The sequence below is a fragment of the Triturus cristatus genome, chromosome 11, assembly GCF_964204655.1.
Source record: "Triturus cristatus chromosome 11, aTriCri1.1, whole genome shotgun sequence".
In the NCBI taxonomy this organism is placed as follows: domain Eukaryota; kingdom Metazoa; phylum Chordata; class Amphibia; order Caudata; family Salamandridae; genus Triturus; species Triturus cristatus.
In genome coordinates this window covers 249,370,171-249,442,259 of record NC_140594.1, presented here as the reverse complement: position 1 = coordinate 249,442,259, position 72,089 = coordinate 249,370,171, and positions in this window count along the sequence as shown.

The window sequence follows — 72,089 nt, the reverse complement described above, 5'->3', positions numbered from 1 at the left end:
CTTGGTGGAAAACAGAGCACAGACAGAGGATGAACAGAAAGAGAAAGGGTTAGCAATGATCAAGAATACTGGAATAATGCTGTGATTGTGAACCATTCTAAGCAGCAGGGCATACTAAACTTTTGTGTTATTTTGACATTTGAACACATATTGATGAAATAGGAAACCACATGCAACTGGCAGGTTTCATAAGAAAGAAAACTATAAGCAATTTGCAGATCTTCATCAAAATGTTGTTCATTAACAATTACAAATACATTTATTTTTCCTGGAAGTAGAGGAACACTGTCTTTAACAGCCTTTTACACACCGGAAGATAATACTTAGGGCCTCATTACGATGAGGCTAGGAAAGCCTCCAAATGCAGTTTGGAGGTTTTTTGATCCTCATCGCGGTTTCAGGACCAACAGCCTCATTACAATTGAAGCTGTCGATTTTTAAACCGACTGGTGATGCCGGCTGGCTTCCGACGGGCTCAAGGAGCCTTTCTGCCAGTCTTTACCAGCCTGCAATCCCTATGGACAGCATTTACGCCATCTGGAGTACGATGTCGGTTTTTGGCAGGGTTTCCATGCTGGGCTTTGAGACATGGAAATCCTGTCAGAAAGCAACTTTGGGGGCCCATAGCAGGGCCCCATTCAGCCAGCCGTCTATGAATGGGGGCACTGTGTGGCAGGTACTGTGTCTGCCACGTGTTGCAGGGATGGAAACAAATTCCCTTTTCTGTATGGAAGCTTGTGCTGCGGCCAGTTTCTGACCACTGCAAAAACAACAGTTGATGGACAGACTGCAGAACAATGTCATACATTCACCCCAGTACAGAGATATCAGCCTAAATCCATTGTTGTTTTGCTCACCATGCCGTTCAGCCCGAACTGCAAAGCCAGGTCCTGGCTTGGCAGTTCGGACTGGACTGTTCCCACAAGGAACAGGGTCAAGACTGATTTGCATATGGCTGGGTCCAAACTGGGGTGGTGTGGTGAGCAAAAGAATGATGTATTAAACCCAGATCCTTGTGACTGGGGTTGAATATTTGCATTGTCCAGCATTCCGTCAATCAATTGTTTCTTTTGCATACAGTTTCTGACCACAGCACAAGCTCCCATACAGAAAAGGGAACTTGCGGCCACACCATGCGTGGTTGCATGAAAATTCATCAGTCTGGACCGCTGACCAGAGATCTGTCAGGCCCGTATCGGCAACGGTGTCGGGTGGACTCAAGGCCACCCAACATCGAAATAAGGTCCTTAATGTTCAAAATATACAATACTGTAGTGAAAAGAAATCAATCCTAGAAGTTCTTGCATCTTGTAATAAAAGATGTATCCATTTTATTCAAAACATCCCAATTATGGTTAAAATTGTGTAACCATTTTAGGTGTACACACTATAGGTTTGCTGGAAGTATTTTTTTCCATTAATACATTTTCCTTAATAAGAATAGTATTTATTACTACATACAAACTTAATTTTTATATATTACTAGTTAACATATTAAGATTCAGAGTGTAATACTTAAAAAAGATATAGAACTTTCGCAACTCTTCGAAACTCTTGATGTTCTTTTGAAATACTTCTGCTATGAGAACAATGTTGTGATCTAAATGTGTATCTTCAAGAAAAATGAATCAATATAGTTTTATGACTATGAAGGCACATGAAAGAAATATGATATCACAACTATTGTGGGACATTCTATTAAATATTTAAAAATTTGAGTTAAAATAATTTATTTGTGTTAATAGCTGAATGTAGAGATAGAACGTGAATTTTACTCATAAAGACATACTTAAATTGACTATCCCAATAGCTGCTAAACAGCTTGAAATTTTATATAATAAAATACTGATCTCAGTATCCTGAATTCATTGTGATTATATTGACATTTATCTATTGCAATAAGGTTATTTTCACATGGTCTCAAATTTAATATGCCTGGAAATATTGGGGGCACAGTAGCTTACTTCCATGTGATATGGGCCTACAGTCTTCAAGTCTTCTCTTGTGTAGCATATGGTCAATAATTCCACTGTGTATTTCAGTAATTGGAAAAAATTATATAAACAATGTCCATCATCCATCAATTATTGAGAGATTTACGGTTTCTTAGTGACTGTTTACCTTTATTTACATCAGAGGGACAAGTACTATATGATCTATGTATGTGAACTATATAATTAATAGAGGCCAGCCACGTTGTAAGATCACACATTCTAATAATATAACATTTAATAGTACCTTTCTTAAATGTTTTACCTTTTCAGAAATAATGTTTGATTTCTCATTCATGTAATACCAAACTAACTGTATGTCATGAAAAATATAAGAGGCTGTTGAATAATCCACAATGTGTATCTAATCATATCCTATGTTATGAATGGTTTTAAGCTTAAAGTGCAAGTCTCCTAATCTTGTGATTGGTGGGGTGATTTTATTATTTTCTCCCATTGTACAGATACAATCATTTGTTTATAGACTGGTGACTATCAGTATGTAATAGAAAATTCATTTCTCTGGGTTTTCTGAGACATAGAGACCCAAGGGGACCAAGCCAAAACATGTCCAACCAAAAAAAAGTACAAAAAGATTGAGGGATAAACAGAACATATGCCAATCTTGGACATGTTGAAGCCTTTTCAAAGCTTTTAGCACTGAATTCAGAAAAAATGCTTCTGGTTATAAGAATTTTTAAGGGAACTCTCTAGACCTTGATTCCATTATTCATCACACATAAATGTCATTGTCGTCTGTTGAGTCCAAGAAGAGAAACACCCACTCTTCATATGATGAGAAGCAACATAAAAAACTCAGAGATCCCTCAATGCATGCATTGCTCCAAATGTTATTAAAAGAAGTGGCAACATCAAAGGTTACAATCCATGATCATTGAAAACACCTAAAGTGGATACACTTTAAAAGATACTAGAGTATGAAAAAATCTAAAGAGCTGGTTTTTGGTGACAGGAACTTTGTCACAGGTACATCAAGTAGCAAATTAATTATGGAAGAAATTGTGTTCTCAAAATGAGGAGATAGGTTTTCCAAAACCAGTGAATCAATGAGAAGCTGAATGGACGTTTCGCTTAACCTAATTTTTGGACGTGTGATTTATGACTTCAGAATGATTGTTTTCAGCTTTCCTGACTAATCATTACTTAGAAGGGCTCATACAAATCTGTACAATTTATTTCTTGAGCTGCAGTTAACTTAAGAAATATTATAGTATACAAATAATGCTAAACTATGTAAAAAGTGCCATTAGATATTATTATCAGTCAATCAATCAATCATTTGTAGAGCGCACTACATACCCGCGAGGGTCTCAAGGCGCTGGGAGGGGGGGCGCTACTGGTCAAACAGCCAGGTCTTGAGTAGCCACCTGAAGGTCAGTAGGTCTTGGGTCTGTCGTAGGCTCAGTGGGAGGGTGTTCCAGGTCTTGGTGGCGAGGTGGGATAAGGATCTCCCACCGGTGGTTGTTCTTCAGGTGCGAGGGACGGTGGTGAGTGCGAGGTCGGTGGAGCGGAGCTGGTGGTTGGGAATGTAGAAGGAAAGTCATCTGTTGAGGTAGGCTGGGCCGGTCTTGTGGAGTGCCTTGTGTGTGTGGATGAGGAGCTTGAAGGATATCCTCTGGTTGACGAGGAGCCAGTGCAGGTTTCTCAGGTGGGGGTGATGTGGCTGTGGCGAGGTACGTCGAGGATCAGTCATGCAGATGCGTTTTGGATGCGTTGCAGTTGTTTGACGAGCTTGGTCGGGGCTCCCGCGTAGAGGGTGTTTCCGTAGTCGAGTCTGCTGCTGACGAGGGCCTGGGAGACTGTTCTTCTTGTATCTGTCGGGATCCACCTGTAGATCTTGCGGAGCATGCAGAGGGCATTGACTTGCTTGGTCATGGAAAGCGTTGAGTCGAGGATGATTCCCAGGTTGCGTGCATGATCGGTGGGTGTTGGGGCTGCCCCCAGTGCCGTCGGCCTTCAGGAGTCGTCCCAGGGTGAAGGGTTGGAGCTGAGGATGAGGACCTCCCTCTTGTTCGTGTTCAACTTCAGTCGGCTGATCTTCATCCAGTCGGCGACGGCCTTCATTCCTTCGTGGAGGTTGGATTTGGCGGTGATAGGGTCCTTGGTGAGGGAGAGGATCAGTTGAGTTTCATCGGCGTAGGAGATTATGTTGAGGTTGTGCTGTCGGGCGTCGTGTGCGAGCGGGCCATGTAGATGTTGAACATTGTTGGGCTGAGGGAAGATCCCTGGGGTACGCCGCAGATGATCTCGGAGGCTTTGGATCGGAATGGGGGGAGGCGGACACTCTGGGTTCTGCCGGAGAGGAAGGAGGTGGTCCATTCCAGAGCCTTGTCTTGGATCTCTATGGCGTGGAGGCGTGCGCGTAGTGTGCGGTGGCAGACGGTGTCGAAGGCGGCAGAGCGGTCCAGGAGGATGAGGGCCGCGTCCTCACCATTGTCCAGCAGGGTCCTGATGTCATCAGTGGCGGCAATGAGGGCAGTCTCAGTGCTGTGGTTGCTGCGGAACCCTGACTGGGAAGGGTTCAGGATTCTGTTTTCTTCGAGGTACCGGGTTAGCTGTCTGTTGACGATCTTCTCGATGACCTTGACCGGGAACGGAAGCAGAGAGATGGGCTGGAGGTTCTTGAGGTCTCGTGGGTCCGCCTTGGGTTTTTTGAGTAGGGCGTTGATCTCGGCATGTTTCCAGCTTTCTGGGAAGGTCGCGGTCTCGAGGGAGAGATTGATGACGTTGCACAGATGGGGTGCGATGAAGCTGCTGGCTTTGTTGAAGATGTGGTGCGGGAATGAGTCTGACGGGGAGCCGGAGTGGATTGTGCTCATCGTCTTGATGGTGTCATCGATGCTATCTTGCAGTGGAAAAAAGGGGCGAGGGAGTCGCACAGGGTGTTGGAGCTGGGGTTGGAAAGTTCCTTCACGATGTTGAAGAGCTCCTTGCTATTGTGTGCGTTGTTGTCGAGGCGGTCTTTGAAGGAGGTCCTCTTGGCAGTCCTGGTGGTTGCGGATGGCATCCTTGTGGGTTGCGTGGCTGTCCGGAGTCTGCTCACTGTGCCATTTCTTCTCTAGTTTCCGGCAGGCTCACTTGGAGGCTAGGAGTTCTGGGTGAACCAACTGGCCCTCTTGCTGGTGTCTCTGTAGGAGGGTTTCTTCAGCGGGGCAAGGGTGTTGGCGCAGTCGTCAATCCAGCGTCTGAGGCTGTGGGCAGCATCGTCGGTGTTGGAGGGTTCGGTGGGTGGGCTGAGAGCGAGGTTTGCGTGTAGTTGGTCTTCGGTGATTTTGCTCCAGCAGCGGTGTGGGCTATGCTGGGTGCGGTGGTGAGTGATGGGTTTCTAGTAGGTGAAGTGGATGTAGCGGTGGTCGGTCCAGAGGAGTTTGTTGGTGTGGCTGAAGGAGATGTGGGAGCTTTAGGAGAAGACAGGGTCGAGCATGTGGCTGGCAGAGTGGGTGGGCATTGTGACGAGTTGCTTCAGTCCGAGGTTGGCGAGGTTATTGATCAGGGTGGTGGAGTTGCTGTCATTGTTGTTCTCAAGGTGAAAGTTGAGGTCTCCGAGGAGGATGTAGTCTGTGGAGGTCAGGGCGTGCGTGCTGATGAAGTCGGCGATGGAGTCGCTGAACTGGGGTTGGGGTCCGGGGGGTCTGTAGACGAGGGTGCCTCTGAGGGTGGAGTTGGGGTCTGTGTGGATCTGGAAATACATGTGTTCGGTGGTGCTGAGAGTGTCGTCGGTGCTGGTAGAGACCCTGATGCTGTTCTTGTGGACGATTGTGATTCCTTCTCCGACTCCATTGGTGCGGTCTCTGCGGGTGATCTTGTAGCCTCTGGGATGGCAATGGCGATGTCGGGTGCGGAGGAGTTGTTCATCCAGGTCTCTGTCAGGAAGGCGACATCCGGAGATGAAGTGTCGAGCAGGTCCCAGAGCTCGACGGCATGTTTGTGTGTGGAGTGGGTGTTCAGTAGGATGCATCAGAGGTGATTGAGGCCTTTCTTGGAGGGTGGTTCGGTGGCTCTGAGGCTGGTGTAGCTGCAGTTCCGGCAGGTGAAGCGACCCTGTGTGCGTTTCGGGGCAGCTTTGAAGCAGGTGTGGGTCCATCCAGAGTTAAGAGCATGGAGTGTGCTGGCATCGTAGCGGCGGCGGTCGTTGTGGCAGGCACGGGGGCCAGGGGTTCTGGGTCTGGGGTGGATGGGCGCACACAGGCTTGACTTAGGCACGCCTTCGGCGCACCAGTGGCGTGTCCGCTTCGCACGGCCACACAGCGGCTGCCATATATGGGGAGGTGGAAGGGAGGAGCAGCTGGGAGGCAGGAGGCAGGGGCAGCGAATGGGCAGTGAGGGTGGCAGGGTCACAGGGGACGCAGCGGTAGGAGCAGAGAGGGCACCGAAAGGCAACCAGGCACAAATCAGGGGGCAAAGAGGGGAACAGAAGGCAAAAGAGGGCACAGAATGAAGGGGCAATGAGGCGGAGCTGTGTGGTGGGAGTGCGACCTACCTAACAAGGATACCTACCTATCAGGATACATATTTTTTTTTAGGAACACGTAGATTTCAATTTGATAGGAAATATTGTGCGAAGGAGTAGAAGCCAATGGTCACTCTTACTTTGAAGTTCTCATCAAAAGAAGTATCCTCAGCAAATTGCGAAGGAAAAAAGCAAAGAATGGGCATTTGTCCATGTTCATATGATTAACCACTTAAGAAATGATTACGTTTGGGACCAGCATGTGGGGGATTAGGCTATCTGGATGTTTTAGAGAAGGGGAGTTCATTTCTGGGCAGTGGAGTGTATAACAACTGAGCCAGTAGAGGGATGGGCAGTGCAGCAGAACTCTATCATAGTCATTAGAAAGACATGCAGAGTAGGTTGTCATTAATAATAGAAATAGTCTGTACCAGTGGTGGAAGTCATTGGTGGCCTCCTACGTATTATTTTGGCATCTTATATTGTTTACAAATAAAACACTAGTAGTAATCTTTGTATTAAACAGTGCATCTGCTGGTGTGGTAGATGAATTGTAGGTACAACTGAAAGCTAAGCAGGCAGGACATTGTTTTACAATGCTCAACATTTCTTTTTGTGTTTCTCTAGAACACTAATAAATTGGAGTTTGCTTAGGAAAAAAAGAAATGGACATGGTATACAGTTTTCTCCCTGCACATTGGACCAGGATTTATTTTTCCTCTGCGAGCCTGCCTGTAAAGAATTGCAGATATGGGCAGGGAATGTCAATGGTGGAAGTCTTACCATGAAAAAGGTCAAGATACTGCCTTTGTGAGAGGCTGTCCTTTGGCTGATGAGCTGGTGGTTCAAGAGTTCACAAAAAAAAAAGCAGCAGAGGAGCTGCCGTAAGAAACCAAGCTGTTACTCCTCTTCTAAATTTGGTGGGTGAACTATTTAAAGTAAGCACTCACTCCGCAAGATGCTAAATCATCCCCTAAATTTTGATATGTTAATATGTGTATATAAAAGCAAAATCTCTAAAAGTCATATTATAATAGATTACACATTAATTTTCTAATATTAGTATGCAACATCACAAAAATAGAAAAGGCAAGTATGTCCAAAAATGTACTCATCTATATTGAATATACTTCTGGGTGGAATTATGAAAAGGAAGACCAATATCATTGTTGGATGGTAGGCTTGTAAAGTAAGGAATTTATAAAGGTCTTTTTTCATTTAGGAATTGATACAACAATGTTAGGGTATGTTGATTATTCCAATACATACATTTTGCAGGATTTGTATCTTATTCTTTCTAGAAGAGTAAACAAAGAATTAAAGTTGGAAGAATTGACAGCCTCTTCTAATTGCTATGATACGATTGACAGCCTCTCCCTATTACTATCAAATAACTTGTAATGGTAACCAATGTTCATATGGAGCTGGTTTAATGGAGGAAGACATTTTAGAATAATGAATGGTTCAAGAATTTAGAGATGTACATTTTGTTCTCACAGAGTATTAAGTTTTAAATTTATAATTTATAATGCTCTCTCCCTTTACAAGATCATTAATCAACCTGCCCTTGGGCAAGATCTACCATAAATTTGCAGTTTTTGAGCAGTTTGCCAAGATTGCCACCCACCGATATTGATCCATATGGTAAGCAAAGGGATTGCACATAAAAACCTTTAGTTTCAGGTTTCCCTTTGCGATAACTACCTCATGAGAAGCCCTATTTTCCACGGAGTCGATCGTAACACCTGTGCGTGATACTGATCCAAAAAGGTAAAACAAAGGGATTGCACATGAAACCTGTTCGTTTCAGGCTGGGAAGCCCTATTTTACAGGCAGATGATCGTAACACCTGGGCTTGACTTTGACATTTTGTCTCCGACTGATGACAGTCCAGCGTAAATCAGTGGAAGCCTCTCTGATGTGATGCTACTACCACTGACTCCTTAGCGCATGCGCTGTTCACGAACAAAACAATGCTCACGTGACAACGGACACGCGCAGAAACGACCACGCCCTACCCTACCGTGATCCGCAATCCAATAGGGGCACATAGAACACCAACAGGGTCAGGCTGATGCCTGTCCCTCTATCTATGGCCTCGGCACAGACACCGGATGTCCATAAAAGGCTCTCTAAACCTAAGTACCTCTCTCCCGGTAGGTCAGGCGGCGCAAGGGCATTTTTAAGCGGTGCATTTAGAGACACCGGATCACAATACCTGGCAGCCACTTTTACTCAATCGCGGCGCTAATTAACATCCACTGCCGCTTGACAGCACTATAAATACCAGAGCCTGTTCCTCCCACTTATCGATGAGGAGTACACACCTAGGTGCTGACACAGGAGACGCGCCTTAAGGCAGTAAGAGAGTGATAGTGTGCATGCGTGTGTGACAGACTGCTAAGATCAGAAAGGGAGTACTTTCAGGCTTCCACTCTTTAAGTTCATAGGTAAGATTCTTACGCTTGTACTGCTGTAAAAAAATGTTTTCTCCTTTTTTGTTTCTGTTCAATATTTAGAGTTTGACTACAGGGGTCTTTCTCCCTCATCCTCATATGGGGCAACTTGTTCTCTATCCTAGGGTAAGATTTGTGGAATAATGTTGCCACAAGTAAATGTGTGCACAGGTGAATGTCACGTTTTTTACATATAGCCACTCACTATATTGACCGTGCATGTGGCTGAATGACCTTTTTATGAAAATAGTGACCTTGGCGTTTTTATTTGTTTGCAAATGTTTATTTTGTTTTCCAGGCTTGAATTTGGTAAGAGTGGAGCCCCCCTGTTTTTCTTTTAGGTCCCAATGAATGCCATGGACCCTACTGGGCCAACCAGCAGAAACATGTCGACCACATTCACCATGGTGGGGGGATAATAAAATCCCCATTACACCGTTCACTTGTTTTTAAATACCATGTAGCCGCCGGTCACATTAAAATGTATTTAGCACCTATAATGGCTTTTTAACCTCACTTATTTCTTACACGGGCCCTCACTTAGCTTAGAAGTGCATCCCTGTCGTCAGGTGTATGCCCGCCCTCTACCAAACCAAGTTGCTAGAGGGCGAGGACTGGTCAATGATGAAGCATGACACCAGGTGGTGTGTGAGACCAGTCCTTCACTGTTTGTGAGATGCCTGCACTCACAAACTAGCACTGTAGCATCTTGGTCTCTAGACTGGGAGCGGCCCCATTTGTGCTAAACATAGTTTTGAAAGTCACATGAAACAAGAATAAACAGACAAGAACAAACACAGGTACAAAAAAGAGACTGAAGAGTTGAGACTAAATTGAGACCAGGACCATGAAGTAGTGACTGTGATAGTTGCAATTGAAGCCCTATGTTCCTGTTAATTTTAATAAAGTAAGCGCATTTCCAATAAGGGGCACATGAAGACTAGCCTGAACCACCAGAGATCACGCACGGTCCAAAGTGTTCACTCAGAGCTGTGAGCCATTGTTGGCAAGCAGGCCGCATTTGTTGGGCAGGCTTTGGGCATCCTGTAAATCAATTCAGTCTCAGCAGTACAAAGGCTAAGCTCCTGATGCCCTCTGCTTCCATTTTGTAAGTATGTAGATAGCTGGTCAAACAAAATGATGCTAAGAAAATACAAGCTCTTCTTAGTACAGTATCAAGTTATCAGCTATGACCTTATGTACATTATTTTCTTTACCTTTACTGTGCTTTTTTAACAGGATGTTCAAACCTAAATAGAGGAAAAATAGAATATTTTCATTTGAAGTAATAAAAGTCCTTCAATGCACTGGCAACGTCTTTGTTGATTTTAACAATTGATTTTACCAATTGAAAAAAAAAATTGCAGATGAAATTGGCTCACCTCTAAAAATACAAGGTATATTGGGATGATGGGTAGGCATCAAATTATGAAAATATATTTTATGAAAGGTTATAATCTCATATTCAGACACTATATAATTGACTGTTCTTGATGAGTAGATATTCAGATTCATTCCAGAGATGGAATTGGTCTGTCTCTCTAGAGCCAAACAAATATAAAATTGAGTGTTGGCTTTATTGCCCAATAATCATTTCAACCCATGATGAAAGATAAAGTTAAAGATCTTGTGGATTGGCTAGATGATTCACTTACTTTTAATTATCAGAAGAACAATGTAATATACAATCACAACAGTTTGAAAAGAGTACCATGATATATCTTCGCAGAAAACAGAAGTATTCTCTTTGCATCAAATGTAAAAGCTAGATTAGATAATGACAAGGTCCTGTATTTATTGATAAACAAAATTAGGTTAGTCATCCTATGGTGTACCAAAAGCAAGGGGCCCATGTGGCATTTATGGGAAAAGATTACCTCTCCAAGGCTAGAAAAGCTTTACACTGGCTTCCAGTTGGGGCACACATTAAATTCAAATCACTTTTATGCTCTTCTCTGTATCTAAGGAAAAAAATCAACATATACAACCACACCACAACCTATGCGCAAGTTGAAGAGATTGTTTGTTTCATACTCCTGCTTAACTCTACAACACCAGTAGACAAAGGACTGGGGCTTTGGGAAAGTAGCAGTGGAACAATCTCCCTGAATGTATAAAGAAAGAATCTTTCTTCCAAAATCAGTCATGACTAGTCCGTGACTCATCCAGGAGCACACCATGTTAATTGTGAGGGAAATTCAGGCCCCAGAACCACGTTAAAATGTCTTTCACTCTGAGGTGGGATGCATGTGACTTTAACAGTCTTGTACTGCTTCTCTTCACAACTATACATTGACTGAGCTATTACGAATGGTAAGTCAAGAACATGTAAACCAAATTTATCAATATAATTCCAACAATAACAGAGATGCCAGGTGGCAATAGATGACCAGCTGTATGGGCCTATTTATTTTCTCAACTTGAGTACCAAATCAACTATATTTTTTGTAGTCGGAATGCATTGGCTCCTTATAGTCAGTATCCAGAATTAAAACAAGGAAACTCAACCCATGTTTGATAATCATTCATTTGTGATGCCTAGACACCATTTTAGAGGTGTTAAAAGGCATATTTCAATGATCAAGACTCCAAAGCTATACTGTTTGTATGATTTCCCTATACCTTTCTTGCAAAGTTTGTTTTTTCTGTAAAGCGTTGTGGTTTATGTTCTCCTAGATTACAACTTCAAGCAATGAAGATACATCATAAACTGCCAGTTTCTGGTTACTAAGGTATAAAAGGGAAATCTTTTGAACCAAAACGTGAGGGACATTTACAGGATGTGGATGTTGCTGTTATTTCTACTCATTTCATCACTTATTTAACTCAATCTAATCCTTGCACAACCATTTCAGTCACTGACACTTTTGCTAAAATGGCAAATAGTGTTCCTTTGTCTAACACACCTACTGCATCTGAAATTGCATTATTCATTTTGAAAGCCAGTTCCCCCTTCATGTAATACCAAAAATAATAGTGTCTCACAATAAAAATCAGCCTTTTCAAAAACCATTTGCAAATGTCTTTGTTTTCAAAGAGCATTATCATCTGGGCTTCACCCAAAAACTAATTGCCAGACAGAAAGGATTAATTAGACCCTTGAGCAGTATCTTCATGGTTTGACCAAGCCATTTAAGCCCAACTTGATAAATGTATTTTCTATGCCAATTTGTTTACAACAATGTGTTCTGCTACTGAGTTTTCTGCAGGCCTTGATGAAATCTAAATTTAGCTGGCATAATTTGTGTAATTCTGAAATTAAGCATTTTGCTTGTTATGCAAAATTCCTAAAATTATGCTGTTAAGGCACTTTGTGCAGTTATGCACTTCAGAAATTGGTGATTGGAGTCATTTCACGCTAAAATATAGAGGTAATTGCCAGAAAAGAATGTTGTGCAATTGTGCATAATTCTGCATAATTGTGTCAAAATTTCAGGTAATTACATGTAAGCAAATTATGTCACTTTGACACATTACTATACCAGTTTTCTCAATTTTTGCCTTGCATTGTTACAATACTTGAGCGGTATCTGTAGGCAAATCTCTTAATGATTATGTATCAGCAGTTTTCGATTTTGTTTCTAGGCACGACCAAGAAGCATTTACTGTACAAGTTGAAGACTTCTACAAATCCCATGGAAGTAATCAGCAACCATAAAAACGGTCAACCCCTGGTCTCCCAGTAGGACAAGGTGTGGTTGTCATCCAAATTTCAGCCTACTTGAGGTGCTTCTGTAAAATTGACACCTCCATTTTACATGTTGTTTTGTTTATGAAAGTATATTCTGCTGTTGAAACATTTTTATCATCTTCATCAAAAATAAATACGAATTTTTATAATTCACAAATAAAAAGAGTTCTGACAAAAGGGAATTTCTTCCATCTCCACCGATTCACATTGCTGAAGAAATGTGTGCCTTTCAAATCTTTGTCATTGTTGGAAAATGGACCTCTCTCAAGGGTCACCACAAACATTTTGCCTGCCTCTTCCTTTTTTTGCTGAAGTCTTTTTGTTTGCCTTAGGACTCTAAGTACTTTACCACTGCTTATCAGTACTAAAGTGCATGTGCTTCTTCCCTAAACATGTGTGTAAATGGTGTATACATGATTGGCATATTTAATTTACTCGCAAGTCCCTTGCAAAGTGGTATACATATACCCAGGGCCTGTAGGTTAAATGCCACTAGTGGGCTGCAGCACTGATTGTTCCGCCCACAGAAGTAGCCTTTCAAACCTGTCTCAGGCTTGCCACTGCAGTGCCTGTGGGTATAGTTTCCTGCCACTTTGACCTGACATTTAAAATGACTTGACAAGCTTTAAACTACCCTTTTATTAAATATAAGTCACCGATAAGGTAGGACCTACGTAACCCTAAGGTGAGGGTGCCATGTCAGCAAATGTAGACATGTGTGTTTAATCTTTATATATCTGGGTAGTGACAAGCCCCCAAATTCATTTTTCACTACTCTGAGGCCTACCACTCTCATAGGCTAAAATTGGTAATTCCTTAATATACATTTAAGCTGTAATTCTTGATCAGAGAGCAGTAGATTTTTCAGGGACAGAAAAGTCTCTAACCATTTTGAACCTGCACCTAGACCTAGTCTGTGCCCTAACCCCCGTAAGTGGTGACCCTTCAGTCATGAACCCTTTGTGGTGGTCTGAAAGGAGCCCAAAAAGCTCAAATCTAAAACTTAGAGGAGTTAGAAGCCCTTTGGCTAAAAGCTGGTCTGAGAACTGAGAGGAGATCAGGATCAATCTGCTTGCCATTCCACGCAAGGTGCATCCCTAGTTGGCCTTACTTCTTGCAAGCTCTCGCTACATTATCTGCAGCAACAAACCCTGTTCAGTATTCTTTTGTCCAAAAGGTATTGGGCCTAATGGAAATCTCATTGGCGACAGCCTCCAGCTTTATTCCACTGGAGATTTTCGTCTTCCAAAAAATAGACTCAGGGGCATATTTACGAGCCCTTTGCATCACTCTTGCACCATGCAATGTGGTGCAAGATTGACACAAATTAAAAATTAGATTTATGAAGCCATGCAAGGCCACCTTGCATTGCCCTGAGTGGCTTCATAAATCTTTTTTAAGTTTAAAAGAATTTTATTAAGCAGCAGAAAAGAAAAATGCAATACAAAATATCAATAGGAGAGGAAGGGAGGAAGGGGAGGGAGAAGGTGAAGCAGGAGGGGAGGGGATTGGAAAATACAATGCATATAGGAGAATGTACATCAAAAATGATAAAACAATAATCATGGGTATTGAAAAAGAAACAAGGATATTACATCAATCATTAAAAAACAAGTATAAGCGAAGAGCATAAGAATAAAACAGCATGTTGACAAATACTGAATGTGAGAAGGGTATCATGGGAGCTCAGGAACTTCTTGCTGAACAGGTGATGGAGAGAAGGAACGAGCAACACAGTTGCCTAGATATAACGTAATGGGGAGCCATAGGTCAGCTCGTCTAGCTGCTAATTGAATAGGAAAGATAAAGGCATTATCAAGTCTATGGTTATGACAGACATTATACCACCACGCCTTAAAAGAAATGTTGGTGGCGCTTTTCCAATTAACAGTAATCTGTTGAAAGGCAACAGCCAGTAATAAATCAACAATACGAACGCACATATCAACGTTGTCCCAATCAGGGGACAAACTACCCAAGAAAAGGTGGGACGGGGAGAAAGGAATACAGGTGTGAAAAATAACATTAACTTGAGCCCATACTTGTAACCAAAAAGCATGTACGTGCCTGCAAAGGAATAACATGTGAAATAGGGTGGCATTGGGAGAATCACATGACCAACATTTGTCTGGTGTAGTGGGGAATCGGTTATGTAGTGTGGAAGGAGTAAGAAGTAATCTATTGTAAATAAAAAATAATGATTGTGTCAGGGAAGCCGCTCTAGAAGTTTTACGCAGCTTTACCCAGATTTTGTCCCATAGAGATGTCGGCCATTCTAATCCGAAGTCAACTTCCCATTGAAGCTCAGCTCTGGATTTGGGTCTAGTAGACTCATGCGAGTGGAGGTGCTTATAGATAAGGGATGCTTTGGGAGTGTTACGAAGGAAAGAATGAAGTTGAGAGGTAGGAGTGCATGAAACAGGGGGAGAGGGAAGGACCGAGAGTCGCTCAAAAATCTCCAATACAGCAGCCTTAAGTAAAAGATATTTAGAGAGAAAGGACAAAGGTAGGCCATAAGAAGAGCAGATATCAGGGAAAGAGAGAAAGGTAAGACCAGAGAAGAGCTGCGAAATCCAGATCAAACCTCGGACTCTCCAAGTCTTCCAATAGAAGGGCTTACCACCAATTAAGAGATATTTATTATGCCAGATGGGGGAAGAAAGGAGGTCAGCAGTGGTCATTGGGGGATCAGGAGTGACAGACAATAAAAGCTTAAGAGTGTATTTATGAATGGAAGTAGGAATCAAAGAGGGCTTACGAGAGAAAGCAAGATATTCTGCAAAGGAAAATGGAGACAGGAGAGTACGTTCAACCTTAACCCATAGAGGGCAGGGAAAAGAGGGGTCAAGTAACCAGAGGGAGGCTTGACGTAGTAAAAAGGCCTTCTGATATGCAGGAAAGTCAGGAAAATTGACACCACCCTCCGATGCAGGACGAATGAGCCTGACAAGGGACATTCTAGGTTTTTTGGAATTCCATAAAAACGAGGATAACATTGAGTTGATTTTTGTAAAGAATTTCGCTGGGATAGACACTGGGATATTGGAAAGCGTATAGAGAACAATAGGGGAGAGCATCATTTTAATAGTATCGAGACGACCCCACCAAGAAAGGTATAAGGGATGCCATCTAGCAGTGAGATCTGCAATCTTTTGTGTACATTTGGACATACATAAAGAAACAGTGTCTGAAATAGAGGGGGTAATGTGTAGGCCCAGATACTTAATATGTGAAGGACACCAAGTAAACCGAGATTCATTGAAATCCTGTTTAAATGTAAATTTGGTCAGGGGAAGAATCTCGCATTTGTCATGATTGAGCTTGTACCCAGAGATAGAGGAAAAATGCCTAACTTCGTCCATAAAAGCAGGAACGGATTCTGTAGGGTTGGAAAGAAAAAGCAAAATATCATCTGCATAAGCAGCAAGTTTGATATGAGTGTTTGCAAATTGGAAACCATGAATGGCGGGATTCTGATGTAGCCTGGACAGAAAAGGTTCTAAAGCGAGGTTAAAGAGGAGCAACCCTGGCGAACGCCTCTACCAAGATCAAAATAAGAGGAAATTTGACCATTCGCATAGACCGCCGCTCTGGGATGAGAGTATAATAAGGATACTAAAGAAATAAATCTAGGGCCAGAACCGAACCAAGTGAGAGTATGAAAGAGATAGCGCCATTCAACCCGGTCGAAAGCCTTTTCGGCAGCAAGGGCAATCGCAGCAAGTGGATATTGACAGCGGGAAGACTTTGACAGGATGTTGAATAAGAGTCTAGTATTATCCGTGATATATCGGCCTTTGACAAACCCAGACTGCTCCTCGCCTAGGAGATCAGGAAGAAGGTGATCTAAGCGAATCGCCAGCGCCTTAGCGAAGAGTTTATAGTCAATATTGACTAAGGATATGGGCCTGTAGTTTTTGCAGTATTGTGCGTCCTTCCCAGGCTTAGGTATGAGGCAGATATGGGCGTCCGAAAATGTCCCTGAGGAAGCACCAAGGGTAATAAAGTTGTGAAGAAGGGAATGCAATCGTGGAATCAGCAATTTGGAAAAGTGAAGGTAAAATTCGACGGTAAAACCATCAGGGCCAGGGGCTTTGTTAAGTTTGAGATGTTGCAGTGCAGTGAGTAATTCTTTTTGTGTGACATCGGATTCTAAAGAAGAGAGATCAATGGGGAAGTTGGGTGGTGCGCGAATAGTTGAGAAAAAATTGGCAAGGGAGCTAGGAGAGGAGTGGGTTTCAGATGTATACAAAGTCTCATAAAAACGTGAAAATTCAGCGAGAATGTCAGCATCCATGTGTTTTAGAGTGTCATCAGAGTCATAAATGGATTCAATATTCAACTTATTATGTTTAACCTTCAAATAATTAGCCAAGAGCTTTCCCGCTTTGTTCCGACCCCCGTAAAATTAAGCAGTCGATTTCAATAAGTACAAGGAGGCATCCTCCGTAGATTTCTCATTGAATTTCATTTTTGCTGCAACAAGGGCTGTCAAGCTATCAGCAGAATGGGAGGTAAAATACGCATGTTCCAGTTTCTTGATGTCAGAAAGGAGAGTTTTAGTGAGTCTACGAGCAATCCTGCGTTTGTCCGCAACGTAACTAATAATAAAGTCACGTGCTGCTGCCTTAAAAGCATCCCAAATAGTGTGGTCAGGGAGTGTGGCATCATCGTTAATCAGAAAGAATTCATCAAAAAAGGAAATAAAGGTGGACGTAAACTTGGGATCGAGAAGGAGGGAGTTATTAAAACGCCATCTCCTAGGGCCAGTATTTTTAGGGAATGTTGTGAGAACAAGGGCATGGTCAGAAAGTAATATCGGGCCAATCTCGGAGTGTAAGAGTGATTGAGTGAGGTTGTGTGAAACAAAGATGTAATCAAGTCATGATTGGGATTGGTGGCAAGGAGAGTAGAAAGTGTACTCCCGCAACCCTGGATTACAAAGGCGCCAGGAATCTACCAACTTATGTTGCGAAATAGCATGGCAAAACAGCTTGTGAGGTTTGTTGGGAACATAAGGGGCCATGGACTTCCTATCGATAAAGGGGTCAAGAGGCTGGTTGCAATCCCCCGCTAGAATAAAATTATGATCCACAAATTTAGTTAAAAGTGGGGAAAAATCAGCCCAGAAAGAAGGCTCACCCATAGTAGGGCCATAAACATTGAGGAGAGAAACTGGAACACCTCTGAGTGATAGCTTGACGTAAGCCCACCGACCAGAATCATCCGATTGATGGGCCAGGACCTGGAAGGGAAGAGATTTACGACAGAGGATTGCCACACCATTGCGTTTGCCATCACCCTGTGAGTAAAACAATTCACCGACCCAACCACGCTTAAGCTTAGCAGACTCTACCTCAGTTAAATGCGTTTCTTGGAGGAATGCAATATCAACATTTAGTTTGGCGAGGTGCGATAGAATCCGCTGACGCTTAATCGGAGAATTAATACCCCTCACATTCCATGATACTATATTCAACGACATAACAATAACTTATCTGCAAAACATGTGAATATTATAGCTATTAAAAGGAACACCCATGAAGAGGAAGTGAGACAGAAAGATAAAAGAAAAGCCAGTACAAACACGCTGAGGTGGAAGAAAGGAAGCAGGCGATCAAGAACGCAAGCCATAGCAGGAAAAGAAGAAGGAAATGCAACAGCGTCGAAGATAACACAGAAAGTCAGAGGTAAGGAAGAAGTGGAAATAGAAGAATAGCCAGAACGGCAAAGAGTACAACTCGCATCAAAAGTGAGAGCAAAAGCACTAGCACAAAAAGGAGAATATAGGGAAACATTATGGACACAAGAATAAAAACCAGAGAGAGGAAAAAAAATTGTAAAATGGGTAAGCTGAGAAGAACAAGAAATGTAACCCTTATATAGACAAGACGGTCTAGTCAAAGATGCTAAATCGCAATATAAACATATGAACAGAAGCATGAACAAGGGAAGAGGGAAAAGGGAAAAAGAGGGGAAAAGACCAACAGATGCAATAGGAAGACAAGGAAGGGAATAGGGAAAAAACATACCTACGAAGCAGAAATACGAGAGAGGGTGGAGGGAGGAAGGAGCCACATGGGTGGGGCAGCACATCCAGGAACGACGAGGCAGGGATCGAGAGACATCGTCAAATACGGGAACACAAACCTGTAATACGAAAAAAGGAGAAACAAAGGATTAAAACATATCAGGGGAGCCTGTTGGAGCCATGACTAACAGGGAGAACAGGGAACACCATCATACATAGATAATGAATAGTTAACACAGTGGGTAGTCGAAAAATCAGAAAAAAATCAGATGAACTAGAAGAAAATGCAATAGCCATATGGGACAAATACAAGTAAGAGTCAACCATGAGCAGAAGATGAAGGACCGGAGGAATCCATAGCAGATGACCTGTGCGCATTAATAAAACTCTGTAGGCGCACTGGATCTTCGTAAGTGGTAGTCTTGTTGTTGTAGGTAACTTTGAACAGACATGGGTGGTAAAGGCCATATCGCGCCCCCATTGCCCGCAGATCCGCTCTAGAGTTCAGGAAAGCCTTTCGCCGAGCAGCAGTAGCCTTGGCGTAATCCTGTGCGAAGAACAGGGAAGAAAAAATTAATAACTCCAGCTCTACTGATTAGATGTTTGTCATATGAGTGTCAAATAATTTATTAAAACATTGTCTATTTTTCTAAACTGGTGTGGAATGTTAATTATGCTGTTTTTTCACTTTATTTCTGTTTGTGTGCTGCATAAGTACCTTACACATTGCCTCTAATGTAAACCTCACTGATTTTGTGCCAAGCAAACAGAGGGTTAAGGACTGGTTAATTTAGTGACTTTTGTGGTTCACTCTGACAGTGATTGAAGCTGTTGGTTAAATAGTGTTAACACCCCCTCAACCAACAACCCAGTTTCAAACCTGGACCTACTTATTAAGAAGTGATAACATTATTTTGCAAACATAAATATGAACCATTGTGTTGCACTGTCAGGTGCATGATTCTTTCTGATGTGCACCCTTCTGGCATTCTGACTTGACAAATGAGATTATCAATATAAAGCATGCAGACAGAATGAATAAGTAATATAATGCCAACAATTTTATTACCGTGTGTACAATCTGATTGCATGAAAATTAAATTGCTTGTGTAGATGTACATTAATTTTGCAAATACGTGCAATGAAGCACATATTGCATTTGCATAAAATCCAAATCACAGGCTGCAAGAAAGACAGAAGGGTATTTTGGGAAACATCGGTTACAACGCTGTTGTTAACACGCAGGTAGGTAACAGCGCGGTCGTTACAATGACCGCATTGTTATCACGCGTGGCTTTATATTGCAAGTTGTTTCTACGACTTGCGCTAGGTGGCGTGCTACACCAGGGAATGTGTTAAATTTAAAATCCAACACATTCCCTGCTGTTGCACTAACTGGAGTAGAAATAGTAATTTATACTATTTCTAAGTCCAGCGCACCATCTAGTGCAAGTGGTAGAAACAAATTGCGATGTAAACCACGCATGGTAACAACGTGGTCGTTGTAACGACTGCGTTATTACCTACTGCGTGGTAACACCACGCGTTATATCGTTATACATTTTGATATTTTATATATGAAAGCCGACATGCTACAATATATATAAAAATTTAGTTTTTATCTATCAGCACCATATAAAAAAATGTATGGTCTCCCACCTGGTATTAACTACTATATGATGAAACAAGGGAGGATTTTCGTTTTTAAATTGGTCTGTTTTGTTGATTTTACCACAAAATGCAATCCTCAATGATTTTCTATAAATGTTTGTGGCATTTTTTATGAAGATTGGTAATGTCTCAGTGTATTGCTTACTCTGTTGAAGTGTATGTACAAAGGAATGGTATTGCCTATGTTAAACAAAATTCTTCGATTCATATATATTTAGCAAACAATTCATACAAAAAGAGTCCTTTTTCTATTTCAATTTAAATCTAACTACATTTAAATCCATTTAATTGAAACAATGGCAACGTCTCGTAGCTGTTCTCAAACGAAGATATTATAATACCCACATTCAATAGTTGATTGTTATACTTTATTTCAGGGATGATCTCATACGTGTGGTAAAATATTTACCCAACAGAAATTAAAAGCCATTCCAGTTCAATTGTTTTCCTCTTTGTGGTTCAGCTACAAAGAAGTCTTTATTTCAAAGGATCATTTGCAAAGTTTGTGTGTAAAAATAGAAGCCCTGACATAAACTGCAGAAGAGTTTGGCGTCTCTAGATGTACAGGAATTCCACTTTCCTAGCTAATTATTTCTAATCTGTTAAGTTACTTTGCAGAAACTCCATCAGAAAACAGGTAAGGGCTAAAGGTCTTCCGAGCTTCAAAGATTTGATTACTTTACTGAGAATAATATAAAAACGTTCTGAGGTAACAAGGGAGCTGATGACAAGCTCCATTTGTTACCTCATGATTATGGTTATCAATATAAAAAAAGAATGATTGTGCAACACTTTTTTAAAAGGGTGTTGCTCTCATGAGGTAAGGTTTACAAAGCTCTGAAGCTATGAAGTATTTGTATAACAAAACGAGGTGTATATTTGGGCTGCAGCCATTTTTCCAGTCGAATTGAAATGAGCAGGCAGTAGATTTGTACTTCCTCTTTCATTTTATAGACTCTTAACTTTCATTACTTCATTTCTCCCACAGGTGCAGTGATACAAGGATCCGCCCTAGACCTAGGTTTGGCCTACACATTACTCTCCCACCATGGAATTTTATTGGATAATTGGCTCCTGAGTTACTTCCCATCACTCATTTTCATTACCCTGAAATGAGTAGGTCTGCCAACTGGCAGCAGGAAAAATGTACCCAGAATTAGATGCATAAGCCCTCAGGCTGAGGTCACGGGTCATGTAGCAGCAGGTTAGTCATCTGAAGTTGACCAGACAGCACAGTGTGCTGCAAGAGCAAAAACTGACCAAATACTTCTCGTGTATCAGCTCTTGCCTACATGTTGCGATTCAATTCGTGGTATTTGCCTTCCGCCTCCAGGTAGCATTTACTGAATTTTACAATGTGGGGTTAATTTGAATGTATTTTTTGTGCTACTGTGAGGATGCCTGTCAGCCAGCAGTAGGAGTAAGATATGGAGCTGAGAGCTGACCACTTTATGTTCACTCACTGAAGAGTGAAGTAAGGTAGCAGTCATGACTAGGTCCCAAGAATGGATGACCTGAGAACATCTGGGGTCTAGCTCAATCTGCGACAAAAACAAATTTACACCTTCGTGATGTTTGTTTTTAAGAACTGTACTAAAAGGCTATTCTTCTATTACAAAATATTACGCTTAGACATAGTTAGAAGGATTTCTAACTTAGTATGTGTGCTGTTCATTACAGCACACATACAAACTGAAACATTTTGAGAAAAGAGAACTTTCTCATGTTACACATTCATCAATGAGGTGTAAGTTTATTCGCAAATCTATGTCTTTTCAGATTTGCGTAAGGGAATGGGTGGCTGCATAGGAACGTCCATGCACCACCTAACCATGGGTGGTGAACTCTGCTCAGTTTGCGGAAATTCCGCACTCTGCAATCTTTGGAGCACGCAGAGTTCCCAAAAACTCACGGAGCGGAGCTTTTTTCCTCGCTCGCGCTCATCAACGTCAAGTTGGAGAGTGCGAGCAAGGAAAATCCACCTCCCGGCGAGATTTTTCCTAGCTCGCGCTCGCCATGTTCTAGTTGGTGAGCGAGGAAGACCAATCTCCTGGCGGAATTTCTCAACGCGGGTGGTCGGATTTCTCAATGCGAGTGGTCTCAGCAGGTCGGGACCACTCACAATTAGAAACCTTCCATTCATGTTGAGAAAGCTGCCTCAAAATTAGAAAACCTACTCGAGCAGCAGAAAGGAAGCTGCGCCCTCTTGCGCTGTGCACAGTGCCATTTGCGATGATTATACAGTGCGAGACAGACACCCGGCGCTTAAACTCACTGCAAACGACATGACACTAACACACTCCACCACTCGCAGAACTCCTCATAGCGCGGCAAAGCTTTTTTGTTACTTCGAGGCGTTCCACATAGCGGAACTCCGCGTACTCCGCCCTGGCTTAGTACCACCCATGGTATGCACTCTGACACAAGGTACAGCAATGTATGCTACTTTGCAAAACTTTAGGGCTATTCTCATCCAGCGCAAGTTTTGTTCTGGAAAGTATTACGCAGATTTGAATCTTTGTGCTGCAAACCCCATGCAAAGTATTAATACATCTCGGGCAAGATTATCAAGGTAGGGTGCAAATGCTAAGTGCAGATAAGATCAAATTTCAAAGGAACTATTTCTACTCATAACTGCTGCACTTCTGAGAAATAAGAAAATAGATATTAGTTGTTGCTTCTGACGCATCGTTAATTTTGTTGACATTTCACTTCAAGTTCAAATCCTTTATCCACAGAGTTTTTTGGTTGAAATGTAATGCAAATCTGATTTTTTTTTTTTAATGGAATGATATTTAATTCACTTCAAAGAAAACTAACATTTGCACAATTTGAGCATTCAAAGAAAACCAAGAATATTTATTATACAAACATATACCAAACGACAGATCACCTTTCAGATGACCACAGCTCTTCTGGAGATGCTTTTCCCTATTCCCCTTTCCCTAGTTTTTTTGCTCGGTTAAACAGGAGTGGCAGTGGGGATCCATATTTTTCCTGCTAGAAAAAACAAGCCCCATTCCCCTGATGTGGGGTACATTGTGGCCGACCATACAACACAGCCTACCCCAGTAGAAAACATGAATTGTGCATTCGTAGCTTCAGCTTAGATTTGGGGGTTCTGCTATGGTGGTCCACCCTCACACTCCAGCTCACATTTCCTGGATTGAATGTGATGAGTGCGAGTGTTGATCCGCAGTCATCAGACATGACCTGTAGCCAAGGGCGGATGGCATGGCTTGGGGGTGGAGGGGCGGGTGTGCGGGGGGTGTGAGCTGCTTTAAAAAATAATAATAATTAAAGCTTACCTTGCCGCTGCCATGTCCCTCGTCTTCTCAGCTTCTACTCTCCTGCTCTCCTGCCTCTGACAGGAACAGGAAGCAGGCAGTTAGGCTCCCACCCCTAACCCAATCACAATGCTGCAATGCAGCATTGTGATTGGTCAGAGCGTACTGACATGGCACTCATCCAGTGGCAGGAATGCAGCCTGTTTGGAGAAGGAGAAAGTGCGCATGACTGGTTTGGGCAGCCCGAGAGGGCTGTCCAAACAGTCACTGCGCACTCAGGAGTGGGCAAATCACTCCTGCCTTGCCTTGCCCTGTTCTGTAAGCAGAGCAGGTCCATCCACCCACCCACTCACCCACCGGCAAACAAAAATATAAATAGTAATAACTAAAAGTTATTACCATTTTATGTTGTTGGTTCTCGCACTGCAAGAAAGCAGTGGGGGATGCTCCTCAACAATAGCGGAGTAGCCGCCACTGGCTGTAGATAAAAATTGCCTATGGACTTTTTCCCTAATGAAACTACCATATGCAAACCTGTCTGTATAACTCATACAGACAATATGCCTCAATAAAGCCTTTGCACTATTTGATTTGTATTTCACATTACCTTGGGCCAAATGACCTAAGAATTGATAAAAAAAAAAGTAATCAAATATGCACAACAACGTTCTAGTTCAGATTTGGCATATCGACCTATGTACTAAGAAATTCCTTCGCAAAATATGGAATGTTGAATAATTCATTAGGCATTTTAGATTTTGTGACTCACTACAATTTGCCATGATCACAGGAATGGTGGGTTGTAAAAGTCAGCAGAGTGCCATTTCTGTAAAAGCATTTTTCCTTACCGGAAATTGGACTGTTTTAAATAAGAACTATTTTCTTTTTTTTTAAATGGTTCAGTGAGTGTTGGCAGTGCTTTCCTGGATTACTGCCTACTCCCCCTAAAACTCGATTCCCAATTCACACAGTGAAGGGGTCCTAAGTGGACCCTTACCTTTTTGAGAATGTGTCAACAGACCATTTTAGGAGTCAGTAAGTTTTCAATGGTTTGAGACCACAAATCCAGTTGCAAAAAATTGACACATATGTACAGATTGAAAGGCACACTCACAACACGCCCCTTCAACATTTAAAGCCCCAAACACATTAATGTTGTGAATAAGAGTGTTTGAACATCAACATTAGGTTAGCAAATCTGGCCCCTTGTACCTTGACTAGTGTTATGGTTGAAAGAAAGCGAGAGGCACATCTGCAAGTTTAATATGTCAGCTCTACTCTTCTTTAGTGAACCATTATTCCAAGATGAACAGAAAACGAGGGTACAAAAGGATATAGCGTCCAGCATCCAGTGCCTTAGAAAATAAACCTTTACCCTCCCTGGTGTACCAGGAAGCAAATACATTCAGAATGTTGGATGTGCCGATATCCACAGATATTCAACAGATTGTGTAGCTCATCAAATCTTTCCTATTATTAGAGTTCATCGAATTTATAAATAATTCTCCGGTCTGTCCTACCTAATATAACATGTTCAATAAAACCACGTGTTTCGCAGCACAAGGCTTCTTTTTCAAGACATGTAATAAGCATACATCTGTTTGTCAAATAAGGAGTCCAACTTCACGTTTGCAGCATTATATTGCTGTGCTGTCTGTTGATCAGCTTAATATTATTTGACAATAAACCTGATGCAACAACAACCTTTAATTTGTAGGCATGAGTTGAAGTAAACACAGATTTCTCCTATCCTTTTATCCCTCTATAAATTGTTTTAAGTCTAGGAAATGGGTCCCAGGATGCAGTCTAGTGGCCCTTTGCATCATCAAGCGGTGGCAGTAAGTGAGGCTTTCAGGACTGGACTCGAAGCTCTGAGTCATCTTCCTTTTCCTTCTACTTTCAGTTTCAAGATGCCATCATGCGACCCTTTTTGCAGAACACCCCACCAATTATGTTTAGCTCATGAGAGTGGATGAAACGTCGGTGAACCTTTTGTTTGCCCTCTAGAGAGAGAGGTGAGGCCCTTCCATTTCAGGACAAGGATAAACCTGAAGTTGTGGCCGATGTTCTTGTTTCATTAGCTCCTGATGTCCAGACTGCTGTCTATACTAATCAAGATGACACCCACCGTGCAGCTGAAATTGCCAGACTTAAAGCTTCATTGTTCAAATCTATATGTCAAGAATGGAGATGCTAGTGCCTTTGTCAGTTGGACAGGCACTGTCTTTGCCAGTTGTACTACATACGGTCAGCATTATCCTTTTCCGAATGTTATCTGATTTCCCTCAAATAGGAGGATTTGAAATTACAGCTGGACAATTGTACTGCCACTAGGAAGGGAGGTTATTTTAGCCTCTTGTGTATCGATGTTGCTTATCCACTTTTGAAATCCTAAATATTGCTGTTAGCAGTCAAAGCAGTTTGTGAGAAGGTGCTTTGAAAATAAGTGGCTGCCTACACACTAAGGCGAGCAGGGGTTCCCATGTTGGCGTGTTGCTGGTCTGCTGAATTTGTCTGTTATGTTCAGCTTGCTGTGATGAGAGCGGCGTGTTCAGTGGCAGGTAAAAATGATGGGAGAATGAATGCCAAGGGAGCCAGGTCAGGAGAAGGTCGAAGGAGTCTGCAGGCTCCGTCTCTAGTGCCCCAGTGCAGAAAACCATGGAAGCAGCTGGGACGCTCATGCCACACCTCATACATCCTAAGATGTGGGGCCATTTCCCTGACACAGAGATATGTCACAGTCCCCATCCCAACCTTGTTATTGTACTCTTGCTCCCATTGGGGCTCAACTGACAGCAGAAGTTACTGATAAGTTCTAGGGAGGGTTTGGGGTTGGTGACATTGATCGAGTGGTGCAGTGCAGGATTGTATGGGGGGGAATGGCCTCTGCGGGGTGGGCTGGAAGGCAGCCTCATTGCGGCTTGTGATTATGCACTAGGTGGGTTACAAAACGGACAAATGAATGCAACCAAAAACTCCAGAGGTTGCTCTAGTGAGGAACTGAGCTATTAATAAGCAAACAGATAAGCAGCCCAGATGGAAGCTTCACTTTCAAAGTGGCATCTATGGAGTACAGCATAGACAGAGAAAACCATCTTGAGAGACCAACAAACTATAAAAGCAGGTCCCCAAACAGTTCCCTCAAGAGGCCGCTAAATCTGCACCCTTAAAACGTGTTCTAAATAACAACACTTGGGCTACCTTTCACCTAAGGGTCTTTATATTCACATTGAGCATCACGCTCTTGTGGCATGTCAGTGGGACAGTTCACAAATCCATTGCAACAATCATGAGGGCGCTCAGTGAATGATTTATCGATCTCGCTACCTTCAATAATTCCAACAATCCCAAGTTTGCAAATATCTGAGGCAGCAACACATTGCTTGAAATACAAGATGTGATCAGGGATGCAATCAGTCCCAGTATTGAGATTGAGAAGCCTCCAAGGTGCTGCTAAACTAAATAACAGCAAATGAAGTTGTACAAGTCTCACAGTAAAAAGGAGTCAAAATGGAGAAAACTGGTCCTTTAGTGAATATTATTTTAACTTTTTAAAGGAAGCCTACAGATATGGAGTCCGTGCTACACCACCACAAAGGGCGAACACCCATAAGAAGAAAACAAGAGTTCTCATGGAGCCTTAAACTCCTGTGTGGATTTCCTTAAAGGTCGGGGAACCCAAACTTGCGATCTCATTGAAACAGAGTTGTGAAGCAAGTGGAAGCACAGGTACCAAATGCCTCATCCTACCTGGGGGTTCAAGTAGGAAAACATGGGGAATCAGCATTCAGGTACCAGAATATCCATACAGCAAGGCTTTCAAGGTTTCATTACAATCCACTCCAGTGAAAACTTAGATAGAAAAAAACAGTTAACAAATGTGTTCCAAGCCTGAATAATAATTCCAACATGATAATAGACAAGTCTACCTTCAGTGGATTAAATAAATAATAGATGTTGGCCTGCTCTATTAGACACACTGGAAGACACAGCCAAGGTACTGACTTATTATTCAAGAACTCAAGAGAACTGGACATACAAGTAGGGCGAACACCCAATAGAAACAAACAAGAGTTCTCATGTAGCCTTAACGCCCTTTGCGGATCGCCCAACCGTTTGCTTCAGAGCAAAATGAGGTAACACCAACTTTTGATCTAATTTAAACAGAGCTGCTGAAGCAAGTGAATAACAAGGCACCAAATGCCTCGTCCCACCTTGAGGTTCAAATAGGAAAACATAGAGAATTCAGCATTCAGGTACCTAGAGTAGTATGTCCATACAGCAAGCCTTTCAAATTTTCATTACAATCCATTCCAGTAAAAAGCTTAGATAATGAAACAGTTAATAAATGTTTTCCAAGTCTGAGTAATATTTCAAGCATAATTGTAGACAAGTCTGATTCCAGTGGATTTAGTAAATCGAGCATCTCTTTAGAGGTGTGCACTAAGGATAACACTATTATAAAAATCCTCATACCCAAACTGAGGAAGACCCACATAATAGATGTTAAGCTGCTTTATTAAACACATTCGAAGACACAGCAAAGGTACTTATCACTCAAGAGAACAGGAAATACAAGTAGACCTGCTAAACACACTTGCTATAATTGTCTCCAGCATCAACATAAAACTTTGAGGGGTATATTCACAAGGACGTGTGATAACTACCGCAAGAGTAGCACAATGCAACTTTCAATATAGCAGCCCATCGTGGGAAAATAACCCCTTGTCAACGTGGAATTCACAACAAGGCAGTACCATGTAATAGACACAAGATAACGCGTCAAATGACAGCGTTAAAATCAACACCATGCCGCAAAAATGCAAAACGCGAACTTGGAAATTCATGCAATGAGGCCAATTGCGGCAGAAAAAGTAGCGAAAACCAGCCACAGGCCTGCAAATCCCACATGTCTTGTGGGAAAATGAACCATAAAAACCACAGAAACAACACGCCAGAAACAAGCCTAAGAACAGAGCAACATGGATGCACCCTGACCCAGCACAGAGGACAAGGTGAACCCCACAACCCCCACAGACCACCAGCAAGGAACAATGGGCAGGGGGATGGCCAAGGAGAAAAGGGAGAGGAAGACAGGGTGCATACCGCAGGAAAACAATACCAGCGTCACGGAGGTGACAGAACACTACCAGCAACTGACCCACAAGCAGACTACCATGATTGCAGCCGGAGTGTCGAGGAGGCCAACAGAGGAGGTCATAAGGTGCCGGCAGGACGTGACAACCTAAACCAGGTAAAAAAAAAACCCTGCCAACAGGAAGGCAGCAAAGGTGACAGGAGGTGGCAGTCCAGCGCCACAGGAGGAGTTGGAGGAAACACAGGCCACAGTCATCAGTGTGGAGAAGGTGCAAGGAGTACGGACATAGCTCGAGAGGACCTGACAATATCAACAGGGAAAGTAACGGACAGGGACTGTGTGGGCGGGGGGAGATGGGCACAATGACACACATGCACAATGAGGCGTAGCACACTGCACACCCACAATTACCCAGGATCATGTCCCACATCCCCTTGGCACACTGCAGCACACACACATAGCAAGAACAGCACACCCATATCGACGACAACGTGGTACAATGCGCAAACCTGACACTGCAGAACAGAGGACACAACTGGCTCCGCACATGCACAGAAACATGCCTACCACATCTGAAATGTACGGGTACGACCTCACATCTGTCATGCCGTCCAAATGTACACTGTCCCACAGAAGAATCCAGCACATCACAGTCACAATGTACATTGCCAAACAGTCTGCATGTAAACCAGATCAATGCGCCAACATGCATGTCAACACAATGTCAACATGTATCTCCCCTTCACATTGCAGAGGGGCACACAAGTCCTCTAGCAGAGCACAAAAGACAACACATCTGTGATGCCGGAGAGGACCACCACACCTTCAACACCAACGCCCTACAACACCCCATGGATATCCTACGCAAACCACCACCAGGACCATGAGAGACAAGCTACTCAGAGGAGAACACAGCCCCTGCAACAGACCACACAGCAGGAAGCACACGCAAGCACAGCTGGTCCACGACACTTCACCCACCCACACATGGCACCCCAATGCCATGTGTCAGCATGCCAAAAGGAGGTGGCCGAACAGGTGTGGGTGGGGTCCCAACCCATGGAAGGTGAACTAGATCACATACATTGAATTAAATTGAATTGAATTCAATTTATAAAGTGCAGCATATACCCTGAGGCGTCTTGGCGCTATGCCTGATAAAAGAACAGTGGGACAGAAAGCACAGGTTGTCGTCTGGTTAAGCGGATTAGATGGTTTGTGTAAACAGCCATGTTTTCAGGTCTTTCCTAAAGTGAATCAAAGAGGAAGCGGATTTTAGAGTCCAGACCGTAGAGTCCTATTGGGAACATACCATTTTAGTTTGTTCCTGAACTGTGCTGGTTCCAGATTATGTAGTGACTTAAAAGCCAAACATAGGATCTTGAATTTACATCTCTGCCTCACTGGAAGCCAATGCAATTTCTTTATGGCTTCTTTGGCTGAGACGTGCTTGGGGATATTCATAATGAGGCGAGCTGCCGCATTCTGTACCACCTGGAGCCTATTGATCAAACCTGAATTGATGGTAAAGTAGAGGCTATTACAGTGATATAATCGGGAGAGGAAAAGATCCAAGGTCACTGTTTTCAGGAGATCCTCTGGTATGAAGTGCTTTATTTTGTTAATTAGCCTAATGGCACAAAAAGAATTAGCTGTGACTTTGTTGACTTGAGCTTTAAATGTAAGTTCTTTGTCAATGATGATACCCAAGTCCTTGGTTTTGGTAGCGGGTGTTGGTAGCACCCCCAAAGCAGGTGGCCACCAATTTGATGTCCAAAGGGCAGGTTTGTTACCCAAGATGATTACCTCTGTTTTCGTTGCATTCAACTTCAAATAGTTGACATCCATCCAATCACTCACATTCTTCATGCAGATTTTGAATGCCTCACCCGGGTGCTTTTCTTCCTTGGTTAGGGACACAACGATCTGTGTGTTGTCAGCGTAGGAAGCCAAAACAACATCTGCTTTTTTTACTATTGAGGCAAGCGGTGCCTCATATAGATTGAAGAGCGTAGGGCTCAGGGCTGATCCCTGCCGCACTCCACAAGGTAGTGAAAATTGTTTAGAGGTTGCCGACCCCATTGCTACATTAAGTTGCCGATTGCTCAGAAAAAATTTCAAAAGTTCAAGTGCCGAGCCCTTAATTACTGCCTCTTGCATACGGTCAGCCAAGATATCATGGCTGACAGTATCAAAGGCCCCGAGAGATTCAGCAGCACCAGAGCGGCCGTACCCCCATGTCTAAAATAGACCGAATGTCCTCAGTGGCTGTAATTAGGGCCGACTCTGTGCTGTGATTCTTCCTAAAACCATCTAGCAGGGCATTAGATTCGATATGCTGAGTTATTTGTTTATTCATTATGTTTTCAATACAGTGAGCAGCAAAGGGTAGTCTTGCAATGGGGCGGTAGTTACCAGGTTCCGAGCTATCAAGTGTCATTGGTGTCTATTACCCTTCAGGGACCACCAACACCCCACAAAGGAGACCCACACTGCCATAGAGACACATGCAGATGCACATTCACAGTACACAACCACGCCCAGGGGCACGCACATATCAATCACACACCCACGTACACAGCACACTGTAATATCCTAGGGCCCAGGGCCCTCATGCATTCAACAAGACCAAATGGACACACATAGGTATTATGTTGAACTGGCTACGTGCACGTGCACCCGGCCCCTCTATTGGCAGGGCCACACGTACAGTGATGCCTGTGGTGGATGTGTGTGGGGTGAGTGTAAGCCAGTCTGCACGGAATGCTTGGTGCTGGCAACAACTTGAACATTGGACACCAGTGCAACGGAAACAGAAAACAGATGCATAACAGAGTCAACTGCACAGCAACATGGTGGGAGCTGGAGTAATGACAGAGGTCCCCCAATATTCAGTCAGGAGGTTCCGTGAGTTGCAGTGCACTGAGGTAGGGGCACTATAGATTATCGTGCTCATGTGAAGGAATTGCTAGGATTGTGTCCCTTCAGGTTAGTCCTGATGAGGATGCAGTGGGGTGTGTTACACCTGCATCAACTTCCTCATCAACGTCCCAGGTCTCCCACACTGCCTGAGGTGACAGTTTCATCTGCAGTCCATAGCGCAATACCCAGTAATGGTTCTGGGTGTGTGGCTTGACTGCCACCTCCAGTCTGCATTCCTGCCTTTGGGGATGTTTCCTTCTGCCCTCCCATTGTCTGTGCCATCTCCCGTACGCACACTTGACACATCTTTCCCACCATATTCCCAGGTCTCCCACACTGCATGAGGTGACATAGCTGCACAACATCTCCACAGCACAAAACTCAATCACTAACGGACAATGGCTTGCAGTGCACTGAGTCACTGGCACCTGGAGTGCTGAGCAGGGTATCAGGCCGATGATGGCATCCACGACAGGTCTGTGCAACTCCGGAGGTCTGTCAGGACCACTGTATCAACTCTGGCAGATGGCGGTTGGAGGTGGTCCTTGCGGTGGTGGTGTGTGCCTCCTGAGGTAATGCGATGTCCGGGCCGGTCAGGACTCGAATCTATGTGTGGGGCCTGGTGGCCCGCAGTTGAGGCCGGAGGCTGCGGACAGTGCAGGGCCACAGACACATGGCATTGATGCCCCAAGCCCAACGCTTCAGGGGCCATTCAATATTTCAGAAGAAGTGGTCCTGGACCTGAAATGTACAGAGTTAGTGGCCCCGGATGCACAGCAGCTGGCGCAGGCACCCAGCCACATGGCGGTGACTTGCAGTGCAATCAGATGGGCCATGCACCTGAGAGGGTCACCATCAATGTCCGAGGTGTATGTTGCGGAGGGTTTTGGGGGAGAGTGGAAGGTGTCCTCCAGGGCATGACGCCAAAAGATTTGATTTTATCTGGAAGCAGCAAATGAAGGAGTAGAATGCGCCAGCCTTGTTGCCACCACCAATTCGGTATCAGCTACATGAAGATGAAAACTGCCCCCTAGTCCACAGACTCAGACACCAGCAAAGCTCAACCAGAGAGTGTCCATGATTGTCGGGGGACAGACTTAGTGGCACCGGGGCTGAGAGGGGATGATGTCTCTGATGATGCCGGTACGCTGATATGAACTCAGCCATTGCAAAATTAAGAGTCTGTGACCTACTGGACCACAGTGTAGGCTGAAGGCGGCGGTCAGCAGTGGCTCACAGCCACGTGTCGTTGGCTGGCGAGGCACAGAGTTAGTGACACAAGTGAAGTTGTTGGTAGTGTTCGATCACCTCTGTAACGAAGATCTTGTTCCCTCCGGACTGCAACCCATCATCCTCTTACGCTGCTCCGTGCGTGCGATGACATGTATTCTGCTTTTTGAATAACTGATGTTCAGTTCCAAATCTGTGACCCACTTGTGCGCATGGTCGATGGTAGTAGTCCGCGTAGGGCCACAGACACTTGTGGTTGTGATGCCATGCACAGAATTGTTGGCACCACATCGAAGTGAGTATAGTGACTTGTCCTATGCCTTAAATGGTGTTCACTGCCATGGTGTACTCAAGACTCAGTTCCAAATGTGCAACCTACCTGACCGTGGTGTAGGCCTGAGGCAGCGGTCAGTACGGGCCATTCCCCGAGAGTCGCCGGCATAGGTTGGATGGCCCCACCGGCCTGGGTAGTTCAGGTTCAGTCACACCAGGTGTCACCGGCTGGCGTTGAACAGTGTTAGTGGCACTAGGTGTCGCTGGTAAGCGCTGAACAGGGTTAGTGGCACCACTTGTCGCAAGAAGCCCATATGGAACTATGCCTCACTAATCGGGTGGGGCCTGGTGCTGTTGCCGCTGGCCTGGATTTGGGGTCACTGCCATTCATGACTCAGGACACAGTTTCACACATGGGACCTACTGGGCCGAGGAGTAGGCCTGAGGCGGCAGTAGAGTACGTTCAACGAAAAAGGGCTAAAGTGGGCCCTTGTCGTGGAGGCCGTGATGGTCTGAGGAGGCTGCCAATGTTACAGGAATCGGGCCTGGATCTTGCGCCGGAACGTGGTGGGCCGTCCTTGACACACGCCGATTTCGGCAGATTGAAGTACTGGGTATTTTAAACCCAGCGGTGCAGGGGAACACACCCTATGACTTCGGGGTTCTTCCTGTTTCAGACCTACAGAAACACAGAGTCTTCTGGGTGAAGTCAAAGATCAGTTTATTGGCTGCAGACCAATTACAGGTATCCTAGAAGTACAACAGCGTGTATGTTCTCAGGAGACCGCTAAAAATCACAGAAACGGGCTTCTTCTTAAATACAGATTTTCCTGCCTCAGGCATACATTCCTAGGTTTACGATATGGCTATTACATATATACATTACAAACGAAAAGGCAGAGTCATGATGACCATCCCACATTCCAGTTAAACAAGCCCGTAATTATTTACACAGCAAAGCTCAGATCCCACATCAGATATCGATAGGCCCCAATAAACATGAGCATCTCCTGTTTTGGGAAACAAGCCATAAAGCAGGAACAGCAATGTGTGAAAGAGATTAGCCGGAGGCTTGTGTAGGAAGAAAAGACTTTATGGTGTGTCAAGCCCTGATGCTAATCACAGGTGGCCAGAGGACGGGGAACTCGTGAGACCAGTTTGACCTGGGGCAGCGGAGCCAAGCTGCCCAGGTCACAGAAAAGTCAAGGAAAGGCACATGTGCTCTAAAAGGCCCGTTTTAGCTTCATGCTATATAGCCTATGTGAGGGCAACCATAAGATGGCCACCGATACAAAATGGAACCCACGTAGTGATGTGAAATAGCGTATACACAGTGCATTCATAGCTAAAACGTTACACAAAGCACTTGTACATACCGCATTAACCATTCGCGGTTCACTATTACCGAGATAGACAGGGGTAGGGCCCTGCCTCCTACGCGGTCCCAAATTCTAAAGTACGACAGACCCTCCTTTTGCCCTTACATAGGCAATAACTACACTCATTTCAATCTGAGTCTAGGTCAATATTCACGAAGTCATGGAGATGTTGCTGTAGCATCATCCTATTACTTAGCTCGTCCCTCGATACAGGTTTCCTTACACATAATGTAGCACAGAGGCCACATATCACAGGAGCACACTGTATGCACAGACAGAACAGGAAAAGGATGGCTAAGATCATTCCAATGACCATCAGAACTTTCCAACCCCAGGCAGATATCAGTTCCCAGAACCACCCCACCAGTGACCAATCTCCTTTATCCACGTGTATGGACTCAGATATTTTATGCAGTTTGGAGATGGCTTGATAAACTGTTGGAGCGTTGTCTGTTATGAAAATGCAACAACTGGATTGGATAACCTTACATACCCCACCACGGTCTGCAAGTATGACGTCTAGAACCATGCGGTTCTGCAAAGTCATGAGGCGATCCGCTTGGAGCTCAGCTGTCAAATTACCAAGGGCACCAGCCGTAACATTAACAGTGGATTCAACCACACGAGTCAGTTGTCTCAGGTTCCTACTATTAACCATAGGTCCCCAAAACGGCAGGAAGCCCAAAAAGAAATCTCCCGCTTCCTGACCGGCAGTATCCTCCTTACTAATCACGCCTCTCACAACTCTGGTCTTGTGATAGTCGGAGGCGGCAGTAAATGTTGGCGGTAGCAGATTTGCAATATAACATGTGCCCGAGAAGTCAGGGGGCAACCATGTATATGCTCGGTCATAGCGGATAAAATATGTACCCGTGGCAGCCAAAAACGCAGGGGAAAACTGTGACGGAAAAGTGTACGTTTCAGTACAGTCACTTCTTCCCAGTTGAGCTCTAGGATTCTGACCATTACCTTGCAAACAGAACCGACCTATGTGGGGTACGACCCAGATTGGGGATGAGATTTTCCGCTGTCTTTCACCCAGACTAATACTATACCCTGTCGCGTTCCACCCTACATAAGCTCTCAGCTCTTCTCTGGGAATGGATGAGTATGCATCGATATCTCTACTCATATCGGCAACTGCTTTCATTAAAGCTTTGTTATTGGTGCTAGGTCTGATGGAATGCGGTTGTCGCGGGGAGTACGCATCTAGTGCATAGAGAAACATGGTCTGGAATGCCCATGACGATCCATTGTAACTATACGGCAGCACCAGATAGGGAATACCCTTATTAATGGTATGTGGCATCAAACCGCACACCCAACAATTTGTTGTATTCATGACTAGTTGGTGCTGGTGCAGGAGCTGGATAAACGAGTTATTCACAAACTCTGATCGTCTAGCTTGTTCATGTTCAGGCAGAGGGTGAAAAGAGTGTGAGGAGATAGTAGGAGGAGGTATAGGCTGTACAGTGGGTGCAATGGGCTCTTGAGAGGAGAAGAATACAAATCCTACAGTAAACACTACCATACTACATAATACAAACAGGCATAATAATACAAAACGTTTGGTTTTCATTATTTTACATATTCTTGTCTTAAAGTTCATTTCCTCAGTGAGTCTCTCCATCTTACAAAACTCCATCCTCTAATCGTGCCGCTCGCGGTGGGTGAGTATCTTCTGCTAAGGAGTACGCCTGTCAGTCCAGGGAACGCCCTAGACCAACCAGAACCGTCAACCTAACGTCTTCGGCCTGTACCCCAAAGTCTTGGCACCGCGACCCTGCGGCTGAACCCGGATGGTGGTTCGAAAAACAAAAATCAAGAAAGTCCTTCAGATGGGAGAGCTCTGGTTATCAAAAAATAAAAAGGTAAAGGAAAAGAATATTTATTTGTCCGTGGGCCTGGGCCTCAGATTGTAAAGGAAACGGCCAGGCACTGTTTGATCTTGGAACAAGAGTTCAGGCTCTGTAGTGTCCAATCGAGCAGACGGTGGCACAGCTTCTTGCAAAATATCGTCACTTTCCTGCGCTGAAGCTGGGCCTTTTATGCGTGCATCACTGAACGGCACAAAACGAGGTACAGTGTCTGCTTCAGAGTCTGCGATACCCTCCTGGACCCACTGGTCATACGGCAGAGGCAAAGGGATCCTCTTCACGTGAGCGCCGTGGATCCAGTTTTTCTTTCCCTTCACTCGAACAGCTGATCTTGTCGACAGCAGCACGAGGTGAGGGCCAATCCAGCGGGGCTCCTCATTGGTTTTCCGCTGAAAGTTTTTCACAAGGATCCACGTGCCTGGTTCGATAGGGTGTCCAGGAGCTTCAGAAGCCGGGGGGAGAGTATCATGCACCTGTTGGTGTAAAACACGCAGTTTAGCTGTCAATTCGTGCAAGTAATCAAACAGTACCGGATGCTCGATTTTACTGAATTTCATCGGTCTTGGCACACCCCATACATTGGCCGGGCGGCCAAAAACGACCTCGTAGGGACTAAGTCCCACTCGTGAGTGTACGGTCATTCTGGTGGATAGGAGTGCTAGAGGCAGAGCGTCAGGCCATTTAAGACCTGAGCTCGCTTGGATTTTGGCCAGCTTGAGTTTGAGAGCGCCATTGTAGCGCTCTACTAATCCAGCTGATTGGGGGTGGTTTGCAGCATGAAACTTCTGCCTTATACCTAGTCCCTCACACACATTCTTCATCACTTGACCCACAAACTCACTCCCATTATCACTCCACACCATTCTCGGCATTCCAAACCTGGGGAAAAATTCCTTCACAAGGGCTTTGGCTGTGGATAGAGCAGTGTTATCTTTTAGAGGATAGGCCTCTATCCATGTTGAGAAAGCGCAAACAACCACCAATACATATTTCAGGTTGTTGCATCTTTCCATGTGGATAAAATCTAGCTGCAAAACTTCAAATGGATATGATGGAGGCGCAAAATGACCAGCTGGAGTTGGGGTTCCCCTACCAGGGTTGTACTTCAAGCATACCATACAACTCTTGACCACATTCTCTGCACACTTAGGAATTCCAGCATTCTGCCATACTGGAGCCAACAACTTACAGATTCCTTTCGTACTGATGTGTGCCATTCCATGTGCCATAGTAACCACTGGAAGCACATATGCATCAGGTAACAACCATTGCCTATGTTCTGACAAATCAATCCAACAACCATTCTCATCCAACTTACCCATACTTTCTCTCCACTTGCTTAACTCTTTCTCTGTGGCTTCAGCTTGAAGGGACTTTACACTTTCTATTGTGTTTTCACACATTCCAACATCACCAACCCATCTGGCAGGGCCTGCAACATACATTCGAGTCTTCACATCTTTTGCTGTTTCTTTCGCGACTTCATCAGCAAACGCATTACCACGACCAACATCGTCAGTGATTTTCTTGTGCACACTGCATTTCATAATCGCAACTTGCAACGGTAGGGTCAGTGACTCAAGGAGATCATTCACCAACTTGCCATTCTGAATCTTAGCTCCATGTGAAGTCAGAAACCCACGTTCCTTCCACAATCGCCCAAAACTATGAGCCACGCCAAAGGCGTACTGGCTGTCTGTATATATGTTCACTCTCATTCCTTCAGACAACACGCACGCTCTCGTAAGAGCAATCAATTCTGCTGCTTGAGCCGAATTTTGTGGCACACGCGCAGTTTCAACAATCGTGTGCAAAGTCGTGATAGCATATGCAGCAGTCGTATCACCATTCGGAAGCTTGAAACACGAACCATCCACCCATAAAGTACCATCACACTCAGTCAGGGGAGTATCTTTGAGATCTACTCTCCCTTTCGTTTCTTCTTCTGTTCTGAACAGACAATCATGTTGCTCTATCTCATCTAGGTCTGCTGGAATTGGTAATAGTGTAGCTGGATTCAACGTGTTGCATCTCTTTATGTGTATATGGTTTGCTAACAGTGTCAGCTCATAACCAGATAATCGCGCACTAGTTAAGTGTTGTGTCTTGGTCCTATTTAACAATGTGTCCACAGCATGTGGAACCATAACAATCAATGTATTATCCATTACTAGGCCAGCAGATTGTCGAATAGACATAGCTGCAGCGGCTGTGGCTCTCAGACAACTTGGCAATGCCCTCGCTACAGGGTCAAAGGTTGACGAAAAATACGCGCATGGACGCTGTCTGTCGCCAAAAGGCTGTGTTAACACTGATAATGCGCAACCATCTTTCTCATGAACATACAATGTAAAAGGCTTGCTGTAGTCAGGGGTACCCAACACAGGAGCTGAACACAATGCATTACGCAATTCCCAAAAACTTTTCTGACACTCTTCAGACCATGGGATAGGATTCGGTGTGTCCTTACATGTTAATGCTAACAAAGGTTTTGCCAACAAGGAAAAACTAGGAATCCAATGCCTACAGTATGAAGTAATGCCCAAGAAAGCACGCACTTCTCTCTGTGTTCTTGGCACACTCAACTGTGCAATGGCTTGAATTCTTTCTGGGGTCAGTTTCCTTCCCTCCTTCGATAAGAGATGACCTAAGTAGGTCACTTCTTGTCTACAATATTGCAGCTTTGAGAGAGACACTTTGTGATGGAAGGCAGACAAATGACGCAACAATGACAAGGTAGCGTTTTTGCAAATCTTCTCAGTATCCGCGGCGATTAGTAAATCGTCGACGTACTCAATGAGGATAGCGCCACTAGGTAAAACCAGTGCATCAAGCTGCGCTTTCAAAGCCTGACTGTATATTGATGGACTCTCACAGTAGCCCTGGGGAGCACGTTTAAAGCGGACGCTTCGCCTCCTAAACTGAAGCCAAAAATGTCTCTGCTCTCCTCTGCAATTGGGATGCTAAAGAAAGCATTCTTTAGATCGATCACTGAGAACCATGCAGTGGAGGCTGGAATCATGGTTAACAAGGCAGTTATATCAGGGACAACTGGAAACTGTGGTACAACAATCTTATTAACCTCTCTAAGATCAATCACAAATCTGTAAACAGGTGGCTGTGAAGGGTCCGTTCGTTTTAAGACAGGTAAAACAGGACTATTGCAAACGTTGCCTCTTGTCTCTTCAATAACGCCCTTCTTAATCAAATCGTTGACAATTTCTAACAACGCTTTCTGACCTTCATTGGAGATCTTATACTGGGGAATACGTGGCAATCTGACATTGACTTTTAAAGTGACCACATATGGCGGTATTTCCAGGAGACCCACATCATTGGGACCAGTAGCCCAAAGGGCATCCGGAAGGGATGACAATTCAGGTGGCATTGCATTTTTAGACAAATACATCGGGGAAATCACTTTCTTACCCAATGTAAGTTGTACTTCCGAGGGAGAACAAAATAGCGTTGCATGCAATCTTTTTAACAAATCTAAGCCTAACAAATTTTCACCACAACCTGTTGTTAGGATGAGGGGTGCTTTTAGCTCACAAGGTCCAACAGAAAGCGACATAGGACTAGAAATCGGGTTCCTAACTGGGGCGCCAGAAAAACCTACTGAGACATTAATTTCGCCAGACAAAGGCGCGCCAGGGAGTTTTGAATGCATAGTTGAACTCTTTGCAGCACCAGTGTCTAGCAGAAAGGGCTCCGTTACATTTGCTGTAGTTACTTTAACATAAGGTCCGCTCTGATCCACTGGCACTGAAACAACTCCCTCTCTCTGCCTACGGCGATCCTAGTAATCATCATCTTCTACATTGTCATCTTCTGCATAATAATCATTACTGTAGTACTGAGCTGTATTACCAGTCGCGTTGGCTTGCTGATCAAAGCTATTCATGGTATTTTGAGGCGGAAGAGGACGCGCGTTCCTGAGAACATTTCCACGCCCTCTGCCTCTAGGAGCTTGCTGACCACCTCTACCTCTTGCGCCATACGCATTACTGTTACGCTGCATCAATTTAGGGCAACTATATTTAAAATGACCTTCCTCTTTGCAATATGAACATTGGTTGGGACTAGGGGTGGGCGGAATTTGCGTAATTGCTTTACGCAAATCTCCGCGAAACGGTAAAAAATCTCCGCGAACACGCAGAAATTCCGCGAACACGCGGAATTGCTTGTTCGCGATGCTTTTTTCCTGTTCGCAATTGCTGTTTGCGTGCTCGAGGAGAAATATCTCGCAAACATGCATTTTGAGAACGCGAGCAAGCAAAAATTTCGCGAAATCGCGGAAAGCTGACTTTTGAGCAATTTCGCGTTCTCCGCGGAACGCGAAATTACGCAAATTACGCAAATTCCGCGAGCGGAACGGAATTTGCCACCCAGGCCTAGTTGGGACCTACAGGGATTCGTGGTTGATAATACCCATTCATTTGCTGATTATTCTGAAACTGTTGGGGCTGGTGATAGACACCTTGTGTTTGCCTATAATTATTCTGTCCTCCACGTGGTGGATAAGCCTGCTGCAAGAGGACCTTTGTCTTTAGTTCTTTCGTTTTCTTATCGGTTCTATCCTTCTCATCTTTGTCTCTATTCTCATAATACTGTGCAGTAGCCAGTATTTGCGCTGAAGAGGAAACAGCCCAAGAACTTTCTGAGTCTTTAAGTTTCTTACACAACTCAGGGAGTAGATTTTGCAGAAATTTATCGACAAATAGCCGTTGGCCACCTTCAGTGCTCATGTCTTGACCACTGTGGTCGATAAACGTTTCTTCAAACCTGGTAAAGAAATCAGACACTGTCTAATCTTTCTTCTGCTTACATGCGGACAGTTTATCCCAATTTACGCGCATCGCAGGCATTATAGTTTTCATGTAGGTAATAATTCTACCAGGGAGCGCTGCTATGAGGGGCTCAGGTTTCGCACCACCAACTTGTCTAGCGTCTGCAGCAACGATATTAGCCCATGTGTCACCTAGTTCCGCAGCGTGATCTATATTACGAATGGATCCCCATAAAGGCTGTGGAACCACATTCCCAAACAGCATATCTATGTCGGCTAGATTCATTACACATGATTCTGCAGTTTGGGATAACTCCTTATAATATCCTGCAGGGTTCTTACGGGGATCAGGCAATGTCTGTTTAAGTGCTAACACCTCAGATCTCTTCCATGGGACATGTACCCAAACACGCTGAAAATGTGCTAGGACAGCTGGATTAGCATTCGGATCAGCAGGTCTCCAAACTGGAGGAACCTCACGCATCGGATATTGGCGCGCTTTTACCTCCTTCCCTACAGGGAAATCCTGGTCAAACAATGATTGCTGACAATCGCAATTTCTGAGGGACAGTAAAGTCGCAACTGCTTTATCTACATTGGGGCCCACAATTACACCTGTTCCGAAATCAAATCGCACTCGACACAATTCCTGTGGGTTTGGGTTTGCACCCTTATCCTCTAATTCCTCACAGAGGAATTCACACATTTTATCAAAGACATACCTCTGTTTTGGGGCATCCCATTGGTGAAAAACGTTAACAACCTGTTCCACATTATAGAGTGAAGGGAAACCAATCCACCTACGCGCCAGATGATCTAACACCTCTTTCTCTTCGGGACCAGGTAGCTGACTACGCAATTGCTTACGCTGTAAGCCAGGAGTCGCACTAGATGACCCAAAGAGAGGCGACATTAGACTAGTAACTACATTAGCTAGTCGTTGTCGTGCTGAAGGAGAAGTTGAGGCGAAAACAGGGGGATAGACAGAGGGAAGAAAAACAGATTCAGATACAGGTACCGGGGTAGTGTGAGAAGGAGCGCCAGGGGAAACCGCTGGTGCGCTAGGCAAAGTCGCAGGAAGCGCGGGGGTAACAGGTAGCAAAACTGGCGGCCCTTGAGAGGGCTGCACTGCAGGGATAGGAGCCAGCTGAAGAGGAGCTGGCGGTTGCGGGAAGGCTTGCGGCATATTTACTGGAGGCTGTACATTTACAAGCTGTGGAGGTGCGGTGGCATTTTGCGCATATGGGGGTGGCGAACTTAACAAATGGGACATTAGGGAATCTTTTTCTTTCTCTTTTGTCTCATCTTGCACAAGGGGTGACAAAACAGGGTAACATTTATCAATCCCTAGTTTGCGCTGTCTGTGCAACTGCTCCTTCATTTGTTCCTCCTCATTATCTTTAAATTGCACAGCTGCTTGCATCACTGACATACCTCTTTCTCTCTTATCCCTTTTCGCTAGTTTTATTTCCTTCTGTTTGGCTTCCTTTCGCCATAGGCGGAAAGAATCAAACATCGCAGGCCGGGCTTTCTTTTTAAACAATTTAACTTCCAAATTATCTAAGATATCTGTATCGAAACTACCAATTTGGGGCCATTTTAAAACATCGTCCTTTCTGGTGTATCGGATCTATATTTCATTATATGCAATGGGGCCCACGCCATGTTTTACATAAAGCTCATAAGTAGGAGTTCCAATTGGAGGAACCGGACATGAATCCTCTAACTGGAAATCCCTTCCACAACCCAAACAAAACAATCTACAAAATACACTAGAACCAGGCATCTTCGCTCACTAGTCTAGTTTCAAACGTCAAAGGATTATCGAATACGATAGTCTCGTGAATACACGAGTCCTCTGGCTTTGGGACTTGCAAGCACCAAATCGAAATGATCCCGAAGGATACCAAATTCAAACTGGGAGACGCTCCACTTATACTCAACTGAATATTGATGATCGATGGCGTCACCAGAAGACTCTCTCGATTGTTTCGCTCTACCAAAAATCGTCAAGGGTCCAAAACAGGGCGATTAATCAGGGCAGCAGTCCTTCGTAGCCGTCGGGACGCGGAGAACCTCGCAGAAAAGACCTTCGGACCACGTCGACATGCAGGGGTCGATGAAGTGGCGGCCTTCCTCCAGAATTTCCAAACGAAGCTCCTCACGAACCTCTGGCTTGGACCGGTACCGCTGAAATCGCGCCGAGTTGGGCGCCAACTGAAGTACTGGGTATTTTAAACCCAGCGGTGCAGGGGAACACACCCTATGACTTCGGGGTTCTTCCTGTTTCAGACCTACAGAAACACAGAGTCTTCTGGGTGAAGTCAAAGATCAGTTTATTGGCTGCAGACCAATTACAGGTATCCTAGAAGTACAACAGTGTGTATGTTCTCAGGAGACTGCTAAAAATCACAGAAACGGGCTTCTTCTTAAATACAGATTTTCCTGCCTCAGGCATACATTCCTAGGTTTACGATATGGCTATTACATATATACATTACAAACGAAAAGGCAGAGTCATGATGACCATCCCACATTCCAGTTAAACAAGCCCGTAATTATTTACACAGCAAAGCTCAGATCCCACATCAGATATCGATAGGCCCCAATAAACATGAGCATCTCCTGTTTTGGGAAACAAGCCATAAAGCAGGAACAGCAATGTGTGAAAGAGATTAGCCGGAGGCTTGTGTAGGATGAAAAGACTTTATGGTGTGTCAAGCCCTGATGCTAATCACAGGTGGCCAGAGGACGGGGAACTCGTGAGACCAGTTTGACCTGGGGCAGCGGAGCCAAGCTGCCCAGGTCACAGAAAAGTCAAGGAAAGGCACATGTGCTCTAAAAGGCCCGTTTTAGCTTCATGCTATATAGCCTATGTGAGGGCAACCATAAGATGGCCACCGATACAAAATGGAACCCACGTAGTGATGTGAAATAGCGTATACACAGTGCATTCATAGCTAAAACGTTACACAAAGCACTTGTACATAAAGCATTAACCATTCGCGGTTCACTATTACCGAGAAAGACAGGGGTAGGGCCCTGCCTCCTACGCGGTCCCAAATTCTAAAGTACGACAAGATGATCAGTGAGTCCTGGCTGTGCAGGGGGGGGGCCTGCCGGGTTTGTGGTCCAGCGTGCCTGGGTCTTGCAGCCGCACTGCGTCGCAGGCAACTCCATTCTAGAGAATGGCATCGGCCTCGTGGCAGGGTGAGAGGCGCTGCCCTGCAGAGACATTGGGACGAAGAGGACCACGCCCAGGGCTACGTGCACCTTATTCACACCCCTATGCTGGTCTGGTGTAAGCCGGGCCATCCCACTCCGCTCAAACTTAGGGGGGGCGTGACAGGCAAGATTTCCACAAGGTCCCCCACTGGCTGTGGTGACATGGTTGCGGCCACTGTCCACTACACTCCATTCACCAGAGGTGTATGTCGCCATGGATATGGGTGTGTGCTGCATACTGCAGTCTGTCCAGCACATCTCCGCCACTCTTGGCATTGGGTACCTTCCGAATCATGGTGCTACTGCATCCTTCACACATGCCTGTTTGCCACCTCTCCCCATATTCGGCTATTGTGTGGCTGAGGTGCCATGCCGTTGATGGCTTATGTTCACAGCTTGGCCGGGTAACCATTTTGAGTTGTTCTGTCGTGTCTGGGAAGACATGGCTTGGCAGTTCGGGCTGGACTGTTCCCATGAGGCACAGGGTCAAGACTTATTTGTATATGGCCATGTCTGAACTGGGGTGGCGTAGTGGGCAAAAGAACGATGGATTTAATCCAGATCTCTTGACTGGGGGAAAATGTTTGCATTGTCAGCATTCCGTCCATCATTTGTTTGTTGTAACGCTTTTCGCCCTAAGTGGGATGGGTATGCCCAGACGTGGATCCCGTGCTCACTACGCCACTGGAGTCAAGCTATCCTGGCTGATGACGGCTGATAGCCAGAAACCGGTCCTAGAATGCTTGATTCCAGTCCAGGGAAGACATGGCTTGGCAGTTTGGGCTGGACTGTTCCCATGAGGCACAGGGTCAAGACTGATTTGCATATGGCCATGTCTGAACTGGGGTGGCGTAGTGTGCAAAAGAACGATGGATGTAACCCAGATCTCTTGACTGGGGGAGAATGTTTGCATTGTCAGCATTCCGTCCATCATTTGTTTGTTGTAACGCTTTTCGCCCTAAGTGGGATGGGTATGCCCAGACGTGGGTCCCGTGCTCACTACGCCACTGGATTCAAGCTATCCTGGCTGATGACAGCTGATAGCCAGAAACCGGTCTTAGGATGCTTGATTCCAGTCCAGGGAAGACATGGCTTAGCAGTTCGGGCTGGACTGTTCCCATGAGGCACAGGGTCAAGACTGATTTGCATATGGCCATGTCTGAACTGGGGTGGCGTAGTGGGCAAAAGAACGATGGATTTAACCCAGATTTCTTGACTGGGGGAGAATGTTTGCATTGTCAGCATTCCGTCCATCATTTGTTTGTTGTAACGCTTTTCGCCCTAAGTGGGATGGGTATGCCCAGACGTGGGTCCCGTGCTCACTACGCCACTGGAGTCAAGCTATCCTGGCTGATGACGGCTGATAGCCAGAAACCGGTCCTAGGATGCTTGATTCCAGTCCAGGGAAGACATGGCTTGGCAGTTTGGGCTGGACTGTTCCCATGAGGCACAGGGTCAAGACTGATTTGCATATGGCCATGTCTGAACTGGGGTGGCGTAGTGGGCAAAAGAACGATGGATTTAACCCAGATCTCTTGACTGGGGGAGAATGTTTGCATTGTCAGCATTCCGTCCATCATTTGTTTGTTGTAACGCTTTTCGCCCTAAGTGGGATGGGTATGCCCAGACGTGGCTCCCGTGCTCACTACGCCACTGGAGTCAAGCTATCCTGGCTGATGACGGCTGATAGCCAGAAACCGGTCCTAGGATGCTTGATTCCAGTCCAGGGAAGACATGGCTTGGCAGTTCGGGCTGGACTGTTCCCATGAGGCACAGGGTCAAGACTGATTTGCATATGGCCATGTCTGAACTGGGGTGGCGTAGTGGGCAAAAGAATGATGGATTTAACCCAGATCTCTTGACTGGGGGAGAATGTTTGCATTGTCAGCATTCCGTCCATCATTTGTTTGTTGTAACGCTTTTCGCCCTAAGTGGGATGGGTATGCCCAGACGTGGGTCCCGTGCTCACTACGCCACTGGAGTCAAGCTATCCTGGCTGATGACGGCTGATAGCCAGAAACCGGTCCTAGGATGCTTGATTCCAGTCCAGGAAAGACATGGCTTGGCAGTTCGGGCTGGACTGTTCCCATGAGGCACAGGGTCAAGACTGATTTGCATATGGCCATGTCTGAACTGGGGTGGCGTAGTGGGCAAAAGAACGATGGATTTAACCCAGATCTCTTGACTGGGGGAGAATGTTTGCATTGTCAGCATTCCGTCCATCATTTGTTTGTTGTAACATGTCTGGTGGGTGGGCATGTTGTTGTGCATGTTGGTTGTGATTTTGTGACGTGTGCATTGCCAGAGTTGTAATTTGCATGGTTGTGAAGTTGAGATGAGTGGGGTGTTTATTTGCAACTTGTCAAGGGGCTGTGCATTTCCCTTGTTGCCATCCTGGGAATGCTGGTTGCTGATGGACTGTCAGAGGATGGAGGAATCATGCACACTGGCTGTGTATTTGAAAGCAACATTGTTGGAGGTTTCACGGTGGTCTGTTGTTGCCTGTACATTGGGGTGGGACGTGTGCTTTCTGTTGTGGTGATTGTGTGCTGTGTCACCAGGGGGCACAGGTGGGACATGTGTGCTGTGGATTGCCCCCAACACGTGCGTGCATCCTGCTATGGGTAATGGTCCTTGTTTGGTCTCCAGCGTGACCTAGGCATTGTGTTGAACATAGGGGGACTGGGGTACCAGGGTGATGGTGATGTCCAGAACAGGTGTGAGGGACTTGGATGTTGCTGGCAGTGAGACTCCTCTGACTCTAGCGGGTGTTGGTTGGGGGTGCCAGGGGTCAAGAGCTGCAGCCCCCAACCAGCAGCTTGGTGTGGGGTGGGATGTTGGTTGTCCACTGTGTTGGTGCCGTTGGCCTGTTGGGCGATGATGGTCGGGATGCGTGGGATGGTTGTGCCTTTCAGCCTGTGGTGGATGGTGACATTGTCAGAGGTTGGGTCTGTGTGGCTGGTACGCTTCCTAGGGGTCCGCTGTCTTTGTCTGCGCGGCGTATGTGGTGGTCCGGGGGGTGTTCCTGGTGTGGGTTATGGTCCTGGGGTGCTGTCGGTGGGTGTTGTGGTCCTCTTGGGTGCCCGGGCCGCATGATGGGTGGCTCCATGGCATCTGTTGCCCTTCCAATGTGGCCCTGGGCTGTGCTCCCTTTCGTTGTGCAGGCTGCTGTCCGACTTTACACCAGGTCAGAGCAGGTGTAGATTTCCTGGTGCTAACGCGCCTTATCGCCTGTTTCGTGTTTTTATCGCAGTTCTGTCTGGTCGTTGAGAATGTTGAGGTGTGATGTTGTCGCGGCTTTTGGCACGGGAACGCCCACTCTGCATCTCATTAGTGATAGATGCAGGGGACCTCTGTGGCAAGGTTTTTTGTGGCTGCTATTGCGGGTAAACTGGTGCTGTGGGCTGTTAACACCAGCTTGTGAATGGTGCGATATATTTATCGCAACTTTGGCTCGATAAAGTGCCTTTGACTCGGCGATAGTTCCTTGTGAATATGCCCCTAAATATTTTATAATATCATCCGCTGGGAAACAAAAGAAGTTGAAGTAAAATGGAGTACCTGCCCATGTCAGTGATAATTGACAAATTAAACTCTTTTTCAATTGTGTTGACTGTTCTAATAGACTAACTAAACAACTCAACCTCGAGAACTAGTTTGGACCAAATCACACCAAAAGCAAAGACTTTAAATGCAAATTAAAGACTGTTCAATAATTCATACTTTATTTTTATAAAATACCTGCCCCTGAAATAACCCATGCAAAGGTCCCCTGACCACAAGACCAAATAATGATGAAACATCCAATCAAAACCTCCCCCAGCCCGGCCACATTAAATACCTGGATGAGCTTCTCCATTTCTAAAATTTAGGGGACATCTCACTTCTGAAATCACCAACCTACTCAGGAACAACAGCACCTTAACACAAAGAAGTGCAGAATAGCAACTTAAAAACATCAGGAAAGAGTGAGCTGGAAAGGTAGCACAAGGTGAGAAACAAAAAGGCTATAACAACCAGCGTAGTTAATAATCCACTAATGGACAACAGTGGCAATCAAACAAAAACAAAAAATCACTTTGTTCAGACCAACATGACACCCTGGAAAACTTCAGTCCTTGGAAGAATTAATTATTACAAATCACTATCAGCATCAAGCCAGTCCAAAACAAAATAAAAACCAACCGCCTCTGGAAATACACAAAACCCAAACCAACCCAGTACAACAAGTGTAATAAATGAACAATAATTGAAAACCCCTATGCTACAAAAACTGGTGATCAGCAACCTTCTATTCCACTGCATGCAGATAATCAGTACTCACAGCAGCACTGTAAGAAAAACACTGTCTTTGTAAGGGACACAACACCCCAAACACTGATCTACCACAAAGAACATTCACTATACAACATCAGTAAACAAACAAGTAGCGCTCCTACCCATGCTTGTTCTAAAGTAGCTGAGAATATCGATCCTCAAATGTATTCAGTCTCGCGAGGCAATACCCCAGAGGAAGGCATCACAACACAACTAAAGTCAAATTAACAGATGGGTAACACTACCTACATGCTTCGCCATTAGCGTATTCTCACGGCCGCCCCTCCAGAAGTGAAGAGCCTGGCCTGGAGTAAGGAAAAAACAAAAAACTGTCTGCCTGGATGAAATACGGTTCAGCCAAGGCTCAGTAATGATGGAGCTAGAGAGGCACTTGAGCGGCATGCACATCTCCCCAAGAAGTGTCAGGTGAGAGCGACATGCCCTAGAGGTCGGGATGGGCAGGTCTCCCTAACTGAGGGATCTGCTCAGCCAGTTGGGTCGACTCATTGGGGCCCGATAATTTAACTGCCCAGGTGGACGCAAGCCTGAAAAGAAACAGTAAGAAGGCTGGAACAACATATGAATGATACGTCCACAGTGTTCTAAAAGCTAGTACTGACATATACACTGAAGGGATTCTCACTTTACTATCCTGATTCTGCCTAAGTATGCACACATTTCAAAATAAGACAGCTAATGCGTGTATAGACCTATTTAGTCAGTCTACTCCAGCCCAGAAAGAAAGAAGAAATGACAATCAAATTAAAGCTGCAACTATTACTGTCCCGGAAAGAGGGGTCAGACACAGAATGGACCTGAAAGTTCAGCTACGACTGGAGGAAGAAATGAAAGAGGGCCATAAGAAATAATCTCCAAACGAGAGGGGATCAGGCTTGGAAGGTGCAGAGGATCTGGTCAATAACAATCCAGCTGCAGAGTGTGATGCTCAATTAAGTCATGTGGAGCCCATTGTAAGTTCATTTGGTGGCAAGCAGTTTGCACTATTTTTTAAGCAGAATAAGGCATTACATCAATGGAGACTCAAGTGATTTAACAAGAAAACAAGGGTTAACAGTTATTTGAAGTGGCATCTGTTGAGGCAGCTCCAGCTAGCAACAATGTCATAATGGATGACATTTAACAAACAATGTCAGAGGCTGAGGTTGCGGAGAGGGCAAGCACTCAGGTGTGGCAACTAGATCTAAGAGAATCTGGTCTGGGTATTAAAAATATGTTGGAGAATATTTTTGCCGAGGTAAGAGAACTCAGAACAACTCAGACACAGGAAATTGCAGCACTGCACGATTGACTCACAAAAATTGAAGAGGGCATTGCCAAATTCCCTGAAAGGCTGACAGAGTCAGAAGGCCAAATTGCAAGGTTAGAGGATAAAGTTGTGTCCATGCAGCAGGCAATTAAGCAATTGGAGAAAAACAAAAATTTGTCAGAAATAAAATTCTGGATTTGGAAAATTAAAATAGATGCTCAAATCTCCGGGTGGTGGGTCTATCAGAAGGAATGAAGGTGTGAATGTACGGGACTGGATGGACTCTCAGATGCAAAAGGTAATTTCGGAGCCTAAAGGGGACTTAACTATTACACAGGGTCCACAGGGTACCAGCACAACTGTGTACTAACACAAGATACCTGTGTACAATTTTAGTTCATTTTGCAGATTATTATATTAGAGAAGTCATCCTGTCTAAGGCTATTGAAAAGAGAATGCTATCCACCTGGGGAGTACCACAATTTAAGATTGTTTCAGATGTTTCAGCACGCAGACGAAGAGACCTCGTAAAGATGATTGACTCATTTAAAAAAGAGGTGCACAAGCATCTATTGTACAGCAGTCATAAATGAAGGTCCTTGTAAAGGGTCAATTTCATCTCTACGGATATTGAAGAGGCTCAGGCATTCCTGCAGACCCTGCTCTTGGGGGTCAGGACTCACTCCGACAGAAACCACCATAATGGCCCAGGGCAGGTTGAAACTGGTCCTGTTCAACAAGAGGTCAGCCAACAGACCCCTAGAGTCTATTTCTTTGCCTTGGGTGCAAGTGGGAGCACTTCCAAGACTTATGGTTCTCCTCACAGGTCTCAACAGCAGGTGCAGTCCTTTGGGGGCTTCGCTGCAAATGGAAGTCAAATTTCCCTGTCAAATACCAATCAGCGTCAATCCCTAAAACAGATTTCCTAATGCAGAGAAGAACATAGCAGAAGCAGCTGCAGCAATGTCAGGCTTCCTGGCATTGCAGGCTTTGCGAATCAGCAGACAGGTAGGTCCTAGTGAGTTGATGGTTTTCCAGTCAAAACATTAACAAAACGTTTATAATTCCTAAATTTCTAGGTTTGGGCAGGTGGAGTACACTCTTACTCCAGTCAATGGTTCCAGGACCTCAGGAGCAGCACATGGGGATCAGGATTTACTTCAACAGAACTCACCAACAAGGTCATGAGACAAGTCAATTTGAAACTGATCAGCGGGACTCCTTTGGGGAAGTGGGCTTCTTATAGCTTTTGTGTTCTTTTAGCTGAGCAGGAGGTTAGTCACCTGATCCTTGGAGTCCACTTATTTGTCCTGGATACACATGGGAGCAGTACCCACCCTTAGGGTTCTCCTCACTGGTACTCACCATAAATCCTCCAAGAATCAAAAAACACCAATGATGACTGGAAAATAGAATGTGCCAAATTGGTCACAGTGAGATGCTCTATTAATAATCCCAGAACTGCTGAAGCAGGAACAGAAGTAAGAATCATGTTGCACTACCAACCCTCCACAATTTCCTCTTAAAGATCAGTAAAAGAAGTCAGAGATACATCTTGGAAGGCAAGATAATGGAAGAGAGGAAACTGAAGTAAGGGGACCACCAAAAGATTGCCTCTGTTGAAATCCAATACCATAATCACTTTGGTTATCTGTTGAATGCAGAAGCAGAAAATGGAATTTTAAAACTAGCATGGAGGCTCCTTGACCAAATCACAGATATGAACAGATAACATAAATAATGGTTGGTATTGATGAGGGAAAGGCATGTAATGCATGTATGCCTAGTATTAATAAAGTAGCATGAGAAAAAATATTTACCCTATTGAGTCCAGGAAAGTAGGATGTACATTTAGCCTTATTGGTTGAGCAGAAGCATTAACTGTAAAACACAATTCCTAAGCAAGTTGACCACTCAAACTGTCTTAACTTAGTCCCCATACATTTCTACCATATATTCCCTCAGAACCAAAGAAACAAATTGATAAAGCTCCGAATTTAGATTACAAGAGTAGCAAATGCCATGCCCAGCAGCACAAACAACTCCAATTGTCATTGAAACAGTTTCCCTATCGAACTTCACAGACGTCATGGCACTGGCGTTTTTCCCCTTAAAAGACTCTAAAACCTCGGTAAATCCCTTTATGAGACTGAAACTCGCATGTTACAAGAGCATCATGACAAACCATCGCAACTCATTCAAACATTTTTTTTTAATGCAAACCTCCCAAACTACAAAGTCACAATCACTGGAAGTCCTTAGGGATGAGCCTAGTGCGGATGAGCAATTGGGTAGGAGCCAGAAATGGTGCACCTGCATAACCCAAAAATGTGTAAAAGAGTCACTGTTGGACTTGGCCCCTTTTTGCAGGGTCATCCCTGAACTTTTTGCCTTCCTCCTGTATTTTTTCTGACCTGTTTTTGTTGGGTTTATGCCTCTGGGCAATTTACCACTGCTGATCAGTGCTGAAGTGCATATGCTCTCCCTATTGTTAAATTGATGTACTGATTAGTGACTCCATGATTGGGTTATTTGATTTACTTGCCAGACCCTAGTACAGTGCACCATGTGTGCCCAGGGCTTATAAATCAAATGCTGCTAGTGGACTTGCAGCACTGGCTGTGCCGCCCACAGAAGCAGCTTGTAAAGTGTTTCTCAGGCCTGCCATCGCAGAGCCTGTGTGCAGTCTCTGAGTGCCATGTCGACTTGGCAAGTGCACCCACTTGCCAGTTCCAAACCTTCCCTTTTCTTCATATCAGACACCCCTAAGGTAGGCCCAAGGTCAGGGTGCATTGTAAGTATAAGGTAAGACATGCCCTGGTGTGTGTGGCATGCCCTAATTGTGAATTACAGTCATTTTCGTTTTTCACTAATGCAAGGCTGCCTGTTCCCCATAGGCCAGAATGGGCAGTTTGATTATTACATCCTATGATTCTAACTGACCCAGGGTACATGGTAGAAATTCGAGTTTAGTATGCCTGAACTCAGAATGATAAAATACATCTTTTAGTGAAGTTGGTTTTAACATTCTGTGTTTGAAAATACCACATTTAGAAAGTAGGTATTTTCTTGCCTAACCAAAGGAAGCTGTAGGAGTTGTACTGCCCCCCTGCCAGTGTGCTGTGTTGCTGTGTTGGCCTACAGTGGTGTCTTCAGTGCCAAGGAGAGGAGAATGAACTTTCAAAGGACTTTCATCATCTTACCGAATATTATTCCAAGGGCTTGAACTTGTGCTTGCCTCCTGCTGAAGTCTCAGGGACAAAAGACTTCACCACCAGCTCCCCTCTGAATTTCCTTGCTGGGAATTCTATGTGCAGAAGCCTGCGTGTCGCTGGGAGCTGGAAGAGCGATGCAACGAGTAGAAGCGTGTCGCATCGCCGGAGAAGCGTATCACCACCGTGAGGGTCGCTGTCGCATCACCGGAGAAGCGTGTGGCAGGGCCTGTCGCGGCTTCAAAGTACAGTGTTCGCCGACAGGCTGCCAGGGCGTGCACGCATCATCTTAACATTGTCGCATCAATGGCGCAATCTTATCGCAACGCACCGGATCGTCTCATCACATCGAGGCGCCATCTTGCCGCATCGCAACCGGGCCGCAGTATGAGAATCTACACCTCACCTCCTCTCCAGTAAGGATCAAGACGCATCCCCTACTCTGCGCAAGCATTGAGGCGCGACACATCATCTCCCCCGAAGGAAGGAACCAACGCATCTCAAACGCTGCAAGCCTTTTGTTTATTTTGCGTTACGCATCAAGGTACTTTTGTGATAACTGTGTCGCATTTACCATCAACTTGAACTAAATTAATTCTACCATCTTTAAGTCAATTTTGAGTACAGTATTGTGGATTTTTGTCGTTTGTGGTCTTTGTTAAGTCTATATAAAGAATACTTATTTTTATAAAACCTGTTTGGTGTCCATCTGCGGTGTTTTCACTGTATTACTGTATGTGTTCACAAATGCTTAACACACTGCCTCTGAGATAAGCCTGTCTGTTCATGCCAAGCTACCAAGGGGACGAGCAGGGGTTCTCCAGTAGTGTAATCCCCTTTCCCTGACTTAGAAGCAAGGGTCCCTATTTGGTCACAGGTAACTACCTCTGCCAACTAGAGACCCCCAGTTCTAACAGTCACTATGAAGGCAAAATAGTATTAGCTCATCATATGCTGTGGGGAAAGGAGCTGCATAAAAGCACGATGTTCTCTTTCGTACGCTAAAACCTTTAGCGAAAAAATATTTCTTTGTTATCTGTCCTGGACATGATTATCTCCCAAACACAGATATAAACACAGGGAAAAATATGCAAGAGGAAAAGTGCATATGAAGAATGAATGAATATGACTTGCATGTAGTGTCCATTTATTGATTTTTTTTTCCCACCGCAAACGCAGATGAAATGTCCCAAACCGCCCCAATGGATAATCTTTGCTAATATAATTTATATCAAACTTTTTAAATACTTTCCCATCCTTGTGATACCATGATCACCTTTGTTTTCTTAATGCCAGGTATAAACGGAACTTGAAAAAAATTCTACATCAAGCTTTCTGATGCACTTTTCTTCCCTCCTTTGTGTTGGTTATATGTGTGATTGAGCAGCTATGAATAAATGTTGTGCATCAACAACTCGCAGGTGTTAAAATAATTCATTTATCATCCAATGCCATCCTGACTAATATCTCTCAGTTTATGCACTAACAGAACTCACAGTATACTTTCATAAGATGCTGATCGTGCACAGGGCAACTAAGGGCTTGTAGTGGACTGTAAAAGTAGATATTTAATAATGTATATGTTATATCGCTCCTCGCGATATCTTACTTTGGGTGTGCCCATTGTATCGGAGCACACGCGGGGTAGGCGGTGAGCTCTCCTCCGCTGGTGTAGAGATTGTGGTTTGTCCTGCGTAGCGCAGGACTGGAAATAAATAGCTGTGCTCATGCATGTGGTGTCAGAGCCGACACACACACGCGAGCAGCACGAACCAAGACTCTCTGTGTCCTGATTTCTTTTGCAGCCTGTGGCTTTGCTCCAGCGTGATGCACAGCCACATAATTGTCCCAGTCGGAGCGCACACGCACGAGCGCTCCGACATAACAGTATACATTCCTATTAAGTAGGTAACGGCTCAAAAGTTCGAAAAGTCTTAGGACCAGATGTAATACCCTACCAATTTGCAAGTCACAAATTACGACTCGCAAATTGAAATGTACACCAATGTCTCAGGCACTGCTTGCTATTCCTAATGGGGTCGCAAATTGCATGCCTCATTAATATTCATTAGGCAGGTGCAATTTGCGACCCTATTTGGAATGGCTAGCACTCCCAGGGATGGTGGCCTGCTGCGGTCAGCAGACCACCATGTCTGTGACTGCTTTTTTTAAATAAAGCAGTTTTTTTTATTTAATGCAGCCGGTTTTGCTTAAAGGAAACAGGCTGCATTGGAAAAAAAAAGAAAAATGAAATATTACTGTTTCATTTATTAAGGGCAGGCAGTGGTCCGTGGGACCACTGCCTGCTCTTAAAAAATATTTTTGCATCCATTCACAAAGAGGAAGGGGTCCCCTGGGGACCCCTTTCAATTTGTGAGTGGCTTTTCACCTGCTTGAAGTAGGTGGTAAACTGGGAGTGTTTTGCATCTGCAAATGTGGTCGCAAAACAATTGTACATTCCATTGTGACTCGCGATTGGGAAGCGATGCTCCTTCGTAATAGTGAGAGTCACAAACTCTATTTTGCGAGTCACCGATTCACAAGATAGCGTTTGTACATGCCAGGACCTTTTTTTTTAGGTCGCAAACGATTTCCTGTTTGCAACCGCAAAAAACGGTCGTACACATGGCCCTTGGTACCTTCATTGCTGCAATACATGAATAAATAGTAAATTTGCCTTAATGAGTCCTTTGCAGTTTATTGGTATTAGGCAGTTGGAGCAGTAGATTAGGCGGGAGTGATTTGCAACCCTAAAGTTACAGAGAATATAATCTTGAATTCATTATTAAGAAGAGCATGAGATAACAAAATAGACATTTTCCAAATAGATGATCAGTAGGTACACTCTGCCTGAATGACACAACTAAAGGCAAACCTTACAGAAAATTGTATTAAGGTGGCAAGGCACCCAAGTGTGTGATCAATGGAGTGCATTCCCAGGCTGCCTCTTTGGTTGTTTTTGTTGCTTTTTTAAGTAAAGATTTATTATGCTGCCTTAGTCTCCTACATGACGGTAATGCAGTAGCAGTTTTGTAAGGCATCAATTTTGCAGATTAAATGATCATTTAGAGTTTAGGAATTAGCTACCATATTCATGCCCAGGACTACTTTTACATGTCATTGCTAGGGTCTGGTGGGAAACTTCCATACTTGGATTGAGTTACCCCCACCCCACAAGAAACATGTAGCACAGGTTATGTGTGTTCATCTAACTCTCGTTGTGCAAACTTCAGTTTGAAAATGTGAAACTCTTTATTCCGTTTCGTTTTCACGCTCTGACAAATCAAAATACCCAAAACATTACAGGCAGACTAAGGAGAAGTGGACTGTGCCTTCTGATAATGGCACTGGAGCTCGTGCCAACAGGGACTCAAGCATTTCGGAGTTAAGGGCCAGCTGTACGACCATTGAAAATTGCGACTCGCAGATTGAACCAAATGAGCGAGTAGCAATTTTCAAGTCACAATTTCCAATGTACAACAGTGTCTGAGACACTGTTTGTGATTCCCAATGGGTCCCAAATTGCATGCCTCATGCATATTAATGAGGCTTTCACAATTTGTGACCCCACTGGGAATGGCTGGCACTCCCACGGATGGTGGCCTGCTGGGGTCAACAGACCTCCATGTCTGGGACTACTTTTAAATAAAGCAGTTTTTTGTTTTAATGCAGGAAAATGGGATGCATTTAAAAAGTAAAAATGAATCGTTTTATGTTTCATTTTTTAGGGGTAGGTACTGGTCCCTGGGACCACTGCCTGCTATGAAAAAATGTGTGCGCACCCATTCACAAAGGGGAACGGCTTCCCATTTGCAAATGGTTTACCACCGTCTTAAAGAGGGTGATACACTGCGAGTGTTTTGCAACCGCAATTGCAGTCGCAAAACATTCTTACATAGGTGTTGGACTTGCTATTAGGAAGGGACGCCCTTGGAACAACCCTTCCTAATAGTGAGTTGCTAACCCTATTTTGCGAGTCGCTATTTAATTAGTGACTCGCAAAATGAGGTTAGTACATGGTCCACAGGTTTTATGCGTGAGCAAACGGGTCTAAAACCCATTTGTGCAAGCAAAAAAACTTTGTACATCTGGCCCCTAACCACAAAGGCATTTGTAAGTAGGAAAGTATTCTATGGTAGTACTGGTATACATACTCAAGTGTGCCTTTGAGAAATGGCCCCATAGGAATGTAGATGACTAATGATAAAAACATGGTTGTGGCTTCATGGACAAGAAAAGTAAAAACTGTGCTATTGGTGTAATTGTGAACTTCAAGATAGAAACAAACCATCTCCGCTGTAAATTTTAATTCATTGTATGCCCCCCCATATATCCCATGCACCCTAAATTGAGCAATGAACCAACAGTGTTGTGTGGGTGTGACCCATTAAGATCCCATAAATACTTATTTGCATATTTATTCATTTAGTTTTCTTCTGTAGTGTACTAGCACCTAACAGGTGTTTAGTTGATTTACGGCAAACAATGATCGGACAAGTAAGAGGTTAAAGAAGGATGATAAATATAAAGTACTTTTATTGGGGAGAGTCCATCTCATTCACTTTTTAGTAGCTCATCACTTAAGATGGAACACAATACACAACACTACTTTCACTGAGGAATCCATCTCAATAATTGTTTAGTAGCTCATCTGGTAATATGTGAGGAGGGTAAAAGTTAGGGATGGGAGGTTCAATAAATCAATCAATCAGGGAATTGTAAGCACGCTACTCACCCGTGAGGGTCTGAAGGTGCTGGGGAGTGGGGGGGACGCAGTTCCGTTCAGACAAAGAGCCAGGTCTTGAGAGTCTTTCTAAAGGTGTTCAGGGAGGGGGCATGTCTGATGTCTGCCGGTAGCTCGTTCCAGGCCTTGGCTGCAATGTGAGAGAACGATCTTCCGCTTGCTCTGGCTTTGTGGATGCGTGGGGTTTCAGCTAGTGCGAGGTTGGCAGTTCAGAGGTTTCTTTTGGGTACGTGGAAGTCTATTCTGTCGTTGAGGTATTTGGGTCCGTTGTTGTGTAGGCATTTGTAGGCGTAAGTGAGGATTTTGAAGATGACTCTCTTCTCCACGGGGAGCCAGTGGAGTCTCTGCAGGTGTTGGCTATGTGTTCGTGCCAGGGGATGTCGAGGACGAGTCTGGCCGCGGTATTCTGTATTGTCTGGAGTTTACAGGGTAGGGACTTGTTGATGCCGGTGTGGAGAGCATATTCGTAGTCCAGTCTGCTGGTGATGAGTGCATGGGTGACTGTCTTCCTTGACTCTGAGGGGATCCATTTTAAGGTCTTTCAAAGGATGCAGAGCGTTTTGAAGCAGCTGGAGGTGATGGTGTTGACTTGTTGGTTCATGTCGAGTGATGAATCGAGTATGATGCAAGATTTTTGGTGTGGTGTGAGGGAGTAGGTGGGCTTCCAAGGGCGGTGGGCCACCAGGTGTTGTCCCATGCTGAAGGGGTGGTTCCAAGAACAAGGACTTCTGTCTTCTCGGCGTTAAGTTTAATGCAGCTGTTGGTCATCCAGACTGCAATGTCTTGAATTCCTCTCTGGAAGTTGAGTTTTGCGGTGGTGGGGTCTCTGGTGGGGGAGAGGATGAGCTGGGTGTCGTCGGCGTAGGATACGATGTTGAGGTCATGTTGTCGGACGATGGCTGCAAGGGGGGACAAGTAGATGTTGAAGAGGGTCGGGCTCTGTGATGACCCCTGTGGGACTCTGCAGCTGATTTCCCTGGGGGCGGAGAGGAAGGGTGGTAGCCTGATCCTTTGGCTTCTACCAGTGTGGAACAATCAGATCCATTCCAGGGCAGTTCCTTGTATGCCGACGTTGTGTAGTCTGTCGAGTAGTGTGCGGTGAGAGATGGTGTCAAAGGCTGCAGACAGGTCAAGGAGGATGAGGGCTGCGGAGTGGCCTTGGTCCAGGAGGGTGCGGATGTCGTCTGTGGTGGCGAATAGGGCAGTCTCGGTGCTGTGGTTGCTTTGTAATCCAGATTGGGACGGGTCGAGGACGGCGTTCCCTTCGATGAATCATGTCAGTTACCTGTTGACTGCTTTCTCTGCCATTTTGGTTGCGAAGGGGAGGAGTGAGATGGGCGGTAGTTCTTGAGGATGGTGGGGTCAGCCATGGGCTTCTTGAGCAGAGGCCTGACTTCTGCGTGCTTCCCGTTGTCTGGGAAAGTGCCTGTTGTGAAGGTGGTGTTGATGGTCCATCGCAGTTCAGGTGCGATGGTGTCCATGGCCCTGTGGTATATGTGTCGGGGGCCGGGGTCGGTGGGGGCCCCTGAGTGGATGCCTTTCATGATCGTGGTGATGTCCTTGGTCGTAATTGGTGTCCAGTTGGAGATGGTGGGCTGGCTGGTGTCTCTGGGGGGCGGGGGGCCAGGTGTGGCGTCTTGTGGGTGGTCGATGAAGTTGTTGTAGAGTGTTCTGATCTTGAGGAGGAAGTAGGTTCCAAACTTGTCGTAAAGGTCTTGGGACGTGGTGATGTCTGTGGCTTCGCTGCGTGTGCTCGTGAATTCCTGAATGACTCTGAAGAGTTCCTTGGAGTTGCTGGAGTTGGCTAGGATTTTGTTGTCGATTAAGTTCCCTTTGGTTGTTCTGATTTGGTTGTGGTAGTCTGTCATGGTGTCCTTGTAGGTGGATTAGTTATCAGTTGTCTTGGTGTTCCTCCAGTTCTTCTCCAGGCGTCTGCAGGTGCGCCTGGCTTCTTGGAGATTGGTTGTGAAGTATCCAGGTGGCTTTCCTGGGGCGCTGTTTGCCGGGGTTGCGTAGCGGGGCAAGCTCGTCTGCGCAGTTGGAGATCCAAGTGTGGAGTCCTCTGGCTGCAACGTTTCCGTCGGATTCCCAGGTGGGGTTCTCTCGGGTGAGGGTGGAGTTCAGTTGCTCGTCAGTAACCTTGCTCTAGTTCCTTCGTGGTGGGGTTTTAGTGCATTGGGTTTGTCAACTGTGAAGTGGACGCAGTGGTGGTCGGTCCATGGTTGTTGCGTTGTGTGGCTGAAGTGAACGCTGTTACCTACAGTGAAGATGGGGTCGATGATGTGTCCCGCTCTGTGTGTCGTTGTGTTAATGAGTCAGTTGAGTCCGATGTTGGGGAGGTTGTCATGGAGGATGGTGGAGTTGGGGTCACTGGGGATGCTGATGTGGAAGTTAAGGTCTCCAATGAGTATGTAGTTCATTGATGCGATGGCGTGGGTTGTGATGAAGTCAGTGATGGTGGTGGCAAAGGTTGTCCGGTTGCCAGGGGGTCAGTAGATAAGGGTTCCTCGGAGTGTGGTGTTATGGCTGGTCTGGATCTGGAAGTTCAGGTGTTCGGCGGAGCGGAAGGTTTCGCTGGAGGTGGTGAGGTGGAGGTGCTCTTGTGGGCGAAGGTGAGGCCCCTCCCAGGTGGTTGGGGCGGTCCTTCCTCTGGATCTTGTATCCGTCCGGGATGGCGGTGTTGATGTTGGGGGCGGATGTGGCATTGGTCCAGGTCTCCGTGAAGAAGGCGATGTCGGGCGACAGAGTGTCGAGTAGGTTCCAAATTTCTTGGCGTGTTTGTGTACGAACCGCATGTTGAGGAGGATGCATCTTAGGGTGTCATTGGCGCAGGTGTCTGCGGTGCCGGAGGCTGGAGTGGTGGTGAAGGTCTGACAGCAGTGGAGGCAGGTAAACTGGCCATGGATCGAGTTTGGCGAGGACTGTTGGCAGTCTCTGAGTCTTCCGGGGTTGAGTGAGAGGAGGGCGGTAGTCGTAGAGGTGGAAAGACGTGGATCCAGGGTTCCTGGCGCTGGTTGTGGTCAGGTCGTGGACAGGCGCAGACAGGCTTGCCTTAAGCAGGGAAGGAGGTGGGACTAGAGGTAGGCAAGGCGGGAGCGGGGCTGTGTCGGGGGGAGGGGCCGCAGGGGCAGCAGCAGCGGGAAACTAGCGGGGTGCCAATTGAACTAAATGAAAATAATAATCAGGAGTAATAAGGCAGCTAGCGGGCAACAAGGAATATGGAGAAGTTAAAGCAGAGGGGGACAACAGGCAATAAAAATAAACTTGATTGTGCTGTGGTATCACTACAGTAAATTACCCACAACAGATTAAACGTACAAATAAAGGCATACACATCGCTATTAATTTTAGACAAAAACCTAAACATTACTGGTCGTCGTAGTATACTAAGCATAGCAATTATTTCAATTTTATTTTGTACCTGTAGTTTCAGAAAATGTAGACATAATGACGAATAAACAAATACCACTAAACTAATTGAATTTAAACACTTTTAGAAAAACTATGAAGAATAGTTTCTATGGATTTCTCAGGAGTGGAGCTCTTACAAAACGGACGCTTTCCCGGGTATCAATACAACTATCATCAGTATATCAACAATAAAAGATACTCGGTAAACAATTCAACGCCTTGGATGACAAAGTGCGTAAACGCCATAACAAGCAAGCCATACTAAGTCAAATGCAGGACCTTGAGCGCAACTCGATCAGCAGAGCAGATACAATTGATTTTCATTACATCGGAAGTGTTTCAGCCTGCTGTGTTCCCACTTTGTATCCATTCTAGCTAGAAAGCTGTCAGAAAGAGTGAAGTGCATTCCATGCTCCAGGAAAGAATGCTTTATTGAAGCTGCTAATTGCCTTTTATCTTAAGGTCACATGTGATTTCTGTTGAATCACTGGTTAAGAAAGCAGCTTAGTCAGCACCAAAACCTCTACCTGATGGTAAAATACTAATTACAAACATTCTCAAACATTCCATCAGTTGCGAAATCTATCAATCAAATAGGTAACAAATCAATCATATAGCAGTTCTTGCAATCATTTGCTCACATTTTCAAATGAGATATCATCCATTTAAATGAAATGCCTGAGCCTTGCACTGTTTTTTCGGCTCTGCCATTGTATGCTCAGTGCTATAACCTTGTTCTAAGCCTTGCTGCCATATGGACAGGTATTCCAGTCAGATGGCAGGTATTGCCATCACATATCCAGAAAAAACACACACATACAAAAACACACACACACACGCTCACACATGCTGAGACAAATGGATACAATGAAGAACACAGACACATTTAGTGTAAAGGCAAACTCCATTATAAAAGTATGGCTTTTGAGAGCAAACCTGTAAGAACTGCCTCTTCGGACTTCATGCAAGGGATTGTGTGCCTGGCTCTCACTAGATCATTGGATGATGCCATCAGTGATGCCATAAATTATGTCATTTGAGATGTCATCAGTGATGTCCTAAATAAAATCATAGAAAATGTCAAGAGTGATATCATTTGTGAGGTCATAAGCAGTGCAGATGCGGAAGTTATAGTTAGCGTTGCTGGTGAAATTCTTTGGTTCTTTTCAGTGCAAAATGTTAATGTTGTCACTAAGAAATTCACTGAACCATAACAGTACATTAACCTATGTTTTTTCAGTGCATCATCTATATATGCACTTAAGACACCCCTAAGGTAGGCCCTAGGCTACCCTAAGGGAAGGGTGCTGTGCAACTAAAACGTAGGACATGTACTGTTAAGTTTTACATGCCCTAGTAGTGACAAATAGCTCAATTTGTTTTTTATGGCAGTGAGGCCTACTTCTGTTTTAGGCTAGCATGGGGAATTCCTTAAAACATCATTAAGCTGTAATTCCTGATTAGAAAGGAGTAGCTACATCATGTTTCATATCTTTGGAATGGTAATGAGAAATCTTATTTAGTGGTAAAGTTGGATTTGACATTCCAATTTTTTAAATGATACTTTTAGAAAGTGGAAATGTCTCTGCTCTGTATTCCCGCAGCCTGTCTTCAATGCATGCCTGGAGTGGGTGACAGCTACACTTTTATCTTTCCCTCTAGACAGACACAAACAGAGGAAGGGTGAGAGTGACAGACAACTCAACTGCATTCATCTACATTCTGATATCTCTTACTGGGCAGCAGAGGGAGGGTGAGCTGACACTTACATCTGAATAGGCTGTGTCCTGTGTTCCTCATAAAGGGCTGATTACCCCCCACAGATATCCTGGCAGAATAGGATGTGATGAAAGGGGAACCTGTGCACCTCAAGGGCCTGCTTTGAAGTCACCACACTTCAAAGGTACATTTGGGTATAAGTACTGGGGCTCTTACCTTATCAAGACAGTATACTACTGGACCTGTGAAGAACTCTGCCAGGAGTAAAGACTACTGTGATTCAAGGACTGCCACTTTACCTGACTGCTGTTCTGAATAATAACTGCTTTCTATGTTGCTGAGCTGCCCTGCTACCTGCTGATATCTGCCCTGCTGAGGACAAGGGCTAGACCCATCTCACATGAACCCAGAGTGACTCCAGAAGCATGCTGTCTTTCCCCCAATCTGAAGTCTCAGGGCATTCACATACTTCCTGCAACTCTGCAACAGCACCTGGACTCTGTTGTTTGTAAGACCTGCCCTGCAAAGTGGTGTCAATCCAGTTGAAAAGAGATTTCTGCTGTCCAAAGCCATCAGAATTGACGCAATGATGACTTTGCATGGATCGCAACCAATGCAGGACCCTGCGATGCCGACCAAGTGCCGATCCGAGAACATCTCTTTACGGCTCGATGACGATGTAGGACCTGACTGTGAAGTTCTATGAGGACGCAGCACCTGCATCGTAAAGGATTCGATGCGTGACCTGACTGCAAGATTCGACATTGAAGCATCCACTCGACCGCGTGGATCAGTACCATGCATTGAGTCTTTAACGCTGACGTTCGCTCCATCTAAGGTACTTTATCAGTGCTAGCTGCATAAATTCTATATTCGCCCTGTCCTCCATCACGGTCTACTTATTACATTTTTGTCATTTGGTCTTGTTTTATTCATAAAATTATTCTTTATTTTTCAAAAACTATGTTGAGTATTTTGATGGAGTTTTCTTTGTGCTACTGTGTCCGCGTTATGCACAAATACTTTACACATTGCTTCTTTAGATAAGCCTGACTGCTCTGTGCCAAGCTACCAGAAGGTGAGCACAGATTATCTTTTATGTGTATCTAGCTGACCCTGACTGGGACTGTGATCCCTACTTGGACAGGGTGCATACCCTTGCCAGCTAGAGACTCAATTTCTAAAATTGGTTATCAGCGGTAGGATAGGTCTTGTGTTTGTGCAATACCATATAGTAACTCATTGTTCAGCACAACTCTATACTAAGACCAATTCAAGTCTTTTTCAAATCTCCCTAATTGGCTTTTTGATTTTTCTGCTAAAACCATGTCTCACTCTGGAGAAGCAACACCTGCAGTAATTGATTTTGAGCTGGCCAGGTTAGAGTGTACACTGGGCAAGAGCTGAAGGATTTCTGTAAGGACTTTCAAGAGTCCACAAGAGATTTCACCAGGAAGGTGGAATTGCAAAAAGCTTTGAGAGCCTGGGAGGTGCCCCAGGAAGCAGAGGATGACCATCCACGGGTAGAGGAGTAGGACATTCCTGAGGAGAAGGATGGCCTGATTCTGGATTCCTCTGTGGATTTGGAATTGCCTGTAGAAGGGACCAACAACTTGTCTGGAGCAGTAGTAATTCCCCGACCAGGGAGCAGTGTCTCCTCCATGAAGCTGTCCCCAGAGGGAGGAAAGAAAACTCATATTGGAGTTGCCAAGCTGGAGCAGGCAGATAAACTTGCTTTGGCTGAGAAAAAGCAGGATCTAGAGGAAAGGAGACTGGATATTGAGAAGAGGAAGATGTCAGTCTACAAGTGGGGTCCAGAAACAGCGATGGTGGCAGCATTCCTGCATTGTCCACTGGTGAGTCCAGACTCTGGATACCCAAAGATTTGGTGCCCAGTTATTTGGTGAGGGATGACATAGACAAATGCTTTGCATCCTATGAAGAGGCTCAAAGAGTGAACAAGGTCGCAGAGGAGTTCTGAGGTGGTAGTTTATAGAGGTATATATTTGACGTTGGGGAGGGACATACTACTTACACTAAAGGTAGAGGACCAGACATGCTACACTGACATGAAGGCCATCTTGGTCAATAAGTTTGACTGACCCCTGAGAGGTATATTCTCAGATTTAGAGGTAGCCTTGATCATGGATTATGCTAGCAAGCCACCGAAGAGCTGAATGAGATGCATTAAGATAGATGGTTATTGAAGGCTTTACAACTTGATTTTAAACGAGCACATGCTTGATATTTGTTTTCCACAGCTGTACCAACACCTAGTTGATACAAAAGCTTGCTGAACTCAGGAGGTTTGCAGAGGAGGCAGCCAGAGTGCTCTGCAATAATAGGGGGACCCCCTCTCAAAGAGTACTTACAAGGTCAGGGAGAAGAGGGGCAAAATATCAATACAAGAAAAGAGAACCTCCCTCAAGACCTAAATTTCTTTTTTCCGATTCAACACAAATTTGAAAAAGGAGCTAACCAATAGCTTTATAAATACAACTGTGGAAACATCAACATCCTTCTTCGTTTTAACATTCATTTATTTTATCATTTCATTTCTTTTATCAAAATTATTTTTATCATTTATTTATCCATTTTACACATAAAATCATTATCAACAACATATATTTATATTCTCACAAAATAATGACATCATCATATACGAACATTAAAAAACCCCAGGTAGAGAGACAACAACAAACCTTTCAATCCACTTTCATTCCAGCACAACTATACCGCTACATTCACACCACATTCATCAATGCATACATCTGGACAATAAGAGATGATAGATTGTTTTATGGTCTCCACGACCATTTAGAGCCACTGCACAAAGCAGGATCTAATTAGCCAAGGTCGACGTGTTTTGGTGGTTTAAAGTATAGATAAACACCACCTTCCTCAGGACCTTCCAGATATCAAACCATAATCGCTCAAACCAGGGGAACCTGAAAGGATATAGATACATTAAATATATAGCCCATAAACAAAAAAGTCATGTCAATTGGACCTAAACACACAACAATATTGTATCGGTATTTAACTCATACCTAGTGTAATTACTTCACTTTCAACACAACATAATACCACACACAATATATAAAATACCATCACCCAACATTTTTGCTCATCCAAACCCTACCATCTGAGGGCAGAACGAGTAGAAAGAGTTACCTATTTAGTTATAACACCAAAAAGTGCTGTAAAGGAAAATTAAATAAAAATAGAAATAGAGTGTCCAAGAAATCATCTGGGGGGGGGGACTCCCAAAAGGGTTGTTAGGGTTCCCACCAGAAGAAGGAGGGGGCATAAAAGTACAAATGGCCTTATTTAGATCTCAGCAGATGGGTTACTCTGTTGCAATGGTGACAAATATCTCATCCACAGAAATATAAATCTTGTAGGATATAATGGGGTCTATATTTCTGCAGATGGGATATCCGTCACCATTGTAATAGACTACCCCATCCGCCAAGATCGAAATCAGGCCCAGAGCTCTCTAAAGACCCCCAAAACATATCACATAGGAAAGGGTCTGGTTCTCATTCCCAATCTGGCCACCAAAGGAAAATCCATTAGTGCTATGAGTGCTGAGTATGGACACTGCAAGGTGAATTCTAAGTGTCCAAAAAGAACACCACCCCCCACTGGAGGAAACTCTCCAGGCGTGGCTAGTGTAGTGCTGGGAAAGGAGTTTGTCCCAGTTAATGGGGGGAGTTAAGTGGGCTTATCATAGTGTGCCTGGATGACAGTGAGATGGTTCATAAGATCCATGTGCCCTCAAACACTACTAAGTATAGGCCATGGGTCACCATCAATGGGCAAGGTGTCGAGGCTCTGAGTGATATAGGTGCCAGCACCACTAATATAAGGAGCCAGCTGGTATCCCCAGGGCAGGTGATTCCAAATGCATTCCACCAAGTTGTGGTGGCTGACAACAGGGAGGATCACTATCTAGTGTCCCTTGTTCCATTTGAGTGGGGGGTTTCAGGTCTTCTGAAAGCTGCTGTGAGGCCTGCCTGTGGACTGTTTGCTTGGGAATGATCTTGAGCACACTATCTGGAAGGACGTGGAGCTCAAGGCCTCTGTGGAGATTTTGGGGTTACTCAATTTGGTCTGTGCAACCACAAGGGCCATGGCTGCCCACGATGGGAGTCAAAAAGGGCTGGAGTCTGGAACAATGGCCCAGATAGCTGATAAAAAGGGAATGGCAGAGGGCGTGGGAAATCAGCCCCTGAATATCTTTACAGTGCTGTGAATGGGGCACCTGTGGTGGCTGCCCCGGAGCCCACTGAGGAGGGCACTGCCTTGCTGGATGCATGTAGATGGAGGACCCACAAAGGAGGAGTTCTGTATGGCACAGAGGGAGTGTCCAACCCTTTTGAGGGCATGAGAAAACAGGATGAAGCCCAAACAGCAGATGATGTCTCTGGGAGTTATCACATTTATTGGAAGGACAACCTCCTTTACAGTGAGCCTAAGGCTCCTTTACCTAGGACAACGAGGGTGCTGGTGGTCCCCCAATGCTACAGGGCCTTCTTACTGGAGCCTGCTCAGGAGATTACCATGGTAGGACACCTGGGCCAAGACAAGACCTTTGCAAGGCTTGCCCCACACTTCTATTGGTCCAGGATCAAGAACTATTCAGATTCATTCCGCAGGACTTGAATAAGCTGCCAGGGCATTGAGAAGATAGGGCAGAGGCTGAATGCCCCACTTAATCCCTTGCCTGTTGTTGGCATACGCTTTGAGCGAGTGGGCATCGACATTGTTGGACCTATGGATCCCTAGACTCCATCAGGCAACAGGTTTATTCTGGTTCTGGTGCATAATGCCACTAGGCGACCAGATGCCATCTCTCTGAGGACCATGACTGCACTTTCAGTGGCAAAGGTTCTGATGGGGATTTTTACCTGAGTGGGTTTCCCCAAGGAAGTTGTGTCTGACAGGGGCACACATTTCATGTGGGCAGCAATGTGGAAGATGTGTGGGGTAACCTACCAGTTCTCTGTTGCTTCCCACCCACAAAAAAATGTGCTTGTTATGAGATTCAACAAGACCCTAAAGAGCATGGTCAGATGCCTGCATCTGGACCTGAGGAATAAGTGGGACATCCTCTTGCCTTGCTCTTGTTTGCCCACAGGGAGGTACCACAGAAGGGAGTGGGCGTCAACCCCTTTGAGCTTCTGTATGGCACCCTGTCAGAGGACCTCTGAGTTTGATGAAGGAAATGGCTAAGTTGTGGGAGCAAGCCAGTCAGGCTGTGATGAAAGAGTGGTATGACCAAAATTCTACCACTGTGGAATTGAATCCTGGGCAGAAAGTTTGGTTATGGTACTTGTGTGACCTAGGGCGCACCAAGACCATTGGACTGGGCCCTAAGAAGTGATTGAAAAGAAGGCTACCTGGTGGACCTTAAGACCCCCAGACAGCCCTACAGGGTGCTTTATCAATCGCCTCAAACCCCACTTTGAGATGTCTGAGATCACCATGATGTTGGTGACAGATGGAAAAGAGGAGGAGGAGGAGGAGAGTGAACCTCTCCATGATCTCTTAGACTGCAAGGAGAAAGATGGGTCTGTGTAGGGAGTAATGATTTCCCCCAGCCTAACTCATGAGCAGCAGAGAGGCTGCCACCAGGTGTTTAAACAGTACTTTCATCTTTTCCCCCTTATTCTGGGACTACCCACCTGTGTACTTAAGATGTGGACACAAGGGGCAACTTCCCTGTTTAGAATTAATCCTACAGGTTATCCAATAAGGTGAGGGCCAGCATTAAGAGTGAAGTCTCTAAAATTCTGGATTTGGGGACTTGGGGGTCATAGAGCCCTCCAGAAGTACCTGGTCCAGTCCTGTGGTTCTGGCAACAAAAGCTGCCCCACCGGACACCACACCTGAACTGAGGTTCTGTATGGAATATAGAGGGCTAAAGTTTTTGACAAAGACAGATACTCATCCCTTCCCCCGGGCTGATGACCTTATTGACAGGTTAGGGGCTGCCCAGTACTTAAGAACCTTTGATCTTACATCAGGGTACTGGCAGAAACCCCTAAAACAAGGTGCCAAGGACAGGTCAGCCCGCTCCACTACAGAGGGCCACTACCAATTTCGTGTGATGCTCTTTGGACTCAAAAATGCCCCTGCCACCTTCCAGATGTTGGTGAACCAGACCCGTGCTGTTATGGAGGCCTTCCCAGCTGCCTACCTGTATGAATAGCTGTGTTCTGTAACAGTTGGAAGGACCACCTTTTTCCCCTGCAGAAAGTGCTTCAGGCTCTGCACTGACAGACATGACTAGCAAGGCCAGTAAGTGCCAGGTGGGCAAGGGTAAGGTACAGCCCCTGCAGGCCAAGAAAGAGACTATCATGGACTGGGAGCCCTCTAAAACCTAAACTGAGGTCTGGGAATTCTTAGGTCTCATTGGGTACCATAGGAGATTTGTCAAGAGATATGGAACCAATGTTGCTCCCTTGTCAGAGCTGACTTCTAATAAGTATCCCAGAAATGTGATTTGGACAGAGGCATGCTAAACTGCACTTGACTCCCTGAAGGAGGCCATGTGCACAGCCCCTGTACTCAGGGCCCCTGACTTGTCCAAGGAGTTTATCGTTCAGAGAGATGTCTCAGAACATGGCATAAAGGCAGTTTTATTACAGCTAAATGAAGAGGGCCTGGACCAACCTGTCACCTTTATCTCCAGGAGGTTACTACCCAGGGAACAGAGGTGGAGTGCTATAGAGAGAGAAGCTTTTGCTGTGGTCTGGGTACTGAAGATGATGAGGCCATCTCTGTTTGACACTCACTTTCTGATTCAGACTGACCACAGTCTTCTCAGGTGGCTCATGCAAATGAGGGGTGAGCATCTAAAATTGTTGACGTGGCCAATTTCCCTACAGGCTATGGACTTTAGGGTGTCACACAGACCTGGGGTAGACCACGCCAATTCTGATGGTCTCTCTAGGTTTTTTCATCTTAATGATGACAACGCCTTAGAGTTTGGGTAGATCTCCCCAATTTAAGCTGCAGGAACATGTGTTAGACCTGTCATCCCTAGGGTGGTCTTCCAACAAATCATTTTTACTGCTTACCTCCTCTTTTTGCTGTATGTATCTTTTTGTTAGCCTTAGGACTCTGAGCACTTTATCACTGCTAACCAGTGACAAAGTGCATGTATTTCTCCTCTAAACATAGTGACATTGGGGAATTCATGACTGGCATATCACATTTACTGATAAGTCCCTTGTAAAGTGGTATACCATATACCCAGGGACTGTAATCTAAATGCTACTGTTACTATTGGAAAAGTTTATGTCAATATGAATAATGATACATTTGTGTATGAAAACAAAATTGCATTCTTATTGACAATTTGCCCGTTGTGAACACCACATCAACCCTGACTCCGAAATACGTAGTCAGGCAGGCTCTGAGACCCAGGCCCGAAGTCACTGAATGACAGGTTACAGTTGGGGTGGCACATAGCCAGCAGACAAATGCATAAACAGGAAATTCCAGATCATTCCCACAGATAGGAGTAGCAACACCACAATGGTCCAGGGAGATTGACCCCAATAAAACACACATGGCTGGAGGGCTACGTGCATTCCCAAAACACCATAAAGTCAGGTGCCTCATGAATTTAGAAACACATAACCAATCAGCACACAGCACACGTAGTGATCACATGCTCCCCATGTTGGACATCGGGACACGTTATCCACTAGCTGCATTGTGTCCATACAATGTCAAGACCCACCTGGATTCCTCATGTATTACATTAATTTATGGCTCCAAAGACAGAGAATCACATTCCTTAACAAAAAAGGATTGCTAGAACTATTTTTTTAATTAATTTTTTTAGAGTTTTATATAGCGCGAACTAGACTCAAAGATATCATGCATCAGAGTGCTTTACATGAGCACCAGTTTTGTTACCGATGGACACATACATTTTTGTTAGGGACAGGGAGATTAAGTGATTTGCCCAGAATCACAAGATACTGAGCGTCGTTGCTGAGACTCAAACGTGGTTACCCACCTTTGTTAGATTTAAAATGTCCTTTCCCATAATGTTTCTGTTGTGCTGTTTAAGTTAGCAGTGTATGGCTAAAATTACATATATCAATATTCGTATTCTGTAGCCTGTTTGTTTGGTGTTTGTCGTAGTATGGAGGCTGAAGTGAACAAATGTGCCTCCATCTCGATTTCGTAACCCTTATTAAACTGCCAGAGCCAAGCTCGTGTTAGGCCTTAGGATGTAGAATCGCTCGCCTCAGCAGAACATTATTCTGTTATATTTTCTGTTCATGTTCAAGGCTGAGACTCAACTGACTCACAAAGATGATTACTTTGCTTTGCATTCCATTGTATACGAATATCCCTGCTCCAACATTAGGAGACACTGAGACGCAGTACAGCGGCCTTGGACCACTGATAAGTATGCCTGCCTGGCAGGTGTTGGTTCATCTCTGTGCCTTCTATATTCAGGACCGGCTCAGGCCAGTACTTTTACAGAGGGGGCGCGGTTAAAGCTTCCTGAAGGGTTTATCATCTATTAGCAAATGTGGAGAGGAGAGTCCCTCTCCGACCATTCCAAGATGCAGGTATGATGGACTCCTCTGCAGAGTAAGGCAAATAAATTATTGTTTGTATTCTCCACTGTCTGAACGACTCTTCATTTGAGAAGACAAAGCAGGTGGGCGTAAGTACCTGCGTGGCCCTAGAGGGCCCGTCCTTCAGCTGGCTCCCGAAAAGGGACCCAGCTAAAAGGAACCCCTCACCCGTAATCAGGTTGTAGGGGTTAGGGTGGTGTCTGGTAAGTCGGGCAGATCGGAGGCCCTCACATACAAGACTGAGTTTGATTCTTGCAGCTGCTCCGCCCTCCTGATCGGATGGTTCCTTGGCGAGTGACCCTTGGCGGTGGAAAATAATTTGACTCGATCTGTGTGCACCAGGTGAGTGACTTAGTTCTTGGTAAATTGTGCCATTCTTGGTTAACACATGCCTGCGGGCCGTGCCTTGCTACAGT